The following is a 71710-nucleotide window of genomic DNA, read 5'->3' on the forward strand; positions in this document are numbered from 1 at the left end:
AAAATAGGTGCATAATTTCGGTTCCTACAATTAATTTAATTAAGTCTCACAGGGGAACCTGCCGTTGAAAGAGAATCCAAAATCGAACGCAAGCTCTAAAAACACTCGCCGGTGCCCTTTCTTAATGACGGGGAAACGTAATTTCGTATATTTAATTTTTCACCTAATTACTTGCAAAATGATCCCATTTGGGTTGGAAACAAGATTTTGGGATGGCATGGCGTGAGTTCGGACGTCTCCTCCCCAGGCTGCGCAAACCCCCGCCCCGCCCCGCCCCGGCCGCGGGAGGGGTGCCGGCCTGCGCCTCAGCCCCGTCTGCGCCCGCCAACGGAAGCGGATCCTGACGATTCGATGAAGACGCGGACTTTTTTTTATTTTTTTTTTGCCGTTTGTTTCGATGGCGGTTATCGGCTCTTTTACCGGCCCCGGGCCCCACTGTGCGGTCGGGACCCCCCCCGCCCCGGGCCGGTTGTACCCACCGGCGGCCCCATCCCTCCCCTTCCCCGCCGTTTTGGGTGGCCGTTTCGGTACGGTGGCCGTTCCGTTCCGGTCGTGGTGGCGCCGCGCGGGCTGCGCCGCTGCACGGTTAATTACGGCGGCGCCGGGGACTCCCGCCGGCGGGGGCAGGGGGGGCGGGGCGCGCGCGCTGGGGATTCCCCCGCCGCCCCGCGGGCGCGGAACGTTCGGGATTGTTCCGTGACGTCACGTCAGGGGGCTCCCCGCCGGCGGGGGGCGGGGCCGGCGGGCGGGAAGCCCCGCCCCCGGGCTCCCGCTCGGGGGCGGCGGGGCGGGCGGGTTGTTGCGCGGCGGCTCTCGCGAGGCTCGTCGCGCGCAGGGCGCACACTGCGGCGGGGAGCGGCGCCATTTTGGGAGCGAGGCGAGCGGGGTGTGTGTGTGCGTGTGTGTGTGGGGTGTGTGTGTGTGTGTGCGCGCGCGCGCGGGGCGGGGGGGGCGGGTGTGCGCGTGCGGCGCTCTCGCGCCTGCTGCTCCCGCGCCTCACGGGGGCCCGGGGTGGGGTGGCCGCCGCCACCGGGCCCGGGACACACACACACACACACACCCCCCCCGTCCCCGATGCGGTGTGTGGCGGCGGCCGGGGGAGGCGCGGAGAGGCCAGGGCGGGTTCTGCCGTACGGGGCGCCGGGCCGCCCCCTTCCGTCCCTCCCTCCCTCCCGGGCCCGCCCTCAGGGAGGGCAGGGGGAGCCGCCCCCGGGCCCCCGTGCGTGGCAAGCAGGGCGAACGCCCAGCGCCGGCCGGCGGAGACCTGGCCGCTGCCCGCCGCGACCCCGCGACAAAAGGCCGGTGGGGGCTGGGGGTCTGCCCGACCGCTGGGCGGCGGGCGGGAGGCCCCGGGGTGGCCGGGCTTTCCCCGTGCCGGCGGGGCTTCCCCCCGGCGGCTCCCACCGCTCCTTCGGGCTCCGGCTGTGGTTCCGCGCCCTGGCCCAGGTCAGCGCCTCCCTCCCGGGTGCTGTCTGCGGCGTCTTTCCCAATAAAATAAGAAATGCCCTCTGCTTTCCTTTCTTTTTTCATTTTTTTTCTCTTTTTGTTTTCTGGGGAATGAGCGGCAGGAGGACGTCTCGCTGGTGGCTGCATTCTCCAGTAGGGCTGCCTGCTGCCCGCCCCGGGGTGTGCTGGGGTCCGGCTGCCTGTGATTGCCTGTGTCGTGTGTTTGCTCCCTCAGGTTCGGGTCTGTGAGTCTGTCTGACGCCCGTCCAGGCTCCAAAAAGGGGAAACCGACTGTTCTGCTGCTTTTTACCGCCGGCGGTTGGGATTACAGAGAGCCCTGGATATTTGCAGCCTTTGGCTTCGGCTGCTAGAGAGGAAAAATCGTGGAAAGCGACCGGTGGCAGCTGCTTCTTGTGAAAGGGGAGAAATACCAGACACTGCTCTGGGATTATCTGGGTGCTTCGTCCTGAAAAGGCTTCTGAAACAGTGGGCATCCGGGAAGCGAGTTGGAAGTTGGCAGTTGTGAGCTTTTTCGTTCTAGCAGTGCCGAGCACCTCACCCTTGGACGTTTTTGTCAGCATGGCATGGATACATGGCTAAATATATCAAGTTCTGAATACTTCATCTGCAAAAATAAAGTGCTTTCTTCCTTCTAAATACTTTTTTCTTCTAGGCAGCGTTCTGTCTGAGTCATAGGCATAACCAGTTTTGTTAACTGGCTCCAGGTTAAATGCAGCCTGACTCACTGTGTAGACATCGCTGAAAAGTTTCATGGCAGATATTTTTCCCTTTGTCTTATTTTTTAGATTTTCTGACATAACCTTCTGTCACTTTGCAGTGAGACCTATTTTGTAAATGAAGAATCTAATAGATGTTTGTTTATCATTTTTTCTTTTATATTTTATTTAATATTTTTGTAGAAAAATGTTGAGGCCAATAAGCAATATGGAGGTATCCAGATAGCTGTTGTTTACAAATGCCTCTGTTACCTGAATCTAGGAAATGTTCCACAGTTCAGATGTGAAATCTGGATTTTCAGCTTCACAGTTGTTGGTGTAAAAAGTGTATTTATTTCACCTGGAGCTGATGTTTCATATAGTGATACGTACATGGAATAGACAAGAGAAGCCATCAGAGAAATAAAGCACTTCTTAAGCCAGAGAGTCGGCAAATTTTCGAGATAGCCTTGTGGAATCTGTAAGCAAGAAAGATGGGTAGCTGATTTTTGTGAGGTCAAATCTATGTCAAACAGCTACGAATGTAGTATCAACAAGAACTCGGGATATTATCTCAAGGAAAACAAACTGGAAAAATATAAATCACGCAGTACTAACACCTTGTGTGGTCCACTTGGATTTGGTAAGTGTTATAGCGGTCATAAATCAATTTACACTTGCATAAACATTTTATCAGTAGAATGGTTAAACCAGTAACATGTACTGCCTAGAGGTTGTTGGGTTTTTTGAGACTGTTGAAATGAGCTTGCAGAATCTAATTTTTCTTTGCTGTTTTTATTAATGGAATAATTCTTTAAGAATTTGAAGAATACATGTACAAGGAGAAACGTGCAGGTAGGAATGTGATTTTTTGAGGAGATAAAACATAGGTACACCTAGACTGAATCTGTAGGTAATTTAGCCTTTATGTTAATATTGTAATTTCAGCAATAAGCTTATTGAACAAGTCGGCTGGATGGCTTGCACATCTCAGTCTTTCCATTTGTATTAGGTGTTTCTGCAACATGAAGGTAGTGATAATTTTTTATTTCCTTCCACTGTTCTTTGTCACTTATAGAAGCCAGATACTTTTTAGCAAAAATCAGTTTGCTGTCTATGCAAACTAGCTTTTTAATGTGTTGATATTTTAAGGTTGGGTTCAGAGTAATTTCCTGTTCTGTGATGGGAATGAATGAATCTGTCTGTTCTGCGAGTACAACATTAAAAAATCCCTCCACCTCTTTGGAAGGATTCAAAACAAAATGTAGTGGTGAACTAACTAGTTTTACATGTTATTTTTATGTGTATTGCTGCTCCCTTCCTCCCACAGTGGTTAAATGTTTCTGAAGATAGATATAGTTTAAATGTTGAAATTAACATGTTTACAATTTTTTTATAGGTTTGCATTCAGCTGAATTGCTACTGCCTCAAAGAAAATTAAGATGGACTGAACAACTTAACTCAAAAGTCAGTGGTAATTTCACTTAAGTTCTCTCCCCCCGACTCCACCTTGATTATTCATAAAGCTTTAAATAATTAAAGCATTATTGGGTAGACTGTAAACTGAGTGTCTGGTAAAGGTGACACATTTGCCTTAACCACCACCTTTTAAAAAAGTTTTCAGAGCTTCTGCAATACTGAAATATTAGTAGCAGTGAGCTAATGAAAAATAATAATGGTTTTCTCTAAGGGCAACACAAAGATGTTTGGGAACATCGCTTGTGTTAAAGTCTTGTAGAAAATGTAAAGTTAAGCATGTGAAACTGTATCTAAAGATTACTACAGTGTTTTTTCCTCTCGTAACGTTATTTTTACCATAAATGAAAGACTTGCATCTAAGTAAGTTTTTTAAACTCTCAGGCTCACTGAAGCAGTTCTGTTCTCCATGTTGTCTTGTCAGTACCTAAAAATTGATCTGGCTTCAGTATTTTGCATTCTTTGGATGGCCTTGCTGTTTCGTTATTTTAGCTTAAACTTAATTTCAGTTTTGTTGTTTTGAAAACATGGAAACTGTGGAATGTGAATAGGAGGCTGTTTCTGTGATCTCTTGTGGTTGTGGCTTGTGGCTGTTCTGTGTCCAGTGTCAGTCTGGCTGGGGGTTGACTGAATGAACTGAACCACATGTGAAGGAACCAAACCAACAGAGAATAATGGTGTTCCTTACTCCTTTAGTTGGATTAATCTGTATTTCATTTGAAAGCATTTGGTAAATGGAAAGAGTTCAGGCGTGAGTGGCCATTTCATTTGATTTTCGTCTATTGTATGGTCATAAACAATAGTAATACAAGTACTTGCTTATTAATTTACAGAAAAAGTGATGTCTCTTTGTTTCAACTTTTAGTGCTGTGAGATACTCCTATCTCTTGAGAAGAGACTCTCACTGAAATCAGGGAGCTGCATCCCCCACTTACTATTTTGGGTGATGTCTTTATTTGTACTCTTTCCCTGCTGGGTGTTTTGAAGAATTTGCTTCTTAGCTTCATTCAAATAACTCTGTCTTTACATCTCTCTGTTTGCTTGTAGGATAATTGTTTTTTTCCTCTTCACCGAATTTGCACTTGGCAGGTGCAGTTGTTCTTATTATGTATATGGGTTCAGGCTGTGCCTCTGTACCCTGAGCAAAATTCATACTTGGGTGAGGCCCATTGAGGAGAAAATGCCTAGCATGCTGGTCCATTTTAATTTCGTCTTTAGGTTTTTATTTGTAGGGTGTTGACAGTCTGTTAAGTCGTTTGCAGACAACTACAAAGATAAGATCCTTGCCCCGAAGAGCTTATACTTTAAGCCTTGATGTAAACATAGCTTTTGTACTGGAATAACTGTCAACAGCTTGGCTCTTTTACTGATGCGTTTATTCTGGTAGAATCCTAAAATGGCTACTTCTGTATTGAAAAATTGTCTTGATTGGTGTAGGCTGCTCTGCTGAGTAAAAACACTGTTGGTGGAAGCTTTTAGGAGTAAGTGGAATTTAAACTTGCAGCAAAGCTTAAGTGGAATTACATCTCTAAACTGATACAGGGAAATTGTGTAGATATTTGGCTTTGTTAGGGCTTCACAAGTTAATGTATTTTACGCTTCTTTCTTTACCTCTGTTCTAATGAGATTCTTCTGTTTAAAATGTGTGGATAAAACAGTGTGACAATGATAGTTCATCAATAACTTGTGGGGAAGTTGCTCTTGTTTATTTTTCAGTACTAGGAGTAAGTTCTGTCCTGTGAGGAGAACTATTTGCAGACCTATTGTAAACAAACCTGCATGAGATTTGGCAGGCTTTTTTTTGTTTGTTTTTGTTTTGTTCTGTTTTTTTTTGTTTGTTACAGTGTGTGTTTGAGCAGTAGTACTACGCAGTAACTGGTGATAATGCCCTGTGTGGTGCTATCAACTCTTCCACAATCTCTTCCTTTACCCAAAACACTCATATTTTGGGTAAACATAGTCAGGGAAACGGTTGAAATAACTTACATTTGTTCTGCTTTATATGCTTAGGATATGTCAAAACTGCTACCTTTTTCAACTGCTTTTTCTTCAGATCCTTATGAAGACTCCAAAATGCAAAAGAATTCCTGATGATTTTGTAACATAGTGGTGGTGTTAGTGCACTAACACTTCAGGTTTAGGACTTTGAACCTTGCAAAGAGCAAGAGATTAGCATTTATCTAGCTTTCTGCTAAATGGGACTGCAAGTGTGTAGGGTTTCAAGCAGAATGAAGCTGGTTGTAGTTTACCTTCAGATATGAAGTTATGCTGTATTATGAAATAGTTTGCTTTTTTTTAATTTACATTCTAGTACAGTGCAAGAAGGAAAAACTCTTTGATTACAGTAGTGATTAAGTTATTCGAAGCACTCTCATTAACTTTGGCTGTTTCTAAAAGATTTCGTAAAATATGTTTTGATTGTTGTGATATTAATATTTGATTCACCAAAGTGATGTAAACCCTGTTGCATGTGAACCATATCTATATGTAGAAAGGGGACCATACGATAAAGAACAGTGGTTGGGATTTTTAGAACACCAGTGTCCCCGCAAGTCGGCCAAAATTCTAGATTCTTATGCAGAACAAAGTGCACTTTAGTTGATTATCATAGTTCCTCACATAAGGAATTTGAACCCTAAGTAGAAATTAAGGTGGATTTTCTTTCTTTTTTTTTATTTGTTTGTTTTTTGCTAAGTCACTGTAAAACTAGGTATTAGGGCTGTGGCTGTACTAGAGAATGTGTTGGCTTTAAATGGTTAAAAAATTGAGTGTTACAATTTGACTTAATGCACTTCTCATACCTAAGCATGTCATAAGACTTTTGGAGGTGTACAGATTTGACAGAGGACCTCGCTCCTTCCTCGGTGTTCTGCAGGAAGCCTTAGTTCTCATACTTCTTTTTAAAAGATGAGGCAAGAAGGTAAATTAAAAAAAAAAAAAAGACATTTTCTTTTATTCTTTCTTATTGTCCACTGATAGAATACTCATCAGAACAGTTCTGTATTGGATGGTAGGGACAGAGAGACTGAAAACAGAGGTTTTTACTTGCATTGCCAGTAGCACAGTTGAAAAGGAAGAGGCTTCAGCTGAATTGTTCAGAACATTTTAATGTCTGTTGAAACAGTGGGAGAAAAGACCTTAAAAGTTCAGCTCCCTTGCCTTTTATGGAGGTGTGAATCTTTGACAATAAATTGTGGAGAACCAAAGAACTTGAGAGAATTACCATAAACAACCTTATTTGTAGATTACATGTCTGTGAACTGTCTTCTATGTTAAAATTTAGGGGGGGGCGAGGGGGGGGCGACATGCACACTTTCCCTTCAGAGTGTTAAGAGGTTGGTTGTAAAGATGTAAGCTTATTCTGTTGTTGTGGCTGTGCATTTACATGGAGAGAAAAGAAAGGAAATAAATAATCTTCAGTTCAGGTAGTTGTCATGCATTTGCAGCAATTTGTGATCAGTAGAAGTGCTTTCATTTTCCCAAACTCTGTAAAGCTTGTGTTAGTCTTGAATATTATTTTCTGTTTTACTAACATGCAAATTTTGTCTAGCAAAATAACTTGAAATTAGCAAAGTAAGATCTCTGATAAGTTGTGTCTTTAAAAAAGGAGTGAAAATTGAGATGTATAGGGTTTAAACAAAAGTATTGTTTAAAGCTTACATTTAACAACTTTCCTTCAAATTGATGTTACTCTTGACTAGAGATAAGAGGGAAGGATCTGTTATCACAAGAAATTTTTTGCTTGAAAGAAAATGTGCTTTGCGGCAGAAGGAAAAATTCTTGATAGAGTGGGTTATTTTAAAAGCCTGCTTAGTTTAAGAAAAATCCAGAACTTTTCTATTTATGAAGAAGAGAGACAGTGTAGTCTGATGGCATATAGTTTCTTGGCCTAATTCAGAGCAAAACTTTGTAGTTTTTCTATGGCTGATGCTAAATAGGTGAAATAAACATTTGAAGCTGGCCCAAGATGGGGAAACTGAAGGGTCAGTTTATTCCGTAGCTTGGTTATTCCAGAGTTGTTCTGTTTTAGTGTTGCTGCTTCAGAAAAAAAATATAATTAATTAATCTTGGCAAATAGCTTTTCTTTGTGTTGTCATGAAATGCAGTACAGTTGGTGTTTGGCATATCTCTAATGGTAAACATTTAGTTTTAATTCCCTCCTAGAAAATGCTGTGCCTTCTTTCCCTTCTTGTTAGTCACTCTTTTCTAGGATGACATACAGACTTGCTTATTGGACCCCTCTGAAATTCATATATACGCTTCATTTGTCTTCCTGACTTAATAAGAACTTGATATACTTGCTCATTAGCATGGAAGCAAAGCAGCAGGAGTAGCAACAAACTTGAGACACTGAATAACATATTACCTTTTCTTTTTTTCTACTGTCATAACAACACTAGAGCATGTCTTAATTCTGAGGGCTTACAATCTTCTTTTACCCCATTTATAAATATTATACTAAAAATGATGGTGACAAGGTGGGAGTGGGTTGTCAAACAAGTGTGTAGTTGTGGGGTGGAGTTAAGGTTCCCACCTGTAGCTTGTGGTGTGCTGTACTTACGGTAATAATAATCTGTGAGGCATTAGGTAAAAGATCACAGGTACGAGACGCTTTAAGTATGCATACATGTTAATTTTAGACTCTCCTAAAAGCTATGAATGTGCGTATAACCATGTGCTTTTAACATTTATACTGTTCATGTGTTTCTCTATGCAAATCAATATACTGAATTTCTAAACTGGTCTTCAGGAGGGACTGTCAGGAAATTTGAATTTGTATCTCCCTTCTAACTTTGGGAATTCATGGCTTGAAGCTTCCTTATTTTTTTTTTTTGTGTTAATAATTTTGCTACTGCATTTACAATCTTCAAGTATTCCTAGTTATTGGAGTTTATATTGCCTTTTAATTTAATTGTCTCGTGACAATCTTTGAAGTACCCAGTGTCGCAGAAACTGCTTACTGTTAAATAATATGGCTATCCACAGAGCATGAGAAGTATAGAAGCTGAAAATGCAGAACTGTTTTTCCTTGTCTCTAGACTCTGGTGAGATGGGTTCAACTGTCAATATTTTTTTTCCTAATTTTTAGCATTATTTTAAAATTGTTTTTTGCTCTAAAATTTTAATCATCTACATTTAAATTGCATGTATTTATTAATATGGTAAATCCATAAGATGGCGAAAAGCATACACTTCTAGTAAATTACATTTTTTAGATGGTAGATGTTGTGGCTATTTACTATTATACTGATCAGCCTTTTCCTTACCATAGTGATGTCACCATTTTTATCTGTTTCTTCATGCTAAGACACTATGAAAAAGCAAAGCAGTTTTTATTTATTCTGGTAGTTCTGACAAATAGTGTTACCGAATATATCTTGCCAACAGTAATGAAACCTGTCTTAAATATTGAATATTTCTCTGGGCTAGAGAAATATTTTTATTTTATACACTTGAAGAGACCTCCCTGAAGTCGGATCTTTTCAATACCAGTGAGTCTTTACTCTGCCAGCTAAATACTGGTTAGACAAGTTGAACAACATGCCCTTAAAATTGGGTGCGGACAGTCTTTGGTCTCATGTCGTTGTCATCTGCTGTGCTTTTTTCTCCACCCTCAGTGGGGAAAGCATCAGGTTAGGGAACACTTAAATGAGATATATGTAAATCCATGGGGCTTGACAGGATGCTCCCATGAGTGCAGAGGGAGCCAGATGATGTCATTGCAAGGCCATTCCTAATTATCTTTGAGAGGTCTCATGGTCATTGACAGAGGCTCTTGAGTACCAGAAGAGTGCAAATGTCAATCCTGTCATCAAGAAGGGTAAGAAGGAAGATCCACGAAACTACAGGCCAGTCAGACTCACTTCAGTGCCTGGGAAGGTGGTACAGCAACTAATCCTGGAAATCATTTCCAAACACATGGAGGACGGAAAGGTGAGTGGGAGCAGTCAGAACGGCTTTATGAAGGGGAAGTCATGTTTAGCCAAGCTAATAGCCCCGCAGTAGCTTGGTAGATCAATGGAGAGCAATGGATGGTGTTTATCATGAGTTCAGTAAAGCTTTTGACATTGTCTTCCATGGCATGCTCATAGAGAAGCTGACGAAGTATGAGTAGAGAAGTGAAGGATAAGGTGTATCAAAAACTGGCTGAATGGCCAGGCCCAGCTCGTCAGATCAGCGGCACAAAGGCCATTTGGAGAAAGCTGTTATTATTGTTCCCCAGGGTTCAGTACTGGAGCCTGTACTATTTAACCTCTTCGTCAAAGTCCTAGACAATGGGACAGAGTTTACCCTCAGCAAGTTTGCAGATGATACAAAATGGGGAGGAGTGGCTGATACACTGTGTGTTTGTGCTGCCATTCAGAGGAATCTGGACAGGACAGTGAACTGGACAGAGGATTCTCATGAAGTTCAGCAAAGGGAAAATGCTAAATCCTGCCTCTGGGGAGTAGTAGCTGCATATGCCAGTACATGCTGGGGGCTGACTATCTGGTAAGCAGCTCTTCAGAGTGGGACCTGGGGGTCCTGTTGGACAACAAGCCAACCATGAGCCAGCAATGCATCTTCAAAACAAATAAGGCCAACATTTCGCTGGGCTACCTTAGGAAGAGTGTTGCCAGCAGTTTGATGGGGAGTTCATCCGTCTCCTCTGCTCAGCCCTGGTGAGGCCACGTGTGGAGTGGTGTGTCCCGTTATAGGCTCCCTGGTACAAGACAGATAGGGAACTAATCTCTTTATCTCTCTCCTTCCTCTCCTGGAGTGAGAGGTGAGGGAGAGCATCTGTCATCTGTCATTGCCCAATCCGGCCCAAACTGTGACACAGACTTCATGGAGTGAGTTCAGCAAAGAACCACAAAGATGACTAAGGGACTGGAGAATCTTTCCTGCCGGGAAAGGCTGATACTCATTTTTTTGTCTTCTGAGGAAGTACAGGTTGGTCCTCAGTCTTTCAGAACACTCTCTGGATGTTACAGTTTATTTTTTTGGAAGATACTTTCTAGATTTAAAATTAGTAAGCCATCAAACTCATTTTTCTCATGTAAAATTCTGTGAAGGTGAAAATGATGAGGGAGGCTTTATCTTTATTAATGCTGTTGATGGGCCAACAGGCTGTTGGGAGAAGAGTGGACAGTATGCCCTCAGGAGGATGTTACAAGGTAGCAATGCCTCATTACAAAGTGATGCTTAAAGTTCATAACCCTGTCTGTGATAAATTGAAGAGTAGTGCTGAGACATTCCTCCTGTCATTTGCAATGGGTGTTAACCTGGGAAAATAAAAGGTAGGATTACATGTTTTTACACTTGATTCCTATGAGTTGCAAAATTGTTATTGTGTTTCTAGTTAAATATATTAAAAATGCCATACTAAATGCATTTCCTCTAGTTAGAGCTACTTAAACCAAATAATGAAAATAGTCTCAAAAAAATCACAGCAGTTAAATGTGAACGCATGTTATCCTATATGCCATAGTCCTTTCAGGATTCTGTACTTTAATAGTCAGGCTCATTTTTTCTTATTTGACCTGTTTACAGAAAACAGAACATGGAACTAAAATTCAGAATGCTTTGATTACATCTGCTTGCTCTGCTGTCTGGCCTTGCAGTATCCCAGATCATTTCCCGCCCTCCTCCCCCTTCACCTCCGTCTGTGGGCTCTCATGTCCACTTACACAGCCAGTGCAGAGATCCCCTGAGGTGAATTCTCATGGGAGTCACTTTTCCAACTCCTGAAGAGTATTACGCACTTACAGAGGTGGTGTATGGCTGTTTTTAGTGTTGTGTGAGTAGACAGAGAGAGAGGGTTTTGAATGCTGGAAAGATTTGGTGAATGGTAGTGAAGCTGGAAGAAATTCTGGATAAAGGATCATCTTTATAAGGCAACAGGAGCGATCACTTAAATTATTTTTTGTGTAAGCAGTTTATTCCAGACCTCAGTAACTTTTGCTTTTTTTGATGGTATGTTTAAGGCCAAGTTGAAGACATTTCTAAAGGAAATTACTGTTGCTCCACTGTGTTAGCAGGAGCACCATAGGAGACGTTATATGAAGGATGGTAGGTTAGATCATAAATGTTGCAATGTTTGAGCTAGAGACTGTTTTTTTTAGTTGTTACTATTTTAAAGCTTTGTTAGGTCTAATTGTTTCCAACATTTTATAGATGCCTGACATGAAAAAAAAAAAAAAGTCTAGGTCTATCGGTCTATCTTCTTCCCTTGCCCTTTTGCTCCATAACTTTTGGCTGCACAGCTGCTTCCTGGTTTAGCACTGCAGCTAAGTGAGTTAATAAATGCACCCAAATCTGTCTGTAGTGACTCTATAGTTCCCCTGTCTGTAATGAGTCTGATATGTGCCTGCACTGTATTCACATTTTTGATGTGCTACGCAGAGGTACAAGATGGACTAACAGACGCTTGCTAGGATTTGGCACTGTGCCTAGCCTGTGATGCTCTTGGGCTTCACTAGTGGTTAGAAACTACTGCCACGTGCTGCCAGTCTGGAGAAATCTATTTGGGGAAATCATTCAGGAGTGAGGGAGGGTAAAATCTGTAACTGACATAGTTGTGATGGCAGGAGTCCCTAATTTTGGACAAATAGTATGAGAATGAGCAAGCATCCCTCCTTTTTTTTACATTTTTTTTCCTCCTTCTTTCCCCTCTCCCTCCTGGTGAACATGGGAGGAGGGAAAAGAAATTAAAAAAAAAACATTTTTACTGCGAGAAATTACATAAATTTCATTAAAATATGAGAAATCATGTTTGCTTAACCAAGGATATATTCCATAACACTGTTTTGGATAGTTTGTTCAACTTGATCTATGTATTTCATGCCCCTGCTTTATGTGCTAACTGCATGGAGGTTTTTAGCTTACAAACAAGCTTTGCAAACAAAACTTAAACGTTAATTATTTTGCCTGTTCCATATTTTGTCCCAATAATAGTGAATTTAAGGTTGCAGATAATGTGAAAATTGTATTATAAGATGAAGCTTGAAGAAACTTTCCTGCGGTAATCTGGAAGTATATTAATCCGAAAGTTCATGAATACAAGGTGTTTTCTGTTTTTGTACTGTATTAAATCCTGTCTGTGTTATCACAGGAAAAAAAAAATTGATTTATACTTTGGTTGTAGTGGGTGCTCTTCATGCTTAAAAAGCTTTGTTTATTAAACCCTATATTGATTTCAAGTAGCAGGGGAGAGAGGGGAAAAAACTTGTTAAGGATGTGGAAACAGTATTCTCATATGGTTACCACCTAAGATGGGAAAAAGTGGGTTGGTTATTACAGTGTCATCTTTGTGTACATGCATTATGCATGTAACTAATTCTCGCATGAAACTCTCCAGTTACAATTACTAGTTTCTGATTTAGGAATATAATAGGAATTGACAGCTTCAAATATTTGTCCTAAATTGTAAAGTTGTTTCAGAATCTTGTTCTTCTGATGTTCAGGACTGTGTCCAGCCTAAATCTACTGTGGTTGATATCTTGTGATTCTTAACCATATTTTGGATTAAGATCTTCCACCAAGATTTTTCTTGGTGGAATTTACCCCTTCAGATATTTATAACCACTGCTTAAATACATCTTAGGTCCTCATTTTGTGAGATGAAGCAAGCCAAGTAGTTTTCTTATACTTTTCTTGTCCCTGATCACTGAAATAGTTCGTTATTGCACCAAATAAAATTTTAAATTTTTGTGCTGTTATTCTAAATGTGATTTTACTTGTTTTTTTCTGTGATGATTTAAAAAAGAAAAATGTCGTAGTGCAGGGAAAATTGACTATACTGTTTAATATTTGATTTCTTCATTTAATTTGGTAAGCGTAAGCTAAACTAATGATAGTCTTTTAGTTCTATTTTTTTTTGTTGTTTTTTTGCAGAGTTTCTGGAGTTGACTCTAGGTGTTTTTTCTTAGCCTTTTCACATAAGTCTTGACTTCAGTGGCTTTCTGCTTCCCTTTTCTCAGCATATTACTTCTTTTTTTAAACCAGAGGCAATATATTAGATTTTCCCAAACATTCTTCAAATGGCACAAACAGTTTGTATAAAAAGTAATGTTTCCAGCCGCTTTAAAACTGATCAAAAATAGTTTCTGTCACAAAAGGACCTTACCAACTCAACCATAAAAAAAAACCCCAAACAAAACACTAGCCCAACGGTTTTTGGATGTTGGTTAAGCATACTGGGTTCACTGTCCTTATTTCAGCTGCTAATGTGGCTCAAAGTGGATAACTGAGTTATATTTATGACAAATCTATTTGCTGTACATCATTTGGAACCAGCTGTTCTTTGTTACTTGGCATTCACTGCCTTATTATTGAAGATCATATTTCACAAAACTATATAATTAAATTTTCATAGAATTGACTATTGGAACAATTTTCATGTGTTACCTGAAACAAAAAACCCCAACTTTACAAACTTCTTTCAGATCCCCCGCAAGAATTGAAATTTAAGAACAGGGTGCTTTTCTTTGGTGTAAACTATTCTACTATCCACAACACAGGAAAATGTAAATTTTATCTAAATTTATGGTCTGTGGAAGGCTTCCTTTTCTAAAGTCACTGTGCAGTACTCGAATCAGACACCAGAGGCTATTGTTGAGAAGAGACTGGATATTTTGACTAGGCTGGTTAAAGAAATTTAAATGCATTTGAGTGTTACTAGTGTGAGGGTAGCAGTATTTCAGAATCTTTTTCTTACCTTTCTAGAATCATGCAGCTCTGCTTCAGTAATAAACAACCTGATCCAAGTTAGCTTTTTTGACACTTCGGTTAAAGAATGGGAGATATATTTTGAGTTTGCACTGCTAGGGAATGGTAGCTTAAACATTCAGTGCTAAATTTTGGGCCTACTCTTTTGTTACCAAGAGAGTTTCTGAAAGCAGTAGAATCACGTTCAGATCTGTGGTGTTTACCTCAATAAGCTTATTTCCGATAGCTGTATTAATGCTGGGAGTACAACAGCTGTTTTTTCAGTGTTAATGAACAGCAGTTGATCTGTTGTGTGGTGTGTACATAAGAGAAGGCTTGCTGGCAGACAAATGGGTTCTTCGTGTCTGTCACTAGAATTAAAGCAGTTTATTGTAAATGCTCATATGGGTGCATACTGCTGACTTTCATTTTATTCAAATACTTTACATTTTGGGTTTTTTTATTATGTATGTATGTATTTATTTTAAAAATAGTCCTATGTTTCTCAAAGGCAGAAGTGCTATTCTAAAGTAAACTGCTGATCAGTGTTACCTATTTGCCTCAGTGGCTCCCCAGTCTTTGTAACAGTGGCTCTTGTTTGGTGTCAAGCTGTAAGGATGTATCAAGTAAATTTCTAAAGAAGTCTCCTCAGTATTTTTATTAATAATGTCAATCATGACATTAGAACGTAGGCTTATTAAATTTGTAGATAGTACGAATGTGAATGGAGGTTATAAGTGCTTTGGGGGACACAAAATGCAGAAATGTCTCAGACTGCTGGGGCTAGCTTAGGTAATGGACGTAAATAGCAGGAAAAAAGACTTAGGTCAGAGCTGGTAGAAGGAGCCTTTCTAGTGATGGGACATGTTGCAGAATAATGTGGTAGTCTCAGTTGTTGGTCTAACTCAAGCTGGAAAGGAAGCAAGGAACAAACTGGTATTTGGCAACCAAGCTGATCAAGGATGGTTTAAGTATAGTAAATCCTGCCTGTGGCAGCAGAGTGGTCTTCCTGACATCCTCTTCTCACTTCTTGTGATCTGTTTTCAATTTGCCAAAAATACCTTCCTGAGAATAATGAGTAAGCTAAAGCAGTTGAATATTTGCCAGATCATCAAAACAGAGCTCATGCTTGTAATGAAAATGTTTTTATATTAAAATACATTCTAGGACAAACTTGTTGGCAATATTGGAAAGTTAGTATCTGTAAGAGTATTTATGGAGCCTTGTAAAACATGGCATTGGCAACTTGAAGCTGGGTAGTCTATGTACTCTAAAAGTTTTATAAAAAGGTGTTAATATTTGTCTTTTCCTGATCTGCTGTTTGTTTTAACTATGGCTATGGTGTTTGTGCTATTAGAAGTTACTAAGGTTTAATAATGAAAATACTAGATTTTCCCATGACTAATTGTCAGACCATTAATATGTACAATCAGATAAGGGAAAGTGTTTTCTTGACTTTGATGGTGTGGGGGTTAGTGTCCTCAATAGCTGCTCATCTTGGTAGTCTTTAACTGTAAACCTGTGAAATTGGTCAGGTAGTGTTCTAAAAATACATCTGTGCTTTTGTTACTGCTGTTCTTTTATCAAAACTAGTGGAAGAATTAGGCCTAAAAGAGTTTTTCTTTTATGGACTTACTGAAATTTGCAGATAGTCTCCTGCTGACTTTGCACTGTTAAGTATTGTGTAGTTTTGGCCTAGGCCTCTGTCTTTACCACTTTGACTCATCTGACAGAGCAGCACTATCAAAAACCTTCTTAGAGCTTTTAGTTGAAGAACTGAGAACATAAGGAAGACTTGAATCTGTTTCTAGAATAATTTTTGTGGGAAGAAATACATACCCGGTATCAGTGAGCTGTGGACAAAGCTCTGTTAAAAACACCTTTCCAGTCCTTGGTGCTTTGTGATCACCAAATCTCGCCAGAGCCCTTGATTTATGTGCAAAAGATACATTAGTGAGTTAAAAATAAACTCTTTTCATGGCAGTTGGATAAATAGTAGTATTAGGAAGCTTAACTAGTTTTCTAAAAACAGTAAGTTGAATTTATGAAGAAATCACATTGTTAGTGCCTTTGTTGTCTTGTACCTAATAGGTGATTCACCAATGACTTTGCAATACTTCTTGGATCCTTTGTTATGTTCTTATTTTGTATAAACCTGTCACCCAGTTTTTGAGACTGTAAGTGCCTTGGTCTGAAGACTTTGTTGTTGTGCTGATATTCCAGTGTTGATACCTGTCCTGATCCTTTCTAAAGATTTCATGATTCTCCTGTTGGAGATGAAAACTGTATCTGAAGGAAGGAGAAAAAAGAATTTTCTTGCTGCAGTCTGCTCACATTTAGTTTGCTGTTTCTTAGTTTAGCATCTCTTATATTGGTTCATCTGTAAACATATATCCTTTTCTGTTTCTATACCATTGCTGAACGTGATTAATCAGTAAAAGTGAACTTGGTTCCTGTTAGAAAGAGAAGCCATTTTTGTGATTATTCTGTGACTCTAGAACTTCCTTCACTTGTTTTTTACTGGTCTGACACAACTGGATTAATTAGAAAATGTCACTGCAATTTTTGTTGAGATTAATTTAGGAGAGTGTGGATGACTTCAACAGAGTAATTTATAATAAGTTATTTGGGTGAGATGTACCTTTAAACTTATTTCTGTTCAATGATAGTAGATACCTTACAGTTTAACTCTGATTTTGGAGATACCTAAAACCGTAAATATGAGCTCATGACATCAAAAAGAATTTGCAGCTCAACTAAATGCAGTTTCTTACAAATCCTTTTAGAAGCTGGAAAATTCTTGTATGTCACTGTAAATCTGAAATAGCCTGGTTCAGGCCAGAATACAACAATAATTATCAGTTATCAGGTTCAGATTCCACAGCTCTTACTAATACTTACTGACATTACAGCAGTTTTAGATTAAGGTGAACTATGTGTTTGCTCGCTGACTAACAGATCTGCATGCACTCTGTGTGCAGAGGTGTGGAATACATGTTTATTTGGGTCTCCATATGAAATGCATGTGCGTGTTTATTATGTTTTCACTAGCTGAATTTCTAATGGTGCGTATATCATACTTAAAATATTTTTTTAATCATTGACGATGATTATGACAATGTCTAGCTGCACAGCATGATGCAGATACCCTGGTACAGGTAGTGTTTCATGCACTTCTTTCATTTCTGTGCTCTAGTTCAGCTTCAGGTATACAGTTCACATTATCTTTCATTCTCTTTCTTATTGAGTGATGTTTTTCTACCTGTGGGGAGAGCGTGGGGTAGAAAAAGTATTCTTGGGTTTTAATCTTAATCTGGATTTTGACACTGTTTCTGGACACGTAGACTCTGTTTCCCTTGAATCTAGAGATAATATGGGGTTTGTGGTGTCCCTGGGCATCTAATTCTTTCATGAGGAACTTTAGTATGGCCTCTGAGACTAACTGTTAGTTGCTAATTAAAAAAGTCAGCTTCTAGGAAGCTAATGAAATAGCTCCCAAACCCCATTCTAAATAGTACCAGAAAGTATTTAAAAAAGCTAATTTTGGAACATCTTTCTGGATTAGACTTTACACAAGATGCTTCGTCCCACGTATAAGAGGAAATAAAGGAAGGAATGTTACAGTTGTATTTTCATGATACCTGCAATATCACAAATGTGATGCTATAAATGAGATGAGGGTAGTTAGATTCTAAACCAGATCTGTGTGAGAGAATAATACTGGAAAACAGAAGGGAAATAATGACCAAAACACCACAAGTATAATCTCTCGTAACATAAGCATCTGAAAAGTACTAATTTCTTGTATTTCCAACTACAGGGACTTGCCATGAGGTGCTGAAGCCTTGTTTCATTGATTCGGAGAGACTGGACCTAAATGGCGCAGCATGACTTTGCTCCAGCCTGGCTTAATTTTCCTACTCCACCGTCATCAACAAAGGTATGTTCTTTCTTGTTCTTTTGAACAGGCACTCTCATTATTAGAGAAGTCTAAATATCGTAATATCAGTCATAGTAAAAATGCAAATCCATTTATGAATAGGGTGATAAAAGATCATATCTAGCAAGTCTTATTGTCGTGATCTAAGTAGTTGTACTGTGGTTGTCAAACTCATACCTCCAGTAGAGTTTTTTGCTTGAGCAGCTGAGTTCATGGAAGGAAGCATGTGCCTGACCACATTATCAGGGCTGTTGTTGGGTTCATCAGGAGTTTAAAATGAGTTACTATATTTTGTGCTAGAAGTACCAAGCCAGAGGCATATACTTCATATTCTTGCTTCTGGTTTTTGCTCAGTGTCCTATAAATTTTACAGAAGTTTTATTGTTCTCCAAGTGATGTAAAAAAATGCTTTTGAAATAGACCTTCTGAAATGGCTCTTCAGTAGCTGGTGGGATGCTTGTTGCTGCTGGTGGAGTGTGGTGCTTTCAAATAGCTGTGCATCTTCACCCTGGTTGTTTCATCTAGACTACTGTTGCTTTATGCAATAGGACAGTTAGCTTGGAAACAGGAAATAGCAATCTCTGAATCGTTAAGATTTGTGAATATTCTAGGAAGTCATGAGTGTGTCTATCTCATAAATGTTTCTTTTTTTCTGGCCTGTTCTCCTAGTCTTTTTTAATTTGTGCAAATGCAGAAGCAGAGGCAGCACTGGATATTCAAACTCCTGTCACCTATTTCCCTATTTGTAGACCTGTGTTCTTCATTATAATCTTTTGAATGCAATATCCATATCTGCAGCTATGAGAATGGCATTGCCTTACTTTAATGTATTTATGTAAGTTTCTTGCTGTCTTTCATCTCCATGTTTAGTCTTTATAAACTTAACGGAAATAGGCTTGCGCTATTGTTAAATGCACAGTTAACCATCAGTATTAGTTGTGTTCCCATTGCTTTGTTTGTATATGTCTACACACACATGCATGCATTTTTTAGTCAGGTCGTTAAATGTCCGTATTCATATTGCTCTGTTTATTATCTCTCTTCTCCACCAACCTAGCAAGTCTATTAGCAATTCTCAGTTGCTGTTCTGGGAACATCAGGCCTATCTGTTCCAGGATCGTTCCTGCAATCTATTAATTTTCATTCTGCCTGATTTCTGATATATTCAACTCTTTTGATCTGCTTTTTCTAATTCAATACATTTTTCAATTGAAAAAGTAATCAGAGCTTAGTTTAGTATGGTGTCACAAATTATAAAACAATCTTCAGCACATATTTCAAGAATCTGCTGGAAGAACTTTACCTGCATGCTCAGAGTGTCAATATAGCAGGATAAAAATAAGTTCCAGAACTACTGTAGTACCGCTCAAAGATATCTGAGGTATCGATTGTAGTAGTCACCTCATTCCTGAGTTGTGAGAGACTTCACTGCAAGCATATATTGTGGATCACAGAATCACAGAAGGATAGGGGTTGGAAGGGACTTCTGGAGATCATCTAGTCCAACCCCCCATGGAAGAGGATCCTGTCTTCTTCCATGATTCTTTGTCTTAAGGAGTTTAGATAGACTTTTTTTCATCTCTTCCAAAAACTCAGTAGGTGTATGCTTTCTGCATGATAGCCTTTGTGCTTCATTGTTTGAAATGCAGTTTATTTCTTTGTGTTATCTCCTCCGTTAATGATCAGCATTCTGTGATATACAAGACAGGTCTCAAATATTGTGGCCCCCTCTCCCCTCTATTTCCTAGAACAGATTTTTATTTCTGCTTCCCATATATCAACAAAGCAGCTGAAAAGAAGAGCAGGTAAGAGAGGTGGAGATGAAGAGGAAGGTTGGGATGAGGAAGGCAGGGTGTTTCCTGTTTCATGCAGAGTGGAGCTGGGTTGAGGCTATGGTATCAACAGCATTTAGACTTGAAAAGGAGAAACTTAACTCCACCTGGTCAATCTTTATTTCCCTGAAGAGGCACTTTTAGGAATTGCATCTTTAGGAGCTTGGTTTCCTTCCTCAATCGTGGGTAGCTGAGGCTTTCCCTTACGTAGGTAAAGGAGAAAAACCTGATGCCAGGAAGCTGGAATTGTGAACGATCTTTCTTAATGTGACTGATACAGATTACAGCTTGACTGAAATCAGTCAAACCTGTTGCTGATGATTTCCTCTTGAGGATAAGATTTTATATCATCTCCCTATCATTTATATAGCAAAGTTCACTTAAATAGCTGGGTATCCATTTTTTGGTAGCTTTTGTTCAGGTCTGGAATTACTATATTTGCATCACTGCAGTATTGCAGTTGGGCAGATGGAAATGGGCAAGTGTCGTGAATAATGAAACCATCTTCAGGTATGTGTTGAGAGATATTAGTTGTTTAACTTAAATAAGTAAGTTTTAATTTGAATAAATTGCTTAGGGTTATAATACAGTGTGATTTATGCTGTTTGCGTAGCTTTACTTAGTGTGAATAGCTAGACTTGCTGAAGACTTAGGCTGCAATAGAGTTAATTTTCTTACTAATTTTCCTGTCACCTGATACAGTGCTGTGTTTAGTCTTCTAGTATGACAAAAAAATTGATGACACTTCGATGACTTTGGAGGTTGGACTAGATGATCTCCGAAGGTCCCTTCCAACCCCTACAATTCTGTGATGTTTTGGTAGCATTTTTCCATAAGTTTGGTTTCCTATGTTCTGCCAGCAAGCACTGGTGCACAAGAAGCGTAAACCAGAAGATAAGGATGTTCCAACCATCAGCAGAGACTGCAAATTGACAAGATAACAGCAGTCAACAGCCTTCCTGCCTGGAGACAGAGGAAGAATACAATAAGGTGTTAGAAGACCTCAGTCCAGAAATCACTATTGGACTAAAAGACACATAAACAGCACATGAAGAGACGGTGTTAAGCAATAAGATGTCGTCTTATACTTCAAAAATCTGTGTTACTTTCTTTCTTGGCTTGCTGAACCTAGTCAGATAATTTCTCAACTTCCAGAAATTGCCAATAGATGTCCTGTTGATTGCGAAGTTTACTGTCATCTCTGCCATAAGAGGCTTGATAGGCTGATACCTCCATCATGTGGGTAAAATGCAAACTGCATGATCTTTCCACGCAATTTAGAGACTAGATTCATTTAATCATGTACAACTCAAACACTACATACTGCATACTTTGTGAAAATGTGATTGTTCTTCAGAGTTCATAGAAAATGAAAGTCAAACTGTAAAGGCAATATTAGAAGGTTGTTGCATGTAAAAGGAACACCTGAACCTATCTTCTAAAATTTCATCTATGATCAACATATCTGGAGCTTTCCGAAATTTTTGGCAGCTTATTAAAAATTTGTTTATAAGGATTTATATTTTACTTAAATGTTGAGATTCATTATGATAGTTTTTGAACTACTAGATCTTCTGATGGTTTCTTGTGGGTTTCTCCTTTTTTTTCCTCTCTCCAAATTTCTCAAGGAAGTAATTCACTTCCTGGGTCTCAATCCCAGAAGGCAGTCACTTTTCATTTGACTTCTGTATGGTTTGGAATCACACGCTTTGTATTTTAAACACATCTGTTGCTTACCTGAGTTTGGATTTTAAGCTGTGAATTTTGAATTTTTGGCAACAACCAAAACAGAGTGCTATCAACATTTTTCTCATACTAAAAGACTAAATGCAGCACTGTACCAGCTATTAGGAAAATTGCTAGGAAAATTACTAAGGAAATTAACTGTATTGCAGCCTAAGGCTTCAGCAAATCTAGCTACTCATGCTAAATAAGTAAAGCTAGGCAAACAGCATACATCACACCATGTTATAACCCAAAGTAATGTATTCTACTTAAAACTTAACTTATTTAAGCTAAACAATTAATGTCTCTCAACAATGGTGATTTCCTTTTTTTTTTTGTTTTTTTCCTACTTGCTTTGATCAGTAGACTATTTTAAATCATATAGCTTGATTAGACATTAGTGGATAATAACGGTTGAAACAAACTTGGGGCTTTCATTTTCAAACACGCACAATTACTGCTCTACTTTTTTTTTCCTGAATGTTACTGAGTCTGGAGAGGGACTGAGCTTCAGGCAGTGAAGCTGATACTTTGGGTGCAATGAAGTTGGTACTACTCCCTGCAATCGTTAAGCCTAGTTTGCAGACACAGTACACTTCCATATGGCTATGCATTTATGCATTTGTAGCTCTTAGGGCCCTGGGACGTGTTGGATCTCTTGTACGCATGCAAAGCAATGGGCATCGATGCGCACAGCGAGTCTGCTGGGAGGGAAGGGGGCACTGCTTCATCATCATCAAAGGCTGGCAGGGAGGTGCTGGGTAACGCAGCCCTCTGTCGTCACTCACTGGGAAATGTGTGCTGTGAATAAGAGTAAGGCTAAGCACTACTTGTGCAGAACGAAAATTTACTCTTGAATTTTTAAGATGTAACAGTGAACAAAATGTTCCAGTGTTAAAATAGTAAAGCCAGATAGAAGTAATAGGGTAGGCAATTGACTGTAAGACACAGTCTTTTTTGGTTTAATCCCTTTAGGTATGAGTTCCACTCAGGATGTATTTTTGAGTGTTCTTCTCAATATAAGGTCTTAGTTTATAAAGTACTTCCTACTGATATATTAAAGATTCCTGTTTTTAAAATTTCTACAATGCTTGCTTATGAGCTGATAGTTTGAAATATACTTTGAATTTGTACACTTTTGACTCTAGGTTTTATTTGTATTTCATAACTGGTTGCATTTGCCTTACTAAGTTATAATGATGAGACTAATAAATAGGGCCTCTTTTGGGTACAGCTGCCTCTGGTGGAAGCAACTCCTTGCTTTCTATGGAATGCATGTGTGTAGTCTCTGACCACCTAAATTAAGATCCCAGACTACTACTTTTCTGCTTTCCAAACTGTGTTCTTCTGTCCTTTCTCACCTTTTTTTTGTAATTTTTCCTCTGGTGCAACACCTGTCACTTATGCTCTATTCTGCTGCCAAAACAAATTAGACACTTGGGTTTTTTACCTTGTGTCACAAGCACGGTCCTCACTGCTGTTGCACTGTGATGGAGCAGAAGATCCAGATTCCACTTTGCTAGCATGGGAGATGGCGACACAGCTCTGAACGTAGGCATACTTGAGGACTACTGCATTGTCTTTCATTCAAAGTCCGTTTAAATATGACTTGTATATACCATGAGTAATGTGCATGTTACAGTTCTGATAATTCAGTTTTGTTGTTAATCAGATATCTGAGGCCTACTGCTGTGCTCCTTTACAGTCATCACTGAATTTTGAGAAACATTCTGAAAATTTTTCGTGGACAGAGAATCGTTATGAATCAAATCGCAGAAGACATAATTCTTCAGATGGGTTTGATCCTAACATTGGACGGCCTAATGGAGGTATAATTTAGCTTTCATGGAACATTCTGAATATGGTTACATCATTGCTTTGTTCACTCTAGCTGGGAAAAAAGTCTGATGATAGTAGCTCTCCTATGCTAAATTCTTATTCTGTAGTAAAATAGACGTAATGGAAAGACTGATCATCTGGAAGAGGATGTGATGGGTTGGTTAAAGTAGTGTTAATTCCAGGTGTATTTCTCTCAAGAAGAATAAGAGTGTCAAGTTAATATTCTAGCCAACAACATATAAATGAGCAGCAAGAAAAGGAGGTTGACCTGTCTTAATGTTGGACTACTGACCTCTTTCCCTGGCACTGTTTTGTAAGATTATTCCCTGATGCTTATATGAATGAAAACTTAGGTTTACTATGCTACCACATTGCAGAGTGTAGAGCTGCTGACGTAACTTCTCTAACAATTTTGCAAAAGTAGAATATTCTTTTAAATTTGTTTGTAATTACGTGTCTCTAAAATTTAAAAACCTAAGGGCATTTTGGGAGAAAAGAGAAGAATGGTTGGCGTTCACAAGGCAGAAATGGTACAGAAAATATAAACCATCGTGGGGGATACCATGGTGGAGGTTCCCGTGTCCGTACCAGCACTTTCCACAGTGGAAAAGGCCAAGGACTGCATGAAAGCAATGTACCTGATAATGAAGCTGGGAAAAAGGAAGACAAAGAAGTACCCAAACAGTTTGAGGCTGAGGATTTTGTAAGTTAATTGTAATTATAATAAACAAGGTTTCATTGTTTCTGCAAGTGCCATTTTGTCCATTACAAGCTACTTCATGAGATTTCACCAGTTTCAGATCATCATGTGAGGGATGTTAGTCATTTCTCCACTAACTTTTTTCTCCTTTTATATCCGGTTTTTGTCATTATATGTTTATTATTGTCACTTAAGTGTTTAAGTGAAACCACAATTGGGTTCCAGTCTACTATGATATGTGTATGTATTAAATTCTACAAAGTTACCTTACCTGGTAACCTGAAGTACTAACAAAGTGATCTTTCTGCCAGTGGCCCTTTGAGATCCCATGCTTCAACCTAGAATTGTAGGATGTAAGAGGAAGAGTGAGCTTCCTCTTCGAAGAACCATACATCACTGTTTTTTTGCTTTCTCTGGACAGTTCATGTAATGGTATTGACTGCTGCCTGAGATGTTTTATTGGAGAAGAGAAACAAGTGAGCATTGACCCATTTGGGTCACAGGGGGAAGTGTCTAGTCTGTCTCCATTTAAAAGTCTCTGACAGCAGAGGTCGTACTGCCAATATTATTGTTTCTTTATTTCATTGATGCCAGAATTCAAGACATATTTTTTTAATAATGACAAAACTTTCTTTCAGCCATCTTTGAACCCTGAATATGAGAGGGAAGTAAACCAGAATAAATCTTTAGCTGCAGGTGTGTGGGGTGAGTATTTTTGATGTTTTTAAATGTAAAATGAAGTTGTTTTATTTGAAACATAGGAATCTTTTTTTTAGAATTATAAAGGTATAGATTTAAATTGTAAAGCTATAGATTGAAATTGAGGAAACTTCAATGTTATTACAATATAAGTATCTTCTTGTTAAGGAGGCAACGCTACTATTGGAATATCCATCTGTTGGTCTGTAGATGCAGCCACAACTAGGATTCTTTCCCAGAAAAAGTATAGTCTTTTTTGTAAAGATATCAAGGATCTATCTTCACCTTTATTTTCAAGAGGTAAGGCAATAAACGTGGGTCACCTAAACTAGTGCTGTGATTGCTAGCTGAAGGCTTCATAAAAGAATGCTCCTGACTGATTAGAGCAGTTGGAAGAGTTTGGAGAGAAATCTAGGAGGGCTGGGAAGAACAGGTTAGCTTGCAGGGGTTTCAGGTCTCTTCCTGGAAGCAAATGTCTTAAGCTGTTGGTTGTGTTTATGAATTAATTGTAACAAATGCAGTCCTGAGGGTGAGCCTTGAACTGGACTTGAATCTGTGAGTCTGGGATTGTTTTCTCATCTCTCCATGATTAAATTTGGCTACCACGTTACAATTCTGTGGGCTTCAGGTAGTCAATTGTTCACCCTTAAGAAGGTGGCAGCTTAGACTGCACAAGTGTTAAAGTAATAAACTTAGCCAAAATAAGAACTTTTCCCTTTCTGAAGAAGGAATTTTAATTAAACAGAAAAGCTACTACTTAAACTGTTGCTAATACTGAGATCTGAAGCTTGTTGCTCATTTTAAATGGTACTTTTACTTTGCTGATTTTTCTTCTCATACTTCCCCAGTATGTTTTGCACTCTTATGTAACACTAGGCCAACCCCTGTGGAGTAATTACTAAATTGGCTAAAAATACAAAAGTACAGCATTATTCACACATTAAGGAAAAGTATAAAATCAAGAGGCTTCTGAGGTAGAAAACAGCTGCAGCTGGCATGAAGAATACAACATCTGTGGTTCCCTGATAAGGATGCTCGTGAAGCTACATGAGGTGCGGGGCTGGATGCAATTATTCCACAGCTTTACCTCATGATGTATAGCAGATATGGGAATGGGATGATACCATGAAACAGATGAGCTGCCAGTTAGCTGCCTGCTCGGTACTCAGAGCCAACACTTTGTCACATTTTGATGAAATGCTGTCCTTTGTGTGAACTTTGCTCATTATAATGTCATTATAATACCAAAACACACCTCCATCCTGAAGGCTAGCCGCCTTCAAGGTGCGACCACTCCTTCTTGAGTCTGCGCCATGAATTTCTCATAAACTATATCTTTAATTGTGAAGTGAGAGAATTTTACACCAATCGTAATAAAAGTATGTATGACTAAAGTCACTCAAACTCCACCTTGAAGATAACAAATAGTATAAAAATAGCCCAAGAGAGGGGGGATGCCCAGGGAAGACACCATCTCAAAGAACTACATCACTGACTTCCGGGACCAGTCAATGGGCTGAGCCTTTCTTCCCCCCCATAGGGACGTCTTTGGGTAAGACTTAGATATACTGAGTGCTTTCTTGGGAAACGTAGAAATTTCTTTAGAGAATCTCTTTCCTACATTTATAGCCAGGCTGTATCGTTTATAACTTTGTCGCGCGTTTTGTATATGTAACAATACTTTCACTTGCACGTGCTTTGCAGGCAGTGTATTTATCACCGGCAATCCTTAGAACCTGTATACCTGTTGTTTAAATAAACTGCACTGTTTAAGTAGCTAGTTGTTCTGGTTTCTCACTGAACACGACCAAAGACTCGAGAATGGCCGTGCTGGTTCATGAGCACGACTAGACTGAAGGCGCAGTCCACTATTAGTGTATCCAAATCGTAATAGTTTAATACATATTAAACGCGATTGGACTGATAGTGCTGAATTGGGCATCACTCAGAATTTAAACCTAGCCGCACCTAGCCTCCCACCTCGGTGAGGAGTGTTAGAACGCAAGGGGGTTTATCTTCTGCCAAAAACGCTTTGCCCCTTTCACGCAACAACCCCTCAATATAAATATCTAATTACTAAGAACTTTTGCAGGAGCCTAAACAATTGGACTGCCTTCCTGTATTGTGTGTTTAGTAGCTTTCATGTGAAAGTCAAGAAATAAAGTTATCTTTCAATAAAAAAGCAACAATAACTTCTTCATTTCCTAAACAAGTTGGGAAAAATACATAGCAATTTGAGTATTTTACAAGCTTTGCAGTACTCTGGCTGTGGCTGCTGAGTTTGTTCTGAAGGATGGGAAGCTTTTCAGGCTTTTAGGATATCACTTTTCACAGAGGAAGGAACAGTTCTGTTAGCTGCATGAAATCATAGAATGGTTTGGTTTGAAAGGGTCCTTTAAAGATCATCAAGTCCAACCTGTAGGCTACAGTGCAGTGGCTTGTTACAGCTTGGTATCTTACTTTAGTACAGCTCTGCTATTGAAAACCTTGTTTTGTAATTGAAAAACTGAAATTAAGGCTATTACTATTCCCTTTTAAAGTAAACAATATTCAGGACAGGAGGACTGTTACCATCCTCTTCTAATGCCTGTTAAAAATGTATGCTTCTGTTCAGATTCTGTTTTACCTTGTGTATATGTGATGGGAGCATGCAAGTATTATAAAAAGTTTTTTCATAAAGTTTAATGAGAGCTGAGTATACAGTTACCATGAACGTTTTGTAACATTGTAGCTTTGTAAACAGAGCTAAAGTCACTTATCCTTTTAAGAAAGGGGTGTTTTTAAATATAGGATATGATGACTCTGCCCATGAAGTAGAAATGCTTGCAGGGAGAGGAGATAATCTTGGAAAAGGCCGTTAATTCAGTATTGGAATGCACGTGCAAAAAAATAATGAAAGTATTTTTTTTACTTTTTGACAATTTTAGAACTGCTTTCAATAGGTGTTCTTTAAAACTGTTCAATGTCATTTACTTAGTATATCAGCTGACTGTATGTCTCTAAATTAGTGCTCTCTTGAACATGGAAATGTTGTAAGCTTCAAATCTGTTACGCCCATCTGAAGCATGGAGATAGTGAAACTGATCATTGCTGCGGTCTACAGTAGTGCACATCTCTTGGCTTATGTTTTTAGAGCCTCAATGTGGAGCATTTGGCTCTAAACTGAGCTGTTAATAAGTACATAAGTAATTATTCTTTTAGTAACCTTAAAGGGAAATATGAAGACCATAATCTTTTTTGAAGATTAGGTAACTATCAACAACTAATAGTATTTGGATTTTTGATTTGCAAACAAACACTGTGTAGCTAGCTTCTGTAAAATTGCCAAGTGAAATATTTTACAAATGGTGGTTGTAGAAAATGGAACAGAACCTGTGTTTATCCAGGTTTGTACAATGTGGTATTTGTGGAACTTATACTAGACTAAGTTCCTGATTTATGGCAGTTTGCTTTGGACCACATGGCTGTCCAGTACCTTCTGAGCTAGAAATTTAAGATTGTATGCACATGAGCACATATATATATAAACACTTTTTTTTTTTTCCCCCCCCCCCAGAGTACCCTTTGAATCCTAAATCTAGATCTCCGAGGATGTTGGTCATTAAAAAGGGCAGTACAAAAGAACTGCAGATATCTGGATTCCCAGTAGTAGGAAGTCTTCATTCACAGCCAGTAAGGAATGGAACTGGCACAAGCGTTTATAAAGGATTAGTCCCTAAACCTGTCACTCCACCTGCAAAGGTGAGTCTTGGATACCAGCAGTATGAACAACATGCTGAGAAAAATCATGCTTTAATTCTGTATGTGCTTATTTCACCTTTGAGAGTACTGTTGCTAGAGTATTATGCTTTCAGCTCTTTGAGTACAGCATACCCCAAAAGTGAATGGAAACAGCTTTTTCTCATTTTTCTTTTTAAACTATACTGTAATTGGATCTCTCTTTGTTTCTTATTTACCTTTTCTGAGAAGTGCAACAGCTGTTCAAGTAAGGGTGAAAAGAATGTTTTTAACTTACAGAATAGCAATGCCTTTTGTATATATGATTTTAACAGAAAAATATGTACTCAGTGGAGAGATATAGTTGGCATAAAAATACCTTCGCATTTTATCTCGGTTATTGATAGAGATGATGTTGCAACCTATTAGTGTCATTCTGGTACCTTTCCAAATGCAATTTTCCATGTTCATGTCTTGATTTTTGTTTCAGGATTTTTTTCTGCGCTCTTGAGAGCATGTGGTGGAGCAATTCGTAACTCTCTAACATTCTACGTTAAAAACAATACTTTCAGCTGTTGAAGACTCATATTTTTATTCTTAATACCACAGACATGAGGTTCTTCATTGCTTTGAAATTTTAATATTTATATAAAAAGTGTAAACTGTATTTGTGAGCAGATGAATTGCTCGTATGCTCATAAACAGTCTCTTTTCCACAAGAAAAGAGGTGTTTCCATTAAATGGTGGTCATAGTTATGATTTGCTTTTGCTTAATCATTTTTCTGAAGACTCCTGAAAATAATGCTATTGTAGTTAATGACTCTTTAAATTTTTGTTAAAATTCTTGTTTAGCCTACACAGTGGAAAAGCCAAGCAAAAGAAAATAAACTCGGGAATCCATTTTCTCATGAATCTGCATATGGTGTTGGCAATTTCAGTCCTTTTAAATCAACTGCCAAGGCGTTTACTGTATCACAAAATTCAGTGAAAGAGGTAAAGCAAAGTCTGTAGTTCTTATCAAATCTATAAAATGTTTAATTTGGTTAGATGATACTTTTATGCAGAATTCTATTACATAAGTTTTTTTGGAAGTCAGTGTGTGAGAAATATGGAGGCACATCACTGGCCTTTAAGTAGTGCACAGTTTGCTTTGTAGGTTTGCTCTGGAGTAAAAATGTTGCATTAGGAAGTAGAGCCTGATAGGTTCAAACTTCAAAACTGCTAATGTTATGGTATACTTCAGAAGGTCCACTGTTCATTAGCAGTGCTCTGTAAACCAGCATCTCTGGGTTTACATGTAAGAACTACATATACTGAAATACAACTGTCTTCCCTCTGCTTTTGACTGTGGATAAATGCGAAACCTGAAACTATGGGTGCCAGGGAGTCCTTTTGTCTTTCATTCAAAGTTTTCTACATGAATAAACTTCTAACATTCTATCTTTTTCTGACTCCCTACATTAGTGTAACAGGTCAAATTCTTCGTCCCCTGTTGACAAAGTTGGTCAGCCTCGTTTAACAAAATTGACGAGAATGCGGACTGATAAGAAGAGTGAATTTTTGAAAGCATTAAAACAAGATAGAGTGGAAGAGGAACATGAAGATGAGAATCATGCTGGGCAAGAGAAGGTAGTTTTGTTCATACCTACTGTGATCCAGCTGTAGTAGTTTTCAGACGCACCATAAACTGCTTCTTATTTTGTTGTAAACAGCTGCTAAGTTATGGTCTTGTATCTCTAAATGAAGGAAAGGAATTACATTTTGATGAATTTAAAAAAGCTGTTCCAAGCACTACTGTTCCTCCAGTGCTTCTTAGCAGTAGTAGTTTCTTTTTTCCTTTCTGCATTATCTGTTCACACATGTTGATAACTGAGGTACATCTGTGTTTTTGGCAACAATAACAAGAATAAATGAAACTTAGTACACTAAACTAATCATAGAATCATAGAATTGCTTAGGTTGGACAAGACCTTTAAGATCATCGAGTCCAACTACTAACCTAACACTGCCCAGTCTACCACTAAACCATGTCCTTAAGTGCCGCATCTATGTGTCCTTTAAATACCTTCAAGGACGGTGACTCAACCACTTCTCTGGGCAGCCTGTTGACAGGCTTGACAACCCTTTCAGTGAAGACATTTTTCCTAATATCTAGTCTAAACCTCCGCTGCCACAACTTGAGGCCATTTCCTCTTCTCCTATTGCCTGTTACCTGGGAGAAAAGATTGATCTATGTCTCTACAACCTCCTTTCAGGTAGTTGTAGAGAGTGATAGTCTCCTCTCAGCCTCCTTTTCTCCAAACTAAACAACCCCAGTTCCCTCAGCTGCTCCTCATAAGACTTGTGCTCTAGACCCTCACCAGCTTTGTTGCCCTTCTCTGGACATGCTCCAGCACCTCAGTGTCTTTCTTGTAGTGAGGGGCCCAAAACTGAACACAGTACTTGAGGTGCAGCCTCAGCAGTGCCAAGTAGAGAGGTATCAACCACTTCCCTAGTCCTGCTGGCCACATTATTTCTGATACAAGCCAGGATGCTGTTGGCCTTTTTGGCCACGTGGGCACACTGCTGGCTCATATTCAGCCGGCTATTGACCAACACCCCCACATCCTTTTCAACTGGACAGCTTTCTAGCCATCTTCCCCAGGCCTGTAGCACTGCATGGGGTTGTTGTGACCCAAGTGCAGGACCCGGCACTTGGCCTTACTGAAGCTCACACCATTGGCCTTGGCCCATTGATCTAACCTGTCCAAATCCCTCTGTAGAGTCTTCCTACCCTCAAGCAGATCCTGCCCAAGTTGGTATCATCTGGAAACTTACTGAGGGTGCACTTGATCCCCTTGTCCAGGTCATTGATAAACATATTAAACACAACTGATCCCAGTAGTGAGCCCTGGGGAGCAACATTTTTGACCAGCTGCCAACTGGATTTAATTCTGTTCACCACAACTTTGTTACCTAGCGAAGAGTACACCTGTCCAAGCCATGAGCAGTCAGTTTCTCCAGGAGAAATGGTGTCAAAGGCTTTACTAAATTCCAGGTAAACAACATGCACAGCTTTTCCCTCATAATTAAGTGGGTCATCATGTCATAAAAGGAGATCAGGTTTGTCAAGTAGGACCTGCCTTTCATAAACCCATGCTGACTGGGCCTGATCATCTGGTTGTCCTGTGTGTGCTGTGTGATGGCACTCATGATGATCTGCTCCATAACCTTCCCTGGCACTGAGGTCAGACTGACAGGCCTGTAGTTCCTTGGATCCTCCTTGTGGCCCTTCATGTAGATAAGTATCACATTTGCTAACTTCCAGTCAACTGGGACCTCCCTGGTTAGCCAGGACTGCTGATGAATGATGGAAAGTGGCTTGGTGAGCACTTCCACCAGCTCCCTCAGTACCTTTGGCTGGATCCCATCTGGCCCCATGGACTAGTGTAAGGCTGAGTTTTATACTCTTGCTATTAGTTATCCTGCAAAACAATTAATCGAAAAACTTCATCCTGCTTCTCAAAGCATTTCCTTTCTAATTAGAGTGTTAGATAGCCAGGAGTTCTCTGTTCTTGGTCTAGTCATAGGAGCAATAGTTCAATTTATGCATATATAAAGAACCTGTTTTACTTTATAATTGAGAACTTGGAGGCCTGTATTGTCTATTTATAATACGTGTCGGGTTTCTTTCAATGTGGGTTGGTTTACGCAGTGGTTGGGTGGTACCGGATAATATTTGTGTCAGTGCTACCAGCCACCAACAAGCCATAAGCATAGTTATTGTACATAGTTCTCAAATGAAAATAAGTATAGTATTATTCAGGATGAGGTGATTACAGGCCTATAATCAGCTGTAATCTCTTTAAATGAGTTGTTTAAAGTGTTTTAACAAAACGAAAAAACATCATAAATTACAAATCAGCCAGAAAAATGAGTGGTTTTGAGAAGGTTTACTTGGATTCAGAAGAGGTAAAAAAAGAAACAGTGCCGGTGTGCATTGCTCATAAAAGTAAGATTGATTTTTCTGACCCTGTTCTTATTTCAGGCAAAATAAAATTTGCTGTAATGGGACGTAGCTGTATGTGTGAGCTAAGAAAGTTCTGCATCTTTTCATTAGGCATCCTGTGGCTGAGCACCATGAGATGGGTATCGGGGGTAATGTTGTTCATTTGTGTTTAAGAAATACACGAAGATTTTGCTGTAAGATTAGAAAAATATTGTGAAACGCTGTCATGAGCTTCAGAATTCTGAAAATAGTACATGAACTTGGTGGGGGTTTCCATCCTGAAATTGTCTTGAGTTCATAATATCTTTGATACATATTCAAATACATTTGGTTGTCCCATTGTACACAGCTGATTTTCAGAAGACAAGTGTATTTAAGAAAAATAAAACAAAGGCTTTTTAGTAGTGGATGTTGTAATGTCCTTGGCCAGATGTATGTAACATGTAGCCTGGAGTAGTTGTTGCCCCTTACACTAAGTAAACTTGAGAACTTATGCTTTCAGACTTCTGACACACATGGGCCTGGTATTTAATTAGGGTCATTGTAAGTTCAACAGATAACCTGTTATTTCTGTTAAGTACAAAAGGCAGCTTAAATAAATTTGAATTTTAAGATATATTTGAAACTTTGTAGAAAAATGTTTGAGGCAGAGCGTGGGAGTTGCTTTCAGCATTACTTGATTAGTGGCATAACTTAAAACTTCTGTAGTATCCAGGTATTGCAATATCTTGAAGTATGAATAGAATTACCCCTAAATTAGTATAGAGGGTCTCCATGTAAACTTTTTTTTAAATTAAACTGAATCAGAGTTGCAGTGCTTGCAGACATTTTCTTGTGAATGGAGTTTACTTTTAAGCTTTTTGATGTGTGATTATTTTTAACAGGGTAATGAGTCCTTTAGCTTGCATAACAGCAACAGTCCTCATCATGAGAGAGATATAAACCGAAACTTTGAAAACGAAATTCCGCAGGAGAATGGCAATGCTTCAGTTACATCTCAACAGATCATTCGATCTTCAGCTTTCCCTCAGGCAGATGTTCTTTCAAGCTCACTTGAGGCAGAGCATAGGTATGTACTTTATATACTTTATATAATATAAAGAGTGTTCCTTCATGGTAAGTGAGCGTGTCACAAATTCTTACTAGTTCAGAAGTCAGAATCTTTAAACTGAGAACACATAAAATGTTTAATGACTACTGTCAAAGTTTAGCTTTTAGACATTTACTAATTTAACATGAAACATACTTTGTTTCTACTAGACGTGTACTGACTTAAACTTGCTTTACTAAAGATTTGATGTATTTCCTTATAAAGAAATACAGCAAACTGTCTAGTGACTTCATCCCTCTGATTGATCTGCATGTCTGGGAGGAAAAATGTGTGTAATTGCTATTTGTATTAATAATACTTTCAATGATGCATCTTATGTAAAACTCCAGTGAGTTTTTCCTCATTGTTAAAGTAATTAATTATTTCTCTAACCAACTAGTTGACACAGTCGGTGATACCATGAGACAATGCACTGGAAAGGGAGACCGTAACTACAAATAAAGGTTGAAACAGTTCTAGTATCTCATAAAAGTAACTGCAGGAGCACCTGGTAGATGAGAATGATGCTGCTGGGAAATCACAACTCGGTCTGGATATGAGCTCTGTCAGATTCTTACTGTTTATGGCAACTACAGAATTACAGTGATAGATTAGATAGATTATTTTTTTTTTTAAATGATAGATTGTATGTATACATTGGTCCAGAGAACTTTCCTGTGCAGGTACTACAAAAAGGAAACTTTCATGACCTCTTAACCCTCACGAGTATAAAAAAAAAAATGCACCCTGCTGTGTTCCTCTTGTTTCCACCATTAGCTATGGAGACAGAAATCTTTGGCCGCTAGAGGCTGCTGGTGACGATTTTTTGACTAGAAGATGGGACTCAAATCTAAATTACTGTTTCTCAATTCAAATGATTTTGAATGGCCTTCATAGGGTTTCTGGGCAAGTGTGTGTACTATCCCAGAGAGGCTCTGTCTCCATACTGTCCCAGCCCTTTGGCTATGACCTCTGCATACATGTAGACAGATGTTATGGTAAGTCTTTTTGTGATAAATTGGACTTTGAAGTAACTAGCTTAACTCACAGGATATTTGTGTGTACCTAGTAACAGTATTGGGACATCTTGTACAAAACATATCTTGGGCTTTCCTTCTGCTGGGGAAGTTTCCAACATGCAGCCATCCTGTTGGTGTCATGTTTGCTAATCTGAAGTTAATTATTTTACATAGTTCACGCTTTTTTAACCATTCAAGAAGTGTAGTAATGCTTTAAAGGGACAGCAGTCCTGCTAACTTTAGACAATGTTGCTTAAAAGTTAATTAGCCATTGCCCTGAATTTTATTTACATTAATAGGAGCTGTGTAACTGCTCACTTTATTGTACATAATACTGTTAACATCTTAGCTTGCTTGCATAAAACTTTCTAACACGAATTATTGTTGCCAAAAATATAACTATCATTGTACTGCATTTGGCATTGCGTGTCTCTTTCTGTATGCCTGTACAAATACACCTGTTCTGTTATAAGAGTTTTGGATTGCTTGCACTTTTTTTCTGCTGCTTCCTGAGGATTTAATTGTTCCTGGCTGTCACATTGTCCAATTTGGTCCAAATATGACAGAGGATGTAATTTCCATTTCTGTTATTGTCCTGTTAACATTTTTTTTTAAACAGAGTAGTGTTGTTCTCCCCTTCTATAATTCCAGACTTTTATATGGTTTCAACAACAATGATTGGTCACCTACAAGTTTGCCCAATGCACATCCATCGTGCACAGATATTTACACATATATGTAGGCAGAGCTTGAAACATCTGTGTGTGTGTAGCAAGTTCGTTAATGTTGTCCTTTTTAATTTAAAGGTTGTTAAAGGAGATGGGCTGGCAGGAAGACAGTGAAAATGATGAAACATGCGCTCCACTAACAGAGGATGAGATGAGGGAGTTCCGAGTAATTAGTGAACAGGTAACACAAAGTTAATGTTCCATTATGAACTTGTAGTTGGCTACCCTAAATGGCTGCCTTTGAGGAGGAGCTGCAGTAATTTGGATGGTTAGGGATGTTGCCATTTCAGTACCATTTCAGTATTGTGCTTTTGGAAGAATAGTTCCTTCAAAAAGACAGGGGATCAGTGCTTATTGTAGGTAAGACCTGTTCTCAAAATATCAAGGGAATGGTAAGGCAGTGCTTCTGAGTAGCTTCAGCATTGCTGATAGTAGAATTGCACAGGCTTTCCAGTTCCAGTTTCCTTTCTCTGTTGGAAATTGAGACATGTAATTCACTAGTAACAAGGTCTGAAAAGGCAATCTAGACTTGATTTTTTTTTTCTTTTTTTTTAATTTGAGTATTGTATATACCCAGTGGGGTTAGTGAGGAGGAGCTGGAATGGAGAATCTTGTGCAATGTTAAGTCTGAAAATTTGATTTTTCCTTAAGTCTAGCCACACACATATTAATTAGAGCATTTGGAATATTAAGCTCTTAAGTGCTTGGCTTATTGACCAGCTTCTGCACTATGTGTGGAAATGCAGTAATTCCTTTCTTAATGTAGAATCAGTTGTTTCCTTTCTCTCCGGTGTCTTCAACTTCCCAGTTGCATCAGGTAGACAGATTGGGATACCCATTCTTCACCACTGCTTCTCCTCTTCTGGGCCACTCCCTTATTGCAGACCCTGTCCTTCTTAGCACAGATGTTTGCAGCACAGTGGAAAAGGGGACTGCATTACAGGAGAGACCATGTGGGAGGAGGGATCACTGGGGCAAGACATCTGAGGAAGTGCGCAAGAAGAGGGTAAGCTCTCATTGACTGCAGGAGCCTGGAAACAGGTGACTGGCCCAGAAGTGAAGGCTCTCAGGGGAGTTTTCCTTTGTGTGTATATATGAAAAGGTAGTTCTGTGGATCTGATACAGCCCAGAGATGAAGATGTAGAGAATGTTGAAATGCAACGGACTGTTGTGTTTAGCTTTTTCTTTCTCTAAATAAATTTTTTTTTCTCATTTCAGTTACAAAAAAATGGCCTTCGGAAAAATGGTATTTTGAAAAATGGCCTCATCTGTAATTTTAAATTTAGCCCCTGGAAAAACAGCACTTTTAAGTCTGCTCTGGAGAATGACGATTCTGAGACGAGTAGCAGTGATACATCAGATGATGATGATGTGTGAAGACTTCTGTAACACCTGTAGAAGCTTGTTTTGATCTGATGAAAATTTGAGGATGTGTTGTTCAAAAAAAATTTCTAATTTATGTAGTAACATACCCACTAGAGTAAGAATGATGGGACTTTCCTCTGAAGAAAGCAAGGAATGTTGTGTTGGGTGTGTTGAACATTACTGTAATTTCTTTGTTAACGAATGTTGTAGAATGAGGACTTCTGTTGACCCAGCATTGACTTTCTTCGTCAGTGAAGCATTTCTGACTAGCAATGTGACAATGTAACAAACCAGACTTTCTCATTTAATAATAAAAACAAAGAATTGTGTAATGTGTTGCAAAGCTTCTGTCGTAAAATGTCCCAAGTCTATAAGGAAAAAAAGGGCAGCTTGACACAGTGTTTTGCTTGCCAAGTCATTTCTTTCTTACAATGGAAGTCCTTGAGTCCACTTTGTACGCAAAAAGGGCAATGTAGCATGTTGGCTAAAATGAGCAAAGTGCACTAAAACTCTTTTCCTTAATTGAGCTGTTGTACTGTTCTACTTCTTTCACGCATAACTGCCCTTTAGCCATTTGTAGTGTAGTCGTCATTATTAATGGCAAAGGACCCTGCTATTTCAGTTCCAAACTTCTAGAACGAAACTTTAAATTGAAAGCTTCATGGGGTATTGCAAGAACCCAGTATTCTCACAGTGAACGCATTTCTTGTGGGTAAATAAGCACTTTGATTTTACTATTCACATGCAGAAAAATAATTACTCTGACTGTATTTGTCCACTACATGGAAACTAAACTGATTTACAGAGTATTGTCTCAGTGCATAGCATCAAGGGTATTGTTTTTAAATCTAGTAAGTTTTGTTTACATTTATATTAAATGTACTCTGGCAGTGGTGACTGTATTTCAGAATGAGGTAAAAATATTTTCATCACCAGATCTTGCTTTTATAGCAGCAGAAGTGTCTGTGCAATAAGCACCTCTTTTGCTTACTTTGTGTCAGACTTATTCTTTATGATCACATATTTAAAAACCAATATTGTATTATTTATAGTTTTATTTGCTTCATTTTAGATCTTTAAATATTTTCCACAGGGTTGCACAAACTGTGTAGCATTAATTCTTAAGCACAACTGCTCTTGGTGATGTCACATATATTTATAACATAGCTTGTAATAATATATATATACACACACACATACATATTTATACACACATTCCCCTTCAAGATATTTTTGAATGGTACTATTTCTTAGGGTAAGTAAGTAAAAACTCTAAAGCAAAAATATTTATAAAGCTGAGATTTTGTCCATGTTTAACTTCTTTAGGAAAATACATTTTTAATAAGATAGCATCTATCAATTTTGGGCCAAAGGTGGTATGTTTGTTTCTTTTTTATTAGTTTAGAGATTTCTGTTCAAGAGGTCATTTTTTGTCATGGAACAGGCATGCAAATGTTGATGTAGTTAATGGCACAATGTATTGAAATATGCCATTTTTCTTCTCTAAGAGGATAAAAATGTCTCTCTTTTAAAGAGAAAGCTGTCATATCAGTAATGAAGTCTTTGTTAGATGTATGCCTTACACACCTTTCTCCTTCCCCTCTCCTGCATTCTTTTTTTTTTTTTACTAACTTTTACACCCTGGTGTAGTTTATTCCCTTTTTGGTTTTCACATCGTATCAGAAGGATCTTCTGTCTGTCCCAATTACTTAGTGGTATGTGAATACTCTATTTTTATTACTTAGTGAAAACTTCTTTGCCTTGGTATTTCTCAAAGTGGGATATAAACTTGTTTCCCTCTTTATTCAGTTCAGTAAAAAATGTCGCCCTGTAATTAACCCTTTGGGAAGATACTGTAATTACAGAAGAATTGTATACTAAGGGTATAGACTTGGCAAATTTACAGGTTATAATTCGTAAAATTCACTTTAGAGAAAGTAGAGATAATAGTTATACTTGGTACTTCTGTTTCGCTAGTTTATAACCTGAAACTGATACTGGAAGCACTGGTTATAATGAACTGTAAGCAAAGGAGGGATTGAGCAGTTCTCTGCTTTGTAGAGTGAAACACCTTACGGCCTTTGTAACCGCTTTTCTAAGCGTGTGGCTTCTTCTCTTGCATCTGCTGCGTTGTCCATCCTGGCTCTGTACACACGACATAATTACTCTCTACTCCTACTACAATGTGTTTGCGTTTCTGAAGTGTGGCATGTTTGATACTGGGATTTGATGTTAGGCAGATGCATAGCCTTAACCATCTGATCCTTGTGTATTCAGTTCTTGTCCTATACAGCGATCTGTTCTGCTAGTCCAGAGACGTGCCAGAGGCCTGCACAGCCCCTAGCTTAAATCGTTATCTGCCTCCTCTCTTACTTCAGTTTGTCCTTCACTGCAGTAAGGAAGTGGGGAAGCTTTGATGTTCCCACTGAGGAACTGGATTGTTTTATGTTGTAATTACTTATGGCAAAGCTGAGTAGTGTGTTGGTCCTCTTGCCAAATTAAGAAACGCTTTCTTTAGTCGCTCACTAAGGAACTTTGTTTTCAGTTGAGTTTTTGATTGTTATTTTCCTGGGAAATGTCACTTGAAACAAAGTCTGGGTTTTGTATTTTACTTTCGTAAAATGTACAAAAGCATTCTTTTGTGCTGTTCCCCTCCCTTTTGTTCAGTGCTTGAGGATGTAAAGCAGAATGAAATCTGATTCTCGAGTATGTAACGATGCAGCTTTTTCCCTGTTTGCCTTCGTTCCTTTCCCAGGGCAATTTTAGTAGTTCATCAGCCTTTCTCTTCTGTCGTACATAAACCACAGTCCATTCCCAGGATACATCCTCTCTTGTTTTTCTGCTTGAGCAGATTAAACACCAGCAAGGAAGTCTGCCTTAAAGGCTCAAGAAGTTGGTGGACTAAGTTTGCCCGTTCTCTTAGTAGGTTCTAGCAAGCTTTGGATGTTAATGAATGTCTGATGGAGATAGTGTGTCACTGTTGGACTGGAAGAGCTTGACTTCAGTGACAGTAATCGCTGATTGCTGGGTGCAGATGTGGCACTGCTGCGTGATTTGCAGTCACTGACATTTCTCCTCTTCGTGCTGTCTTTATTGGCAGAGACCTGTGTCTTCCTGGTTTCACTTCCCATCCTTCAAAAGGGAAGGTGAGTGATGAGTCACCCACTGATTTTCCGATCTGTTGGTGATGGGGGATGTGCCCTCTGTGTGTGCTGCTGGTATGGAGGGTACCTGTGTTCGTGGTAAGGAGCTGTGACTCCTGTACTTCATTCAAGAATGACCAGAGGCCTTCCTCACTGACTTGTACAGGGCATTTTTCTCTCTTAACTGGTAAGAGAAGCTAGTTATCTTCCCTGAAAAGAGTGTTAATTCCAGTAAAGTTGTCCATTGATGCATATTGGAGCCAGTCAAGATTCTGAGGTAGATTTTGCTGCTTGTCATCCCAGACTTTGAGAAATGTTACCAAGTGTGAGGGAAATGGATTTTTGTTCTCCTGTGCAATTGCCTGTAGGGGAAAATAATCTGCTTTATTTATGATGGGGATGTCAACTTTTGTGTTTCTTTAAAGGAATACCTGTTCTTCAGTAAATACATTAAAGCTGCTGGCTGCTAGAAACTGGAAGGAGAGTTTAGTCAAGGATGTCTTTGTTTTTCCCTGTTTTCTGTTTGCTGCTATGCAGTGGCTGAGGCAGTTTACTCAGCTGCAGGGAACTTTTAGTCTGATTAAGGATTATTGCTGTTGTGCACCAAGAATTATTGGGTCATTAGGATGATAAATGCACTGACTAGCTGGTCAGCTTTTCTCATGCTCTTATTCATAGTCATCAGTGAGCTTTACTGCAAAGTGAATGAGGTTGGTTTCATTCACTGGTTCTCTCTTCAGCCTTTCCTAGAGGTAGCTGGCAATGCATTTGGTAAGCCGGCACTGGCAGCGATTTGCGAGGCAGTCTGGCTCTGCGTGAGGCATCGGTTGTGTAGGGAGAACTTGCTTCTGCTTCTGGGGGTTTGTGCTTCCTCAGAGATTTTTAAGCAGCTTCTGGGGTCTGTCTCTTAGTGTGTTGATATCTAGGAAAGACCTTTAGACAGACTATAGAAAAATACATGGTCAGTAGAGTGTACGGCTCTGTTACAGAATTCAGTGCCTACCAAAGCCTACGTCCATTGCATTCTCTTGTGCAGATCTGATCACTTGATGGAGATGAGAGGTCTTTCAGGGTCTATAGTGGCATGCATTTCTTAAATCCCTATAAAGATATCTGAGAGTATGCTTGCTATTTAAGGCTTCATTCTCTATACATCTTCCTTGGACATCCTCTTAATATGCAGCTGTTTATTCCCCTGGCAATAGCCTGATAGTTACAGAGAAATCATGTTGCATTCTTGCAGGGCAAGGGCTCATTCACTTTCCTATCCTGTCCAGGTCAAAAATACAGCTTTGAAGTGGAAGGGATTACCTTTGGCAACTGGTATCATTGCTGACTTCAGGGAAGCATCTGCACATCAAGGTGATGGAGCTTGGGTCAATATGGAGCATCTTGTCGGAGCTCAAGTGACTGTATCATGGACAGATGAAAAATGATTGAGCTTTGAGTCATCTGGCATACAAGTGCACACACACAATTTGAATGTAATACAAGGGCACACCGTAGAATTGTCAGCAATAACTTATCTTCTCTGATTTCTCTGATTGCCATTTGTACCTGTTGGTGTTACTGGTGGCTCTTGTTAGGAGTATCACGTTTCCTGCCCAGGATATACAGAACTTAAATTGGAGCCAGGCTGAAGGGCCTCGTCATCAGTTACCAAGTTCACTTCCCCCACCCACCCCTGCTCCCCCTAACGTTGCTTTAAGTAACAAGGTATACCATTTGAAAGGACAGTGTTTGAAATGAGCTGGTCAGTAAGGAATTGACAGGTACTGTACGCAGCCTACTGAATCAAGCCACTGTTTATGCTATTCATTACCAAAAGCTGAGAAATACTTCTGTCTGCATTGGAAAGCTGTTTCAAAAAGAAGCTCCAGCATGAATATAAAATCCTCCCATGAGCATTTTTCTCTGCTCTGATTTTTATTTTTTTCATTGTCCAACTCCAAAGTGGGCATGCACAAATACTCTTTGTACATAATAAAAACATTTTCTTAGTGGAGGTTAATGAATTAGCTATTCTGAAAGTCAATGTGGAAATATCTTAATATTCTAGTTAAATTATAAATTAGCATAATTTAATTTTTACTTTTCTGTTTGATGAAACTACTGAAAAATTAAGACATTGTTGCAGGTGGAACTGGTGATACTGGCTGTGGTTATGGCTACCTTATGCTTCTGCTGCGTCTGTTCTTAGTCACTTAACTGCCAAATACTTAACCTTTGTGGGACCAGTTTTCCCTGGCTGACCAGGTCATTGGGGATGCAGCTGTAGGGTGGCAGTGACCAGCAGGTGGGCTGAAGGCAGCTAAAACTGGGGAAAACTCAATGGCAAAAGAGGGAAAAGAAATTTTAGTGGCAAGAATAAATGGGAGCAAACAGGAGAAGGCACAAGCTCATAATTTTGAAAAGAAAGGTCTGCAATATGTTTCCATCCAGATGATGTAGCTGAAAGTGAGAGTCTTGTCTTCTGATGCTGGTGAAATGCTCCTGTCTCTTAGTGGCTAGTCTTGTGTTAGAAGATAAGATTACAACCAACATTTGCTGCACATGGTGAAGCACGTGAAATTACGCAGTTACACTGTAAGAAAGTAAAAATCTTAAATGGTTCATGTAGAGGCTTGACATAGTTCTCTTATTTCTTGTGTCTATGTTTTACATTTTTTTGCTTTATGTTGAGAGAACATAAAGCTGGCCAGGACGTGCCAGGTTTAACAATAAGCAAGCCAGATGTTGATTTTTAGTGGATGTTTCTGAAAATTTGTATCTTAATCTTGGCAATTTCTGTACTTGGGGAAAATTGACCATACTCTGGGCTGACCACAAGGATAAAAAGGTAAGTTACTGTTGGTGAAAGACTCGGTACAAGAATACCAGAGGCACACTTGGGAGGAGGGGAGTAGTTCTGTATTTTGTGCACAGTGTGGATGATATGTTAAGTAGGTAAAAACAAAATACTGAGTAAGGCAGGTGTCCTGCCAGGGGAATGGTATGTGCTCATGCAATCAAAAGCTAACAAGTAACGCATGCCTGCAAGGGCTTGAAGGTCGCACAGGCTTGTGCTTAGAATCATAGAACCGTAGGGTTGGAAGGGACCTCTGGAGATCACCTAGTCCAACCCCCCTGCCACAGCAGGGTCACCCAGAGCAGGTTGCACAGGAACGCATCCAGGCAGGTTTTGAATGTCTCCAGAGACGGAGACTCCACCACCTCTCTGGGCAGCTTGTTCCAGTGCTCTGCCACCCTCAGGGTAAAGAAGTTCCTCCTCATGTTTAGATGGAACTTCCTATGTTCAAGTTTGTGCCCATTACCCCTTGTCCTGTCCCTGGGCACCACTGAAAGAGCCTGGCCCCATCCTCCGGACACCCACCCTTTAAGTATTTATAAGTGTTGATAAGGTCCCCCCTCAATTGTCTTTTTTCCAGACTGAAAAAACCCAAATCCCTCAGTCTTTCTTCATAAGAGAGGTGTTCCAGTCCCCTCATCATCTTGGTAGCCCTTTGCTGCACCCTCTCCAGCAGTTCCCTGTCCTGCTTGAACCAGGGAGCCCAGACCTGGACACAGTACTCCAGGTGCGGCCTCACCAGGGCAGAGCAGAGGGGGAGGATGACCTCCCTCGACCTGCTGGCCACACTCTTCTTGATGCACCCCAGGATGCCATTGGCCTTCTTGGCCACAAGGGCACATTGCTGGCTCATGGTCATCCTGTTGTCCACCAGGACTCCCAGGTCTCTCCACAGAGCTGCTCTCCAGCAGGTCAGCCCCCAACCTGTACTGGTGCATGGGGTTATTCCTCCATGGGGTTATTCCTCCCCAGGTGCAGGACCCTACGCTTGCCCTTGTTGAATTTCATAAGGTTCCTCTCTGCCCAACTCTCCAGCGTGTCCAGGTCTCTCTGTATGGCGGCACAGCCTTCCAGTGTGTCAGCCATCCCCCCAGCTTCCTGGCCTTCAGTCAGGTTCTGGATTTCTCATCTTGCAAGTGCTTGACCTTAATTTTCTTTGAATTAAGAATTTTCTCTCGCTGTTTAACAATTCTGGTGTAAGAATAGTTTCCTGTTGTATGAATGGGAAAATTAAGATTGGAAGAGGGAGCTTTGGTAAAATCCTTATGGAATTTTAGGAGGAGGCACAGTCCTGTGGATAAGGATGAGGGCATCCTCCAAATGACCCGGGGTGTAGAAGTGCCCTTACCTAAAGGGTGCATCACTGCTAGAGTAGAGCAGGAGCAGGGAAACAGGGAAAGGCCAGAGCTCTCCAAGGAGCTGAGGCTGATACGTGACTGAAGTGAAATCAAAAGAATTATGTGCAGCCTGGCTTAACTCATGTATTGATCAAAACTGAGCAGCTACAGTGTGTGTTAAATCTGCATTTTTCTTCAGCTTTCAGCTTGTTTGTTTGTTTGTATGTTTGTGGGGTTTTTTTGTTGTTGTTGTCTGGCTGCTATTAAGACTTCTGAAAAGCAGATGGCCTCACATTTGAATTTTTGGCAGATTTTGTGGTGCAGAAACAGCAAGTCAGTAGGAAAAGGGCTGGCCCCGCTTGGGCTGAGGGAGCAGTATGCAGACCAAGACACCTTCACCTGGTAGGACTCACCCACTGGCTGCTTCCCTTAGATGCCCAGTTGGCGCTGCTGAGGGCACTGGCATCCCAGTACCTGGCATCTAGCTGTGTCTTAACTGAGTCTATCAATGTCACTTGAGCAGAAGGGAGGTTTCCAGCTGTAGTCGTGCCTGTAGGCTCCAGGAACCAGAAGAGGGTGCTGGAGATCTTCGGCTGGCTCCAGTCTCTGCTCCTGCTAGCAGGCAGCTAAAAATTACAGCTAGAGCTGGATTCACGGTCCGAGGGTGGAGAGATAAAGCTGGACCAGAAGCTGGTCTAATAAAGAGTGGAAAACAATTTCTAAAGAGATATTTAAGAGCAAAGGGCGAAGAGGACTATACAGAGGCATGGCTTGTTGGGCTTGGTGGTGGAAGAGCTGAGTGTTTATCAGAAACAGCGAAACAGCTGAGCAAAATGAAGGATGGGCAGCTTGGCTCTGCTGAACGCAGAGGCTTCAGCAGTGCTGCTGCTGTGGATCGGGAGCTGCTTGTTACCTCCCAGGTGGTCCTGAGCTGACTGGGGGGACAAACCGGCCTCTGGGGGAGAGTCGTGAGGGTGGCCAGCGAGGTCTTGATGCTGCACTGGGTGACCTGTGGGTGGAGGGGCTCAGCATGGTTTGGGGGCTTAGAAACATGCCTGGGGGAGGAGGACTGATGGAAAGTGGTGGCTTATAGCTCCAGGCTGAGCTGGAGGGCTTTGTAGCACGGCCAGTGCCTGGTGCGGGCAGCAGAGACCTGCAAGCTGGTAAGTTTGTGTCTGAGTGCCTTAACGGTGTTTAAGCCCTGTCAAAGCGTAAATGTGGAAGCAAGCGGAGGAAATGTGGGTGAAATAGTTCTGGCTGAGCAGTGAGTTGCTGGGCAGTGTCTGAAGGAGGTGTGTGGATGGGGAATGCATGGGAGCTGTGCAGAGGGCCCAATTCTGCAACTGTTTACTGTTAATTGTAAACTGTTAATTGTTTAAGAAAAAAATATAAACACTCACCTCTGCTATGTGAGGTAACTGTGTTAGGATTTGCCAAATGTCATACACTTGTCACATGTTAATGTATGTGGAGCTAATGGTTATGCCTATAGCTGGTTTTCCTGGTCGTTAATGGTATGGGGAATAGCAGCTTGGCTGGGAGCACAGAGAGGGGTCTCTGGACCTTGCTGCCTGGGCATCCAGCTGTCCTCTCTGCTCTTGAGGAAGTTCTAGTTCCTGGGAAATTCTTCAGCATGAGCCTGGTCCTCCTGCAAAGCTCTTCTGTGACTGGTGCCTGGGTGGTATTATCCCCTGCAGGGACAGACAAGTAATTTTATCTCTGGTTTAGTTTAGTGGGGTCCTAGGGTAATGTCAGTCCTTGCCCAGGCCAGGTGACCTTCCCCTCCAGCTGCTTGGCCAGGGCCTCTTCACAGTTATCCCTCAAGGGTGCTTTCTGTGCCTTAGCTCTGTGCAAAGTGATGAAAATCTGGGTGTTGGGGGAGCTCTAGTGTGGCCAAAGGGAACCGAGGTGAGCTGCTGATGATTGTTTTTGAAGTATTTAATCCCCGAGACGAAGAAGCTGCTCAATGTTTTGTGGCCCAGACCTCAGAGCTATTGACACCAATGACCGAAAGTATCAGAGTGACAGGAAGAAAAATGAATGGCTCCACACAGTGCGGAAGCAGTATTGCTTAGCCAAGACAACAAACATCCCAATCAATGGTCTGGTTTCTATTTTTGTACTTTTAAAAAGTATCTTCTGACCATTTCGCTCTTAACTTCCATTCCTAATTCTTAACTTGCTGTCTTCTGTGTCTCTCCATCTTCCACAATCTGTGGATTCTCATAACCACCTCTAGCTGTTGCAGATCTTCACTGTACAACGTCTCTAAGGTATAACCTATTCTGCTTGTGTATCTCAAGATTCTTCACTGGGGCTCTTCTCATCTGCCCAGCTCTTGAGTCAGCAGTGTCATCTCTGGCCTCAGACTGGTGGCCTCTGCCCCACCAGTCTCAGGGTGATGCTGCACAGGTTCTTCTCCCGTCGTTGATAGTCTCTGGTTCCTTCCATGTATCTCCTGCCCCCGGTTACATTAAACATGCCTTTGGGCCTGCTATGCTGTAGGTACTCCCACTCAATGTGTCACTTTTCTCTTGACTTCAAGAGGATGGCATCTGCCTTTGGCCAGTGGTGCTAGCTTGTGTCATCCATGCGGTCAGGTTTGAAAAGGGCATCCTTACACTTTCTTCCGTGCAGTCTCTGGAGGCCAGTGAAATTTAATTTTTATCTTACTTCCTAGAGATGGTGTCTGACACCCCTTCTCCCCCTCCCCTCAAGCCTTCCAAAGTGAAACGAAGCAAAAATGAAGCAACTCAGGCTAATCTGATCTCAGTCTGGCTCTTGGGCCATATTGCATGTGAGTTATCTCTGCTTTCCCATTGATCTCTTGTAAGCAGTTTTTCCCAGTGTCTGGGCATTGTCCAGTAAGGTTCTGGCCCTGGATCTACAGCTTTTAACAAGTGCAGTAACACAAGTAATAGATGCTGGAACTCACAGGAACAAAATCACAACCGTTGAAATTTCTTCCTGAAATTTTATAGGTTGTCCTATATTGTTCATTCTCATGCTGCTGAGGGCACTGGCACCCCGGTACCTGGCATCTATCTGTGTCTTAACTGGGTCTATCAGTGTCACCTGAGCAGAAGGGAGGTTTCCAGCTGTGGTCGTGCCTGTGGGCTCCAGGATCCAGAAGAGGGTGCTGGAGATCTTCGGCTGGCTCTGGTCTCTGCTCCTGCTCTACTCGCAGATCTTGTTATTATTAGTTAATCTGGTTTTGTTTTTCTAAACTAGTGTAACTAAGTATTCTAGGGTTTTTTTTGCACTTTACTATACCAGCCCCTAAATGAAGACACAATTTTACTGTTCTTAGAACTGCTCTACTTTGGTATAATTTATGACTACACTCATGAAATGACTGAAATAACTGCCTGTTGTAGCATGGAGTTTGGCTAGAGATGTTCTTAAGCACAACAGCCTGCACGTGTAGGTATATTGTAAATCAAGGAGGGAAAGACAGTTCTGTTACATTTTTAGCTACACAAACTCTGTGTATACATGAACAGTTTATTTAAACATCAATTGTTTAAAGAAAAGCTGGGAGCAAAATCAGTTGTGTCCTCTGTTCTGCTGCAGTTCTCCCCTGAAGTAAGTCTGAAGATTGCTGGTTGCGTTCGTGTGCTGCAGTGATGCTGTCTGAAACTTTGCAGTTGGGTTTGGGGAAGGCTGTTGTTTTTCAGCCAAAACTTGTCCTCTTTTCAGAGGTGTCTCTGTCCGGGTTCAGTGCTCACAATAGTATACGTATTTTTTTGCCTAAAAGTAGTTAAAATGGACAACAAAAATTCTGTTCATCACAAAAAGCTGACACTAGAGGACAGAAAAGATATAGCTGAGACATGCTCTCATTTATGTATTTGCAGCTAGGCTGTTTCTTGTCAGGGTTGGGATGAGATCTCTTTTTACAGTCTGCAACTTGCTGCTCACTTGTTGTTTTTTGGTTTTTTCCCCACTGGATTTTATAAGAAGTTTTTATCTCTTTCCTGCACTGCAGTTCTGATGCTGATGCATGCTTGTTGAAAATGAGCTATGAGCACTTATAGCAAGTTTTAGCAGTTTTTGGACAAAATCTTCAAATCCGGCTGGCTAGCACGAAGCACCTTTATTTTGATGTGCAATTGCCTCATTTTTCAAAGATGGAGAGCAACCCCCTCCCTGCTCAACAGTGGGAGTAACAGATACTCACTGTTGTTGAAAGCAAGACTTCACAATTTTGTTTTAGAATTTTAATTAAAAGCAATTGTGTTTTCACTATCCAGACCTAAGGTAATTAGGGAATAAGAAGTATTACTGTGCCAGCCTGTCTCTGGGATATGAGGTGATACTCCTCTTCTCTTGCTTAGGGAGGAAAACATCACCTCTCACTCGTTTCTTCTGTTGTCACACTAATTGGTTAAGAGATGCTGCAGGTATTTGTGTCCTGGGTTGAATGCCCTCTAGTTCCTCGGTCACGTACGTTTGCTTTTGTGGGCACATCCTCCTGCTGTAGGGAACAGAGATGTGTGGGGATAGAAAGCCGCTAAGGATTTTTATAAATAAAAATCAAAGGCTACATGTGTAATGGAGCTCAGGCACTTACACAGTACAAAGCTCTTTTATGGTAAGACTTTGGGGATTCATGGAGTCTGCGACTGAAGGAGGAGAGGCTGGCTTTTATCTTGGGATCAGTCCAAGTGAAATAAAGCTGCCTGCTGCTGCCTCCACCTCCTTGGAAAACAGCAGGAGTTGTCCATCAGAGAGGGGAGAAATAAATCCACAGGTGTTGTTCTTTTTACTTCTGTAGTGGAGGAATTATTCCCCCATCTGCCCACACCTCGAGTTAAGGTGATACTCAAGAGTTTTTGCTATAACTTTCATGCAGACCTTCACGTCGTTCACCATTTAAATCAGTGCCTAGATTTTCACTAGTTAAAAAACCGCACAAACCACAGCTGCAAAGAGCCATTTAAAAGAAGCCCTCTGCCCTCACCTTTCACCACCTCTTCCATTGATTTTTTTTTTTTTTTTTTTTTTTCCCCTGTGAGAAAAGCTTGGGCATTTCTGTTCTCCCTCCGCTCAGCAGCGATATCACGCGGTGTTTCAAATCTAAGGATTTCTCCTGATCATGCCAGAGGCAGAGAAGATTACGTCCTCCACACACTGATGATTGTGGCGGTGCTGCACAAGCTGGGACATACGTGGTGCACGGCGCTGCTGTAAGCAGGTGGCATCGCTGTGCAGCAGAACGGCACAGTGGAAGGAAGGCTAAGAGCTCCCGTCCCATAAAATTATTTTCATTGCCTGTATGACTGGCCCAGATCATTCCTTTCTCTAGGAAATGAACATTTTTGTAGCCTGCAGGTAAAAGTGGAACACATAAAGCAGACCAAAATGTGGGGGGTCAGGCTGCCAGGGCACTAGGAGCTTGAGTGAAGGCACTGGGTGTACTCACCACTTGCTTTGCTAGAGGAACCGGACAATAGAGCAAGGTGGATGGAATGTAGGAGAACTGAGCAACCATCTCATAAATGTCACCGTACGATGCGATGTAGGATGCAGTATGTTCTGGAGATAAGAGTTTTAAGTAGGGAATTTACTTTTCTTCTGATGAAGACTTGAGGTTTTTTCTTGCTAAGCCTTTTGTGACTTTCTGTTGGAGATGGAAATCTATTAAAAAATCAGAAATACACATTGCGGGTCTGCTCATTTTTAATTCTTACCCCACAGAAAACTCTACAATGCCAATGTGTATGTGTGCCTGTATATGCATTTACATAAATTTTTTTAAAGCTGTACGAGGGCTCCAAGAACAGACCCTGTTTCAGTCCTCTGTTTCTTTTTGAACCGTTTCATTTTCTATGGGATGTTTCATTGTTCCTGTCTTCCCTGTTGAAGAGCACACCCTCAGGAGTTTAAATCTGTTGTTGTTGGCACTGAGGCCCAGGTATCCAAAGATACGGAGGTCACTACAGCAGGCAGGGATGCAGCTTTCACTGGAGGCGCGCAGTTTGAAGAGACGTGGGGAGGTTCAGAGGAGCACCTGACTGCAGCATGTGCTACGTTGTGTAAGCAGAATATGACCTTTTCCTCCCTCCAGGCTGGGTCTATCTCCCACGAGTCATAACAAGTTAGTGTCTACGTTAGTCACGGATTAAAAACCTGCCTTGGTGAAGCAAAATACAAACTCCCTGCTGAGGTTTGGGTGCTCACAGGTTATTTTCAAGTGTGGCAGGTATGGACTGATTAAGTCTGAGTGAGGACCTGCAAGAGCAGATGAGGAGTAATCGTGCCGTCTCCTACCTGCGCGGACTGTTTAATACCCTGCAGGTGGCCCCTGTGCCAGAATAATACCTACAGATCTTCCTTAAAACGTCTCTTCGGTGGATACTTCTCATGCTGGCCACTATCACTTTTCAGGACATCCTAAACCACATGGTAACTTCTGAAGAGGTCAAGCAGTTCTCTGCAGAGCGAGGAGGCTCTGGTTCTCCTCCCAGGCGTGAAGAGCATTGCAGGGCATGAGGCTGTCTCTGGGAGTGACGTCTGGGTTCACCGCTGCCATGCGCGTCCACCGAGCACGGGACAAGTGGTTCCACATTTCAGGACTTTTCAAGAAAGCCAGTTCTTTTCTCCCTGAAGTCTGTGATTTATATTCATGTCTGAGCAGTGAATTGGCTGACTATGCAGGGAGATCGGAGGCAGTCTTTCCAAAGGTGATTTACCATATGTCTAAAAACCACAGTGTGTAATTGAGAAACAGAGAGCTCTTCTCACACAGTGTTTGTACATAGAGATTAATATATTCTGGGGTTAAAGCGAACACTTAATCCAATGAACTCATCATGTTTGTTTGTTGGTTTTATAGACCTTACAATGTGCACGGGTTTACATTTGGGAAACAAAAGCAGCAATCAGCAGCTCTCGGCTTTCGCACATCAGATCTTTCCTAAATGGAATGCAAATACACTTTTTGTAATATTTAGCTCTGTGTTGACATTGTTTATTATATTCTTTCCTAACCACCAGTGCTGGTCACATCAATAAAGGTAGGGGCAAAGTCAATTTTTCTTTTTTAACCTGTATTGCTGTAACTCATTACCTGCAGGTGTTAAACCTTCATTTCCTTCCCTGTTTATTGAGCAATGAAAGTAACTCACTTCACGTCTTATTGATTTTGAGCATTTTTATGTTCATATTGATTTGGGCAATTTTCACTTTTCTTTCTGTATCTCTCTAGTATTCCTGCAGGCAGGTTATATAAACTGCAAAGTTCCCATGCACCAGAATAATATTTGATTTCCAGCCATGCAGAAACAGATTTATTAAACCATTTTTCTTTTCTACTCCTCAAGGAAATATTTCCATTCCTACTGAGGTCTTACTAAAACCATGTTTATACAGAAAGTCAAGATTTTCTTGGACCTAACACCAGCTGGCAGTGTTCATCTAAGTATGCTGATTTGAATTTTACAAGTTTTTAAATCTCTTACTGTATTCTGGTTCTACAATCCTCAACAAAAGCGCTGTGTGGAGTTGGTCACAATATAATTTTATGAATTTTATATATAGCTGTATCGGAGTTACACAACTGTCTGCAGTAGGAACTGACAGGTCTTAAGACTTCACAGAATGGTAGAGGCTGGCAGGGACCTCTGGAGGTCATCTTACCCACCCTCCCTGCTCAAGCAGGGCTGCCTGGAGCTGTTTGCCCAGGACCATGTCCAGAGGGCTTTTGAACACCTCCAAGGATGGGCAGTGGGTTCATATTCATCAACATCACCCTTTCCTGCTGCCATAACGTGACCCTGGGCTGCCTACAGCTCCCACTTTCTGCTGGTGGGCCACCTCCAGGGCTGTGCCACCTGGTCTCCTCTCTGTGGTGGTGCCAGCCCCCTGGGGCTGTGTGCCATTGCCATGCTGGTGCAGACAATTTAAGGGTCTGCAACATGGCTGTGCATGGCCCCATGGGCTCTGCAGCACCGTGCCATGCTGTTGTAGAGCCAGTGTCACCAGTGCTTCAGGGTGCCGAAACGCCTTGTGCGCTGGCATTGAGCTCTGCTCCACAGAGTGGTGTACCTGACGAAGGGAGGTGATGTTCAGAGCTGCCAGCCCATCCTGCCACCCGCACATTGTCCCTCCTCTTCCTGCAGTAGTGAAAGTACCTGCATGCTCCAATTATTGTCGTGCGCAGGAGCATTCAAAACCACCCCGGACATCGCGGCGTGTTGGTTCCGGCTGCTGCTCTGGCAGAACCACAGTGGTGCTGGGAAAGGGTTCATCCCTAAAACCAGGGTGTATGAAGATGGCCAAGCCTTGGTGCTTGCTAAAGGTGCTTGGCCACCTGCCAAGCCTTTGGTGCTTGCTAAATAGGTGCTCAATAAGCTCTGACAGCAGAGAGCTGCCCATGTCCACTGCTGGGAGCCCTCCGTGTTTATCACCACTGTAAAAGCACACAGAGCAAAGCGAGGGAAACAGACTAGAAGCTAAATGGATAGGAAGGCAGAGGAACAAGCTTTTCTTTGTGTCTGTGCAACGTTTGTAGGAAAGGTTTTAAAAGGCCTGAATACCTGGCATTTGTCCACCTCTGAGGTGGTCTTTTTGCAGATGAAACTGCTCTCCAGGGTCTAGATATTGGGTAGTACTCTGTTGTCAGGAGTGCGAGAATTAATCTTTACGGGAGAGGAGAAGGGGTGAAATGGTCCTTGGAAAGAGCTGCGTAATCCCTGTCCAGAAGAGCGGTATCAGCTGCCGACATGATCAATTTGAGATTATGGAGGAAGGTTTAACTGCGAACACAGGAATGTTTTTGCCAAGACAAACAAGCAAGTGGATATTTAGGAAAGCCAAACAAAACAAAAACCTTCTGGATTTTGGGAAAAAGCTTATGAATGGTTGGAATTGTCAGCAGGTGAAAAGTTTGTGTGTTAGTTGACCTGGTAATGTCAAACACTTTTCAAGAAGGGGAGAGCTATTGCCCCCAAACACCTTGCAACCATTTATTCAGGGCATAACTCCCTGTAATTAAGAACTTGAAGGATTTTGTGTGCAAGATGTGCCACTCGCTTGAAAGCAGCACCAGTGTCTGACCTGAAATATTGAATATCATACAAATGGAAGAAGTGCAAAAGTAACTGGGAGGACAAACACATTAGCTCTGCATTTCTGCTGTGCCAGGGCATGAAGAAAATGAGCCTTCCTGACATCCCTGCACAACAACTTCTCTTTTTTCTTAGAATGCTCCATCAAAACAGAGTCAGTTCTCCAAAGTGAGGTTGTAGGTACTTCCCACCAGCTATACCCAAGCATGGGAAACTGGAGCCGAAGTGCCCACTCACGCGTGTGCTGGAAGTCGGTGGTGGATCAACGGAGATGGAGAATTTTCTGTGGGTACCCAGGCCTCTCTGCAGGCAGGGCTCCATCCTTGCCACGGGTTTGTGGTATACCGTTAGCTGATGCTGGGGAACGTTGCCAGGTAAATTGGCCTGTGTACTCCTGTGTATTTATTATTCCCATTGTTCCTGTTCCAATGGCCTTTGTCTTGCCTAAGTAATGCAGTAGTTTTATCTACCTTCCTTCTGCTTTCCAGCGTAACTCTGGCCAACTGTCCTGTGATAAAGCAGTTGCATACCCCTGGCTTATAAAGCTTATAAACCTCCCTTTTCATAGTACATGTAAAATTGTGATTAAATCTTTCTTGCTTATTGAAACGTACTCATAAAGTTGAGCTATTTCACATTTTTCTGAGCAGTCCTTAATATACTGTTAACAGTTGTACAGTGTTACTTTTCATATCGCTATAAGATGGCTCTATTTCATCTCTATTTCATATAGAAGTGGAATGGAGTGGAAAACAGGCAGCAAATTATTTCCCCAGCCATGCTGGCCTCCTCCTCTCCTGTTGTGCACTCCTGGGAAACAGGTCAGACTTTCCTGAATTGCTTGATTTTTTGTGAATGTCTTTACAGTCTGGATAGACTTGCACAGAACAGTTAGCATTAATTAGGCCAGCAAGAAAAAGAGAGACTTGAGTTTTTAGGGGTTAAGGTATAGAAGAGATGCAAAACAAACAGGTGGTAATTCTTCTAATAGACATATATTTGCTGCTCTGAGCACTGTGCAGAGGAACCAGCGCCCTGTGTAACTCTGTACCAGCTCCCTTCCATCACAGTCAATCAGATGTGCATGCAAATTAATGAGCCCTTTTTCATACAAGTCCTTAATCAAGAGCTGGTGCTGTAATAATTATATCCTAGTTCCTCGAGGGCTTGTTGAAGTAGTTACTGATTTAAGGACATCTTTGGCTTGAAAGTGCGTATGTGAGGGAGTATTTGGAAAGCAGTAAGTAGCTTTAACCTTCTCAGGGGCCATGTTTATTTGATTGTAATATAAATCATGCAGCACTGTGAGGTTGGACTCTTCCAACAGCTGGGAAAGGTTGTTCCTCGTGCGTATTTTAGTATAAGCGAGCTAAGTTTAGTGTTTGAAGAGGATACACCTTGGGAGGATTTGCTATATTTAAGAGTTGGTGTCAACTTCTAAATCAATAGCTTATTTGGGAGCTCATGCACAGATTTCATAAAGGGTGTTTCCACAGAGACCGGGGACAAGGACTGCTTGCACGTGTGGTTTTACCCTCACAGTGAATCCACACCACGAGAAGCTTATGTAGTGCATGCTAAAGGTAAAGCTCAGTGACTGGGATGGAAGATGAGATTTCAGGCAAACACTAAGCATGAAGAAATCATAGCTCATCAGAAACTGATTAGCTCCTACTGTGCCGGATGTCGTGTTCAATACCTTAATGCTGAAGTTAAATGGCTGATCCTGCAGGCCATCTGCTGTATATTAGAAGGGCAAGTGCTTTAGATGATTTTCTCAGCTGTAATTATTTCTCCAAACAATGACAGAGGTTCCCCCAGCCTCATTTAACAGAGGCCGTTAGTGCTCAGGGTGATTTCTTCTTCCTTCACCTTGCAAGTCTGGCAAAGCTGGTTTTGGGGATCTGTGAGAGATAGCATATTGCCGGCGTTCACCAGAAGGTACGGTTTGTAGGAGGATTACATTTGTTGTACTCAAAGACAATGAACTTTCTTTTGAAACATGGGGAGTGTTTTCCATACCTTAAATTAAAGAAGTTCCATCTACGTCAAACTCTTGATTTCCAGGAAAGATGAAGACTGTTCTTCAGGATTATATCAACACTGGATTTTTTTTTAACCTAAGTACTATCAGCCTAGATGCAAAAGTCCTAGCAGAAACTGCTGACCTTTTGCATGATTACAGCCTCTGCCCTGCTGGAGAGCCGTAAATGAATCATCCTGCAGTGAAATGTAAACAGGATGCTGCCCTTACGTTGCTGCTTTGTTTACCAACATGTACTCATTTGAACTGCAACGATATTAAATTAGGTGACAGCAGCAGTTCCTAGCAACGCAGGGATCCAGGCTCAAAGCTATGGGAGTGGGTGTTGCTCCTCTTCTCGACCCTCTTCTTCCAAGCACAGACTGAAGTGAAGGAGTTTTCACCCTCTTCTACTAGGTCTAAATAGTCTTGTTTTGATACTGGTTAAGATAAAAGTTAGCAGCAATGCCTGAAGTGCATGGAGTGCACGATCTGGGGCTCTATTCCTTTTGTTCAGGTTTCACTTGGAACCACAAAACCCAACTGAGTCTGACAAGCAAAATGGGAGTTGTTGTCTCTCTCTTCTCCTGCCAGGTTTCTTACCCACATGAAAGTGAAGCAGCAAGATGACAAAGTAAGTCCCAAAAGTTCAAAGAACATGAATCAGGGTAGCCAATATAGGTATGCTGGTTTGGTTCACATCCATGCAGGTTGGCTGTGTCTCCACTGTGCTTCCCCATACTTCTTTTTTTTTCTGCTTAGAGTGGGTGAAGCCATGGAAATCCAGATTTGCCCTCTGTCTTCTGTAAAAGCAATAGGAAAGCAATCTGATGGTGGATTGAAGCAAAGCAAGTAAGAGCTGAGACAATATTGTTCAAGAAGTCCTTGGGCAAATAATGGAAATAGATCAAATACACAAACTCTTATTCAGGAAAGCCTGTAGGCACAAAATTTTGGAAGCTGAGGTGGTGTCCTGAGGAATTATCACTATGGGGCCACTCTTCTTGCACCCATACGTCTGTTCCTGGGTGCTGGGGGAGGCAAAGTACTCAGGTAGACCTAGTCTAAATATGAAAACATTCTTAAGGGTAAATTTGGTGAGGGCTGGATTCATAACAACTTCATTTTTCTGTGCTGACTTTACGATATTTTCGGACTCTGTCATGCTTGTGATTAGCATTACTGGGCTTTAGAAGGGAGCACTGATTTTTATGCTCTGGTTATCCTGCCACTATTTCAAGGTCTGAGGTTCTTAAAATAGTTTGCTGGGTAACTGGCTGCCTGAAAACCAGCACCAATGCATAGCAAAATTGTGGCATAGTGTGAAGGCAAATAAAGAGGAGAGAGACCAGTGAAATCTATGGATGAAAATTATTTGTGGACGCTTTAGGGAGCAAAGAGTAAAAGGGTGTGAGGATATGTTGGTATTTGTAAAAACAGAATTCTCAAATTTAGCTGCAGTAATTCCTGGGAGTCTCTGTCTTTTGCTCCCACTTTACTCCCTTTTAGAAATTCTTGTGTTATATTGCATGTGTTTTCATAAGGGGAGATGGTTGAAAGGAGAATGAAATCTGTCTGTGAGTCCCAACCCACAGGACAACCAAAGAGTTCAAAGATTATTAACGATCTTCCTGAATCAAAATAGCCCATGTTTGGGTTTGATTTTTTAAAATTTAAATTGGATAATCCTGGAGCTAGTGGTTTAGGATGCTCAAGTTTGTTTCTTGCCCTGCCGCTTTCCTCCTTGAAACAAATTTGTCTGCAAAGGAAAGTGACCCTAACTTCCAACCTGAGCACAGAATTGAAAGGGATGGCAGGAGCTGGATGCGGGAGTCTGAAATAGGTCTGAAGCACAGCAGTAGGCCAGCTTGTGTGAGCCAGCGACACATGCTGATGGGTCTTCTCTTGTCCTGCCTGGTCGCATGTGTATTTGTTTAGTTGTGGACTTCAGTTTGGTAGTTACAGCAGGCGCACTGAAAGCTACCTGGACTCTCAAGGTATCCCAGACTGGAAATCCTGGCTGTAGAGTTGTCATTTGCTCAGGAGACAGAAAACGTGGGAGCAGGAGCACAGAAATGGATCTTTTTTCTGCTAGATTTTTATAAATGAGCAAATCTCCACAGGAAACTTCAGGTTATAATTTTTTCCCTGTCATTCTTCTTGGGATGACGGGAAGGGAGGGAGCTCTGTTTATTCTGTTTTTCTTTTTTATGTAGATGGATTCTAGGAACAACATTGTGTTCTTTGTAAAATATGATCTGTGGTGAGCCTTGTTTACTATCTGCAGGGTGATAGGAATGAATCTGAAGAGTTTTACTCAAATTAGGGCTTGTTTCTACATTAGTTTTGAAAGTTTGCATGTTCATGTGAACACGTATGTCTTGTAGACTCCTTCTAGCAAGTGATACGCTTGCCATTCGTGACAAGGAAAATAATGTTCCAAAAAGGCTGTTTATGTGACTACAATGTTCAGTTGCAAAGCACACTTTGACCACGAAGAGCTAAGGTCAAGTATCATATGCCTATTAAAGGATAATTTTCAAGTTTTGTATTTGGAAAGTTTAACGTCTTGTTATGGGATCCTTTTCAAAGACACTTCAGTGAGTCCTAATTTCTGCAACAGTTGAGCCGGGGAAGGAGAGTTCCACCTCGTGCAACTACAAAGATACATGCCTTTGCAGTTACAAAGTGGCCTTGTGTCTGTTAATTTGAGAATTCACAGTGTAATTTTTCCCCAGAAAGGTCCTGTTGTGCACATCCGATGCTTGTTTGTGCCACTGTGATTCCTGTTGTTTTCACTCCAGGCCTTTTGTAGCAGAAAACAGGAAAATGGCACTGATCTAAACAGTGTGTTACGAGGGGCCATAAGGATTTGCAATCTGATGCTGATAACCATACACATCACAGACACCTTCAAAAACTTACTGTCCATTTAGCTTTGTTCCTTCATCATTATTTCTCAAAAAAGGTATTTTGCTGAGAGGCAGCAAGCATCTTACTATTGCTGTATGCTTCTAATTTGTGGTAGTGGTTGATGTGAAGTTACCTGCGTTAAATACCACCCAAGAAAATCCTAGCTTTGTGCTGCTGATCCTTCTGCCTGGGAACTTCTGGTGCTGTGTGATTAAGCGTCCTCCTGGATCAGCCAGATGACACCGTTAGGAAGAAAACCTCTTATCTTTCATCCATTTACTGGCCATCTCTATCTCTGCTACCCTGGGGTTAAGATACAAATTGGGGTGAAGGTTCATGGCACTGGCAGAGCCAATCTGTCCGGTCATTGCTATCAGGAAAGGGTTTTACTTCTGGGGCAGTTGCCCATTTCCTATGTGGTCCTTCATGCTTCAGTCCCCCTTGAATTGGCTCAGATGTTCTTAACCCCTGGTGAGCTGGTTCAGCTTGTTAAATTGGTGAAAAAAAACCCCAAATGTATTTGATTTTTTTCTGAGGAACGAGTGGAACTGTGTATTCTGGTGACTGCGAGCTGTTTGCTTGGCCCATCTTGTAAAATGTCTCCCTGGCTTTCAGGCAATCTGTTTACATGCAATTCCTGCCACACTCCCCCCCCCCCCCCCTTTTTTTTTTTCCTTAGGAAAAGAGATTGTTGGTGTAGCTCTGCAGCTGAGGGTCTTCCAAGTGCTTTCCTGTTAGCATGACCCATAAGTGTAGCATCTCATTAATCACCAACATGATCTGAAACCGACCGAGACAGAAGGAAGCACACCAAATGCATACAAATAGCGTGTTGTTTGGAAATTGCATGGTTGATGAAAATGAAATGGTTTTTAGTGTACTTCTTATTCAGACAAAGCTCATTGTTTGTTTGTTTTCTGCTGTTTTTGAGCTAATGGGCTTGAACCCAGACTTTCTAATATTATGCAATGAAGTAGTTAAAAAATATTAAACAACGCGAAGACGGTTTAACTATTTTTTTTTTTTTTTGCTCTGCCTTTCCTCTAAATCAGTCAGAGCCACTTGCAGTTTGTGCAAACAGGGTGGTTAGGAAAAGTATCTGGTGGGAAGGCAGAGGACAGGACAGCATAGGGCAATTTTTTAAATGCAACTATTGTGTTTGTGAAGAGGGAGAAAATGCAGGTGAGAACTTGCTGCCAGCCAGGGGAATGGATCATGATTGCTTCTATGTTTGCTAGACTTTGTTCAGCCTTTGATTTTCCATAGCTTCCTCATCGGCTGCCTGGCTCAGCCTGTTGTTGTGGGGTTTGATGCCCTCTGGCACTGCTCAAGCCTCCCGGCACCCATGACTGATCCCAGCTCTGTGCTCAGCAGGACGGGGAGCAGGATGGTGGAGGATGTTCAGGGCTCGGTGACAGGAACAGGCTCTTTTCTGGATGCAGGATCTGAGTCTTGCTGTCCTGGAGACTGGTCCTCTATAAAGGAGAACAGCGACCTGCAAGTCCCCAGGCTTAGCAGTGAAAATGAAGCATTGGAAATGGTGTTTTCTAAAAGGTTGTGCAGTTCTAAATACCGCTTGTGCTCCTCTCTCGTTTTGCCCTGGTTCTGGTGCATACTGGGCTCAATGCGGAGTGTTGATCCTGCTTTAAAGCTTGCACCCTGCTGAGTCTCTACAGTCACGTGTTAATTTTTTTTTTCTTGGAACACACTTCTCATGCTGTTTTAGCTACATTTTCATCTTAATCTACCATATCTGAACCCTTAAATTCACAGCAATAACTTCCATCACTGCTAGATGGCCCTTACTGCACAACTGTACACTGGAAATTGCTTTCAAGCCTAATTCCAGGTGAACAGACTCTTTCTGAGTTTCAGCTTTTTTGGTAGATATGCCAGGGTCTCAGAAGTCCTTGTCACACTTTTATTTTGCAATGGCTGACCTAGTTCATGAAGTTAAGTAGGTCTTTTCCATTTCAGAGATGATGAACCATCTATCTATGGTTCAAATGTCTTCTAATACCCTCCTAAGGTGGAAAAAAGTTGTGGGAAAAAGCAATTTCTGTGGATGCTTAGCATTGTTGGCGTATTTATCAGCATACAACTATGCAGCTCTTTAATTAAATCAGATAACAACTAATACCCCAGAGTAGTATTTTTCTTATCTATCACCCCCAAGGACACCTTTTAATGAATGTAACAGCAAGTTTTGAAGCTGCTGGGGCAGTCTTGTCTCCCAGCTAGTGCCAGGTGACCAGGCATGCTGCAGTCCATGTGCTGCTATGCTCCCAGACAAGGGCAGCTGACAGAGGTTTAGCCCTTGCCAGATTGCAGAGCTTCCTCCTAAATTCTTGTGTGCTGCCATCATGTTTTGGCAGGTGCCTGTAAGCCACTGCTTGAGCGACTTGCAACACGGACAGGCTGCAAATCTGCTGGTGTCCCGCCGCTCTGCTTCTCCAGGTTTGTGTATCCCCATCCTAGCCTCCGTCTCTGCGGCCTGCCAGGGATGCCCTCCGGCTCTGGGCTCAGTCGGCGCCTGGCAGAAAGGGACCCTCGGAGCAGCTTCAGGCGTTGCCGTACCTTCAGATGTACCTTGAGCAGTGTCGGCCGTGGGAAACCGAGCGCCTCCATCATGAGCTGCAGCTGTGGTTCACCTTGGTTACTCTGTGCTACTTCTGGGATGCTTCTGTCGTCAGCTGTTATACTAAAAACAATCTAACCCCTGTGACAGGACGTTGGGTGACTTGGTAGCAAATGTAAAAATTTCTTTATGTGAGCCCCCCCACATACCTTTCTGCTTGTCACTTGAAAGAAACATTATGTCCATGTGGGAGGACAGTAATGTTCTCTTGCCTGTGCCAAACACCAGGAGAGGTTGACCTCTTTCCCTTGGGCAAAGCCAGTGAATTCGGAATATGCTGGCATTGGAGGACAGCAGTGGAAGATGCCTCTCTGGTCCTGCCTGGCACATGTCCCCTCCCTGCAGTAATTCCCTTTTCCTCAACAGCACCATGATTTCCAGCTGCTGAACCTGTAGACAGGTTTTGAAATATGGAGTCTTTGACCTACCCAGGGCTATTGCTTTAAATAATGCAACTCTGGAGTCTGTACCACCAATAACATCTGCCTATATGCTTATTTGCTTTATAGACTCTTTAAATGAGAAGGAAATCTTTGTCTTGCTGGGATAAAATATAAGTTAGTTTATATTCCTAAAATCCTTGAACTAATGATAAATAGAAGTGTTGATATCACTTGTCATGGCTTCTTGGATACCTGATCTCGCCCTTGCAGTGGCAGAATGAGTTCTTCCTCTGTAGAGGGTGACAGTTAGTCAGGCCTTGACCTGTTGTGATGAGACTTGGCATTTGCCTAAAATGTGGGAAGGAAGAGGACAGACTAAAGGAGTGGGAATACGCACAATAGGCAGGTGTGGGGAGAGAGGTAAGAGATGGGAAAACGACTGCCAAGAAGGGGAGTCAAGTTCATGTTATAGAAAACCTGACTTCCTTCAGCAGCTAAAAAATGCATTATTTATTAAAGCTGCCTAATGCTTTCCATTAGAAGACTTCTTAGTTTCTTATTACTTTCACAGACTTAGCTGCATGGGCTGAAATTATGTTTGTCAGGAATCTGTCTCAAGCTGACTCATGTATGTATTTATTTTTGAAGGGGGTTGGTGGAGCGTGGAGGAAGTTCTTCCCGTGAGTTGCAGGCAGGGAAAGTCAGATAGGAAGAGATGTGAACGGCTGGGGACAGCAAACCCAGTGAGTGTCGGTTAGCCTGCGCTGGGAAACAAAAATACCCTCGTGAGGAGCAGAGAGGAGTGAGTCAGTGCCTGTAAAATGGTGCTAAAGGAAAAGATGTAACTGGGTGTTATGGTTTAACCTAGCCAGCAACTAGGACCATGCATCTGCTCGCTCACTTGCCCCCCACTGCCCCTAGTAGAAGAGGGAGAAAAGGAGGGGGGGAAAAAACCCAACCCTTGTGTGTTGAGATAAGGACAGTTTAATAGAACAGTAATGAAAGAGGAAAATAATGATAATAATAGTAGTAGTAATAGCAGTAGTAAAAGAATATACAAACTAAACTGATACAACACAAGTCGCTCTCACCACCCCATGACCAGTTGTCCAGCCCATCCTGAGCAGCGATTGCGGATTCCTGCCCCCCGGTGAACCCCCATTTATGTACTGACCATGACATCTGTGATATGGAATATTCCTTTGGCCAGCTTGTCTTGTCTAGGCTCCTTCTCAGCTTCTATGGGAAGCTGAAAAAGTCTTTGCCTGATGTAAACATCATTTAGCAACAACTAAAACAATATGTGTTATCAGCATTATTCTCATACTAAATCCAAAATGCAACAGAAAGAAAAAATTCTTTTTTAGAAAGAAAATTTACCCTATCCCAACTGAAACCAGGACACTGGGGCAAGAATATGTTCAGTGTGGTGCAGAAGAGGAGGTCACAGCTGGGCAAGGTCAGCCAGAAGGGTCCAGGATACTCCTGGGGAGCCTGGGAAGGGGCAGTGTGGCTGAGGAACGCCACGGAAAATCTCAGTGGGAGAGGAACAATTAAGTTGTTTACAAGCAGTTTGAATAGTGGACAGTAAATAAGACATGAGTGTATGTTCTCCGCAAGAAGAATCAGAAATGCGCAATTGGTAGGGTAAGGGCTGATCTAACAACACCATCCAATCAGATAGTTCTGGGTAAAAACTTCAAAATTGTCCACAATTGTCTATTTTTTTCCTTTTCATTTAGAGGCAATTTTTTTTTTAGTGAAAAACAGTTTTTCACCTAAAGATTTAATTTATATGAATGAATTCATAAAATGAGAAGGGTAAAATCAGAACAAAATGTGCTGAAAATATCAAAAGAAAATACTTATTAAGGCAATGGTAATTTTCAGAATGTCAGATTTTTACCTCAAATCAAGTTGAGAAGCAATCCCAAAACATCAGACTTGCCCTGGCTAGGAAAAAACATTTGTGTTCCACCTACATTGCAAATGCAACTCTAATTCTGCTGTTCTCCACCTTTCATGTACTGACTTTTCAACCTTAATAATGGTTTTCTCCTGCAGTTTGAGCACGAGCTGGAAGCACAGTGCTCAGGTGGAGGTCTGGGGGCTGTAATTCTGTCTGCGTCGAAATTGTGGGGAGGCTCCATGTGGGTTTTGCTCTGTTTTTCTCCATGCGTTGTCATGCTTGGCTGCCTTGAGCTTTTTACAGCGAAGGTCTGCTTATCTCTTTTGTTGGTGGAAGAGAGAAAAGAATGGAAACATGGAGTGGAGGTGGAAAACACAGTGTGCCCCTCATCCAGAGCACATGGTAGGTAAAACAGACTTGGCCCTGATGCTTGGCTAACGAGCTCCTCCTGGAAGGGGCGGAGGGACCTGTGAGACTCCCATGCTGCGCTTGCACTCTGAGCTGAACAGGCAGGAGACTGTGTTCACGGACATCTGAGGGCTTAGCTGTTGCCATTTTCGCTTCACCGTAATAATTGGTAGCAAAAGCAGTTTTGACTGAGCAGAGGCCAATAACTATATCCAGCCCAACATTCATCTTGCATTGTGTATTTTCATGAAATACCTTCCCAGGCCGCCAAACTATTCCCCTTCATTAATAAGGTCTAAAGCAATAGGCCTGTGGCTTCTTTTATAAGCCTGTGTTTATATTTGTTCTCCTGAAAGGACCTGGTTTTGACATACTCAATTAGTGGTAAGGACCCAGAATAAAGGCTTGTAGGTCTGAAGGATACATCGGGTCTTTAGATACAGCTAGTAAATATTTGCTCTCAGAAACTTACTGTGGTTGATTCTGGTTCAGATAATACTTCAGTATATATGCTTTCATCTGCTGGGCTGCAGTCCCAGGAAGCCCTGACCAGGCACGCAGTTTCTAAATCCCTATATATAATGATTGATTTCCGCTTAACTGCGATGCACTCTTTACTTGCTTGAAGTTTCACATGTCTTGGGCCAGTGCTGTGTAGCTGCTTGTATATAATATGTATAAAAATCACTGCACCTTGCCGATATGTAGTCATTTTGTAATTGTGCGCAGCAGCTGCTTAACCTTGTAGAGTAACATTAAATTTCAAATAAGCATACGAAAGGAAGAAAACTAATAAAACTTCAGGAACATTTCTAAGGCAGCGTATGATAAATTTGTATCTTGTGTCATTCTAATGTCTCCTGGGAAGTAATTTTTAGTTAAGAAAGGGATTTTGTTTGCTTTGTGGGTTTTCTATTAAATGTAGCATATCTAGGCAGAAGCTGCTGAGATGCAATAAACCCAAACCATAAGCAATCAACTTTTATGGAGTCGCTTTTCAAGCTAGGACAACATCTCTGAGGAAAATCTGTTGAAATTCGTGTTTACCCAATCCATCTGGCAGTGCTGGCATGGCTCGTGGTAACTTTCATTGGAGATTGTTGTGAAATGTTTATTTTATTCTTTCTCTCCTTCTATCCACACATTCCTTCCTAACTTCCACTCCCCAGCTCTGACCTCACAACAAAGAGATTAACCAGTCTCTACCACAAGCGCTCTGGAACAAAAAGAAAGGACATATTTTTGTTTGTGAGGATAGAATGTTGGTGATGATCCTTGGCTCTGATTTTGCAAGTGCAGATGAATGTAGTTGGTTTCCTGGGCTTTTTGTATGTACAAAATTAAAAGCGCTACTCGTGTGAGTAAAATCAAATGCATACCTCGGTTTACAGAGTTGAGGCTATGCTATCAGACATTTAGGTGTTTGTTTGCTTTCAAGAATTAATTAAAAATGATGGAAAACTGCTTTTAATGTGCCATTAGGCAAAAAGTCATTAGAATTGGTAATCTATGACAGGCATTTAGGTCACGGATAATTTCCAGACTGAAATTAATTCTGCAGCATTTTAATGACTGTGTCCCCGGTGCGTGTTCTGGAAATTCCACTAATTCTATCAGGGCATTCTTGTTTCCTTGTCTTGGTACTGCTGTTCCCGACAAAGACTTCCAAGGCAATCACAGGTGATGCCAGCCTGGGCAGAGCTCTACCGACACCCTCCATAGGTCATTGAGTAACAGATGGCAAATGTATTCAATTTCCAATAGTGGAATAACAAGCATGAGAACAAATAACACCTACTCGGTAGCCTTGCATTTAACAGAGACTCTGTCGTTCTGTACTGTTAAAGATTTCTGTTCCGGGAGAGCTGGGGGAGACACGTTAAGATAAAAAGCTCTTGTTCCACTGGACTACTACAGAGGAAGGAAAACGCAGAGTGCTTCCAGACTGCATGTAATAGGAATTGAATGCACTGGACTGTAAATCAGAGAAGATACCATCATAGCATATGGCTCAGATGAGAGCTCAGCTACAGCACTTTATTATGGATTCCTGCATTGCTTCCTTATCAGCCTGTAACACAGCAGCAGGAACAGCTGCACAGACACTGCTGAATAGTATCACTTACATATGTGTCTTGCCCACCAGAAAAAAGAGAATGTACACCTGCTCTGCTATCTCCACCCTGTTAAACACTCCTGTTACATGGGGAAGAACTCTTTGGTTTGTTTTTTTTTTTTAAATTAAAAAACGGTTAAGTGATGAACTGAGACTCAATGACAAGTGACTAAGGTTCATGCTGTGTTCATGCTGAAGTAGGTGCTGCAGAGGTATAAAATGTTGAGCCACAGGCTCCGGTTCCTTGTGGAATAAGCTGGAGAAGGGTGTGCAGGGGGATCCTTTCTTTGTTTATGTAGTGCCTTAGGAAAAAATAACGGCATGCAGTTAAAAGTGAAGTGAGTCTCAATTTGAAGGACCATCACATCTGCAGCTTGTATATATCTGGAGCTGTATTTTTGGATGAGGCCCCAGAACTTGTGGGAGTGGGTAGCTTTTGTGTTTGCATGTAAAAGTGGTTCAGTAGAGGGTTTTCATGCTTTTTTTGAAAGCAGACAAAAGGGTGAACTGTGCTACAAAGGTGCATTTATGTCTTTGGTTTTGTCTGTTAGTAACTGCAGTGATTTTCTTTCTGTGATTCCATGTGTTGTGGTGTGTGGAGTGACACCCCAGCACACTGAAAAGACAAATCATTCTGGGGATGGGATAGGAAGCTGTCCTAAAGAAATAATGCTCTATAGGCAGAGGCATCTTTCTCGGTGCTGCCATTCTCACCTCAACTAAGTCATCTGGGCTTCAGCCAGCATGTGAACACCATGAGGACAGTACAACTGACATGTGTTGTGCTCTGTGAACAAAAAAACAATCAAGTCATTAGGAAAATGGAAAGGTTTAAGACATTTCAATACTGTCCTTGAAAGAGACATTTTCTTGACAGATGTATAGTCTGGTAGATGCCAAGTAACCTGAAGAAGGATGGACATGCCCAGAAATTTGTCATCTCTTCCCCAACTATAGTGTTTGATTTAATGAGACATTATCTCTCCCTGCAGACCTTGGTTGGCCAAATGACTCCTTCTGTGATTGATGCTATAATGCCCTTACTGGACAGCCAGCCCCCACTGCCTTTTCTGAGTTGCTGGCCAGATGCTCTGCTTCTGTCCCTGTAGGGTGTCATGTTTTTGTGGTCCTCTATCATTTTCTTCCTCAGTTGTTTCTTTTTCAGACCAAGGAGACTGAAACAATAACCAATAGAGTTTTTGTTTCTTAGTGGGAAACAATCCACACCTTTGAGCATCTCTGTTGTCCCTTCTCTGAACCCTTCCCAATTCTATTATGTCCAGCTAAAGATGAGAGTAGTGTAACTGCACACAGTATTCAATTTGTGGATAAACCCTGGATTTGTACAGGGACATAATGATGTTCTTGGTTTTATTCTCTGTTCCTTCTCCAATAATTCTTAATATTCAGTTTGGTGTTTTGACTGCTACTGAGCACTAAGCTGATGTAGTTATGGAACTATTTATCATAACCTCAAAATTTTGCTCTTGAGTAGTAATGGTCAGCTTGGAAACCAGCATCTGACATCTGAAATTCAGATATTTTTTTTCCTTTTGGGCTGACTTTGTGTTTATCTGCCCTGAATTTCATCTGTGTGTTATTATCCAGTCATTCAGTCTCATGAGGTCCTCCTGAAACTGTTGAAGATTGCCCTTTTCAGCTACCCTGAATAAATAAGAATCAGCAAACTTTGTCACCACATTTCTACTTCCAGATCACTCTGAATTTGTTGAACACCACAAGTCCCAGCACAGGCCATTGAAGAACACTGCCTGTCAGCTCCCTCCATGGCTTAAAATGACTGTTTGCCTTCGATGGTACGGTTGCTGACTTTCCTTAGAAGTCCTTGGTGGATGGCCTTGCTGAAAGTGTTAGAAAAGCAGCGAGATTATCTGTCAACCACGCATCCTCCTCCACATGCTTGCTGATCCACCCAGAGAACTCAAACAGGTTTGTAGAGCAGGACTTGTCTTTGCAAAACTATGAGACTTTCCAAGTCTACACCCCTATTCCCATGCTTGGTTAATGTATCCTGATCGTCCTTGATTCCAGCTGCTTGTCCAGGAACCCTCTTGGGATACTTCCCTGCTTCACAAAAGAGGAAGGCATCCTATCGTTGTGAGGTCAAGGAAACACTGGAGGGGTCAGTTTTGGTGTGGGAGGCTCAGTGCTGTGGTTAATCAGGCCCTGAGACCTCCAGCTTCTTGAAGAGTTTTCTTCTGCTTTTCTCTTCCCACTTATCAGGTTTGTATTGATAGATGTAACCAGTTCACTCCTATATCCTCTACCCCAAGGCCATTAATAAGAATATGAAATAACATGGCTGCTGTCCCTCCAGAGTGACAGTTCTCCTTACACCACCACTTACTGTAAGCTCTCCTGTAGCTGCTTGCACTCCTTCCTAACAGTTCTTGCAATAATCCCTTCTCCAATTAAGCAAGTAATCTTCCACAAGATGCTAGCTGGTGTTTATCAAAGTTTGTTTCCTCTGCTTGCTTTTTAAGAAGCTTGCTTTTCTTCCTAAGGAAAAATAATATGTTGTCCTGGCTTTGCCTTTGATACACTTGTGTTCTCCAGTTTCTGTTTCGCTCCGTCTTTCATTAGGCTGCTTTTCCTAATTTGCCCTAAACCCTTAAATGTCATTGTGGTTTGGCTAACATAGCTCATCTTGCCTAGTTCACTTTATCTCCCTATTCTTTGAATATGGACTTAAATTTCCTACTATCCACTCATGTTGTGCCTCCACTAATTAGAGAAGTTTATGGAAAATATTTGCTACCAAAGATGAGACTTCATAGAGGAGAGCCTCAGAAGTTTTGAGATGGAGTTTGTCTGGTTGCTTTAATCAAGAATGCACAAAATCTTTCTGTTCTTCTTCCACTTTATTTGAGATAATTTTCATTTTTATACCCTTACTTCCATCTTCCCTTTGCCCCCTGTATTAACATTTTCCTTAATCAATATTTTACTTCTTATTTCACTTAGTTTTAGGTCCTATCTATCCATCCTTGTGGTATTAGAGCTGTTCTGACTTACGTAGCTGAACATAGCCAATTGTTTAATTTCCGTTACAAAGTCACACTCATCTTAATTCTCAAAAGTTTTCACGTCATCACCATGCTTCTTTACTCCTAAAACATTGCTTCCTCTTTAGTCTTTCTCTTGCCAGCTTCTTTGACTAACTGTGAAATTATTGATACATAACTTATTATTCTGTACATGCAAGTGCATGTTTGAGTGGATGATGACTCCTGCCCAGGAAACTACTCTACTATGTGTTAACTTGGTTCAGTAATAGTTTTGTAGAGTTCAGTACTTGGTCAAGCCTCAGGCTAGTTTGTTGAAGTTCAGCCTTGAGTAATACACTTAGTCAGCTTTTGGAGTATGTAAATATTTCCCTTCAGTGTAACTCTCTGAGTGCTCTGGTGGATGGTGAAATTTTGCACTTCCCTTTAAAAGGACTTTGTCTTTATACAGATATTACGACCTATGTCATAAGACATATGGTGAGCTAAAATTTCTGCTTGTTTTTTTCTTCTGGGTATCATCAAACTTGCAGGAAAGTCCGTGTGCTCTTGATTGAAAGAGTTACGTGGTGTTGCAGTAGCAGAAAAGAACTCGTCTCTGAAGCTGCCTGGGGTTTCTCCTGTGTCTAACAAATGGAGAGAACACAAGGTTGCTATGGGAGTACTGCTTCTGTTGCTTGCATGAAACATAGCCAGGCCTGGGGACTCAGCTTGCCGCCTGCTGTGAGCGCAGGGGCTCGGGAGAAATTTTTGTTTTGACCAGCGCTATCTTTTCCTCGGTGATATGAGCCAGGGAAGGTCACAGCCCTTTCTTGCCGTGGTACACAAGCAAGGAAGTCTTGTTGTCAGTGCTGCTGCAGAAAGCCCTCGCCACAGCTCTGGGCAGGCATCATAACATTGCGTGGTGGTCCCTGAGATAAGGGCTGCCAGGGACTTAGATAAGATTGCTATATTTCCTTTTATTCAAGGCTAAAGATATATTTTTGTTGTTTTTATCCACGGAATATAAGATCTACTTAGCTATGTGCGGTCCTTTGTTTCAGTAAGAAAATAAATTGAGCTTTATGCCCATGTAGGAGCACAGGGAGGGGGGAGTGTGTCACATACCTCACCTGGCATGAACGGCCCCTGCCTGTCTCGAGTGGTACCTGGATCCTTTACCTGCAAAGGTAAAGCTTCCATTGACATTGGCAGCATCCAGGCTTCACCCCCAATGACCACCTTTGCAAAGGTTCTTGGGGATGGTGTACCCTTTCCGCCCACTTTCTTCACCCTTTTTGCTTGTTTGCTTATTTTTATTTCATTCTAAATCATGGCTGTGTACAGAATTGCTAGAAATTAGAAATGATAGCGTAACATCTGTTTGTGTGTCTGTGTATGTGTGCGTGTATAAATAAATTTCTAGCCCTGACATTCTAGGAGGTGTTGTTACAGCATACTGGTCCAGATGGGATCATTTTGAGCATTGTATAAAATATATTTCTTTCTAGATGTAGCACGTATATTGCATTTATTACTATTACAATAACGACTCATTAAGACAGTCCAAGAATTTGGGTTAATTGCTCTCCACCACTAACTTGAAAAAAAGGACTTTTATTTTCCCCATTAGATTATACAAATCAACCCCATGACGTCAAACAAGATATTGATTTGACATCTTTTACCTCAGACTAATTTAAAGTACAAAGCGAAAATATTTGACGTAAGCAGTGCCCTAGCTGGTACAATGTTTAGACTCAGGCATAAAAAGAGCAAGTAGAGAGCGGAACACACTGATAAATGTCTGACAGCTGCTATTAATTTAGCAGATTCAGGGGATTATACCAAATTAAGGCAGCCAGAGAAAAACTTTTCAAACTGCTGCTTGAGTGGGGATGTTCAGTTCTGCTCAGGGGTGATCCGAGTGAGTGACATGCTAATAACTTTCAAACAAGGTTTAATGCCTTCTGCTGCTTTTGGTTAGTAGTGAAGGCCTCTGTACTCTCGTAGCACCAAGTTTAAGCAGCAGGACGCATTCTCCTATGTCCATGCTTTACAGATTACAACCAATTCCCCAGAATTAAAGTTCTCCCGCATACCTGCTAGAGAAATTACAAGCTCGTCCCATGGTATTTCTCAGGTTATTAAGGCTTTGCTAATAGTTCCCAGCTTCTCCTTGGGACACTGACTCTTACCCCGTCATCCATTCTCCAGGGAATGCCATTGACCTCAGCCATTACTGCTTAAATATTCATGGATTGACTGATTTACTGTTTTATTTGTATATAATAGTGCACTGACAAAAAAACTATGTAGAAAGGAGATACTAGGTTGCAAGGTTAAGTATTTGTAACGTAAGGAATGCCAAAATGACAGTTTTGAGCAGCCTTATTTACCATATGCATTACAACATCACCTCTAATTACAGGATGACTGACTCTGGCCCGGGCCCTCTGCCTTCTCCAGTACTGAGGGCCAAGCTGCTCTGAAGCCTCACTGAAGCTGAAGAGCAGATGAGTCTCCTTTTTCTAGGAATAGTCTTATTTACGTTGGTTTTGGAGGCGCCTAAGAAGCAAGCCAGAGAAAGTCCTGGCAAAGCAGGGCAGAGTCCCTACCCCAGTCAGGTCTCCTGCCTCTTGGCTGATGGGGCTCTTACCTCTCCTACCGGCTGGCCCAAACCCTGCTTCTTCCAGGCCACGTGAGGATCAGCAAAGTGGTCCATTGGTGCTCCCTGTGTGTGGTGGTTAGTGCCTGTCCGCACCTCCCCCTGTATGCTTGAGAGACCCACTCACCAGCCAGCCCAAGGGATGTCCGGTTGTTGAAGGCTGCAGACAGGCTCAGCTGCTCCCGGGCCACCAGCTGGAGCTCTGAGCAGCTGAAACATATGCAGCAAGCCCCTGGTGTGTAAGCTGCCCTGATCTGGAGAGATTTTTAGGGGAATTGC

General features: G+C 41.2%; 1 protein-coding gene across 17 annotated transcripts; it reads left to right on the forward strand.

Annotated features, from left to right (window-relative positions):
• Positions 1–761: 761 nt before the first annotated feature.
• On the forward strand, positions 762–37301 carry GPBP1 (GC-rich promoter binding protein 1). 17 transcript variants are annotated; one of them, XR_012584827.1, is made up of 15 exons: positions 762–886; positions 1682–2805; positions 3562–3629; positions 18148–18267; positions 23497–23653; positions 24143–24366; positions 25002–25068; positions 28619–28803; positions 29632–29772; positions 30244–30408; positions 33652–33836; positions 34755–34855; positions 35683–35785; positions 36505–36610; positions 36823–37301. XR_012584827.1 is itself a non-coding variant. In XM_074568808.1 (14 exons), the coding sequence occupies exons 4-14, from the start codon at positions 18205–18207 to the stop codon at positions 36979–36981; spliced, it is 1647 nt and encodes a 548-aa protein (XP_074424909.1). In that variant the 5' UTR covers positions 762–886; positions 1682–2805; positions 3562–3636; positions 18148–18204; the 3' UTR covers positions 36982–37301. The 17 variants fall into 17 exon arrangements, 14 of the variants coding, with proteins under 14 accessions (XP_074424909.1, XP_074424915.1, XP_074424919.1 ...); XR_012584826.1 differs by lacking the exon at positions 36505–36610; XR_012584828.1 differs by lacking the exon at positions 36505–36610 and having other exon boundaries at positions 23530–23653.
• The last annotated feature ends 34409 nt before the right edge of the window (positions 37302–71710 follow it).

Source organism: Larus michahellis, chromosome Z (genome assembly GCF_964199755.1).
Source record: "Larus michahellis chromosome Z, bLarMic1.1, whole genome shotgun sequence".
Lineage (NCBI taxonomy): Eukaryota > Metazoa > Chordata > Aves > Charadriiformes > Laridae > Larus > Larus michahellis.

Excerpts from the sequence above, each read along its gene's own strand:
- GPBP1 (XM_074568808.1), top strand. The coding sequence starts at position 18,205 with ATGGCGCAGCATGACTTTGCTCCAGCCTGGCTTAATTTTCCTACTCCA. Across the intron at positions 23,654-24,142 it reads CATTGGACGGCCTAATGGAG|GGCATTTTGGGAGAAAAGAG; the intron begins GTATAATTTAGC and ends TAAAAACCTAAG. Across the intron at positions 28,804-29,631 it reads CTGTCACTCCACCTGCAAAG|CCTACACAGTGGAAAAGCCA; the intron begins GTGAGTCTTGGA and ends ATTCTTGTTTAG.